General features: G+C 40.0%; 3 protein-coding genes across 13 annotated transcripts; 1 reads left to right on the plus strand and 2 right to left on the minus strand.

The window, feature by feature from the left end:
• The first annotated feature begins 1,100 nt into the window (after positions 1 to 1,100).
• Positions 1,101 to 19,985, plus strand: PGGT-I (Prenyltransferase family protein). 2 transcript variants are annotated; one of them, XM_088968796.1, is made up of 11 exons: positions 1,101 to 1,502; positions 3,263 to 3,338; positions 3,438 to 3,496; positions 3,604 to 3,743; positions 14,091 to 14,146; positions 14,251 to 14,327; positions 14,455 to 14,500; positions 17,285 to 17,409; positions 18,995 to 19,062; positions 19,135 to 19,211; positions 19,625 to 19,985. In XM_088968796.1, the coding sequence occupies exons 1-11, from the start codon at positions 1,323 to 1,325 to the stop codon at positions 19,639 to 19,641; spliced, it is 921 nt and encodes a 306-aa protein (XP_088824922.1). In that variant the 5' UTR covers positions 1,101 to 1,322; the 3' UTR covers positions 19,642 to 19,985. The 2 variants fall into 2 exon arrangements, with proteins under 2 accessions (XP_088824922.1, XP_088824921.1); XM_088968795.1 differs by having other exon boundaries at positions 1,164 to 1,502; positions 19,135 to 19,222.
• Positions 19,986 to 21,485: 1,500 nt separating this feature from the next.
• Positions 21,486 to 29,311, minus strand: DPA (Transcription factor DP). Of its 10 annotated transcripts, none has more exons than XM_088968800.1 (11): positions 28,989 to 29,225; positions 28,437 to 28,618; positions 27,920 to 28,099; positions 27,679 to 27,743; positions 27,236 to 27,279; positions 26,288 to 26,347; positions 26,036 to 26,176; positions 25,806 to 25,874; positions 25,554 to 25,652; positions 22,820 to 22,890; positions 21,486 to 22,176 (listed from the first exon to the last, which is right to left on the minus strand). In XM_088968800.1, exons 3-11 carry the CDS (start codon positions 28,096 to 28,098, stop codon positions 21,993 to 21,995), a joined length of 912 nt encoding a protein of 303 aa, XP_088824926.1. In that variant the 5' UTR covers position 28,099; positions 28,437 to 28,618; positions 28,989 to 29,225; the 3' UTR covers positions 21,486 to 21,992. The 10 variants fall into 10 exon arrangements, with proteins under 10 accessions (XP_088824926.1, XP_088824928.1, XP_088824927.1 ...); XM_088968802.1 differs by having other exon boundaries at positions 28,528 to 28,618; positions 28,989 to 29,219; XM_088968801.1 differs by having other exon boundaries at positions 28,505 to 28,618; positions 28,989 to 29,126.
• A 9,155-nt stretch (positions 29,312 to 38,466) lies between these two features.
• On the minus strand, positions 38,467 to 52,537 carry LOC148868106 (beta-glucuronosyltransferase GlcAT14C-like). The gene is made up of 4 exons (XM_088968807.1): positions 51,560 to 52,537; positions 49,017 to 49,092; positions 48,782 to 48,897; positions 38,467 to 39,148 (listed from the first exon to the last, which is right to left on the minus strand). The coding sequence occupies exons 1-4, from the start codon at positions 52,113 to 52,115 to the stop codon at positions 38,634 to 38,636; spliced, it is 1,263 nt and encodes a 420-aa protein (XP_088824933.1). The 5' UTR covers positions 52,116 to 52,537; the 3' UTR covers positions 38,467 to 38,633.
• Positions 52,538 to 68,075: the final 15,538 nt, after the last annotated feature.

Consider the following 68,075-nt stretch of genomic DNA (forward strand, 5'->3'; position numbering starts at 1 on the left):
TTAATTTAATTTGTAGAGTAAAACAAGCAAAATAATTATTTGAATAAAAATAAATAATTATTTAGTTTTTAGAAAACTATAATGAAACATGCAAAATAATTGCTTGATCTATTATGTCTATTAATCCATTCAAATTTTCTGTTACATATTTACTTTTCCTAATTTTAATTTATTTTTTAGAATAAAAAAGCAAAATAGTTATTTGAATAAAAATAAATAACTATTCAGTTTTTATAAAATTAGAATGTAACATGCAAAATAATTACTTGATCTATTATGCCTATAAATCCACTCAACCTTTCTGTTACGTATTTATTTTCCTTAATTTTAATTTAGATTTTAGAAATAAAACATGGAAAATAATTATTTAAATAAAATAAATAATTATTCAGTTTTTAGAAAATTAGATTAAAATGCAAAATAATTACTTGATCTATTATGTCCATAAATCCATTAAAATTTTCTGTTACATATTTATTTTTCTTATTTTTAATTTAACATTTAAAATAAAACATCCAAAATAATTATTTGAATAAAATAAATAATTATCCAGTTTTTAGAAAATGATAATGAAACATTCAAAATAATTAATTGATCTATTATGCCCACAAATCCATTCAATTTTGCTATTACATATTTATTTTTATTAATTTTAATTTTAATTTTTAGAATAAAACAAGCAAACACATTTGAACTGAATTAAGTACTTTATTAGATAGTATGTTTTTGTTATGGTATATTAATTATAATATGTTTTCTTCATAAAATCCACTAAAACATTTTATTTTATGCATAAATAGCACATTTATGTCTTATATTAAGTGACATTGATGTTTATTTAAAATTTATTAATGTATTTATAGTATTTACATGCATATCTTAATTTTTCGTCCATATGTATCCAAAACATATCTCCATTCGTCTTTTAAATTTGCCTTTCTTTCCGATATACATAACATTTTTTCGATAAATTAAACCTTCGTATATGATAATAATATGAAAATTTCCCTTAATATTAATTTAGTTTTATCGTTACTCCATTGAATTTTCTTTATCGGGTTTCGGACTCTATACGAAGGAATGAAGGATAGGCTCGGGCTGAAGATCTATCCCGATGGTCGGGCTCGGGGCTCGGGCCTGAATATAGCAAAGTCCGCCTAAGGTATTGGGACAGCTTTTGTTGGGAGGAGAACGCAACTCGGCGGAGATTATCATTTGGTCCACCGCGCTTTTCCTTTTTCTGCAGCTCTTCGGTAGACTGTTTTTGACTCCGAGGGTCTGTCACTCTACTCTGTCAGTTCGATTGTTCGTTCAGTTTGGTCATGGATGCCGGACAAAGCTCCTTGTCCCCCACGACCTCGTTCGACAGGGATCGTCATGTCCGTTTCCTGAAGATGATGTTCCACGGTCTTCCTTCAGGTTATCAAGAGCAGGAGATTAATCATCTAACTCTCGCCTACTTTGTTATATCTGGCCTCGACATATTTGGCGCCCTAGATCAGGTATCTTGAGAATGGTGCTATTGGCACCTGAATCTGTCTCATTTTCCGGTCGTTTTTGGTCAATTTAAATGCAGCTCCATAAATTCCATATAATAGTTGTTTCGATGATCAGAAACGGTGACGCATTCTGTATTTTGTTATTGACATTTATCAAATATCAGATACACCAACGTAGTGATCGAGTGCATTCAAGATGCTGACATGATGCATTTTCTTAGTTGTATGTAGGCTTTAATTGGTTACTTTTTATTATATTTATTGGCATTTTATTGCTGAGAAACAAATGCAGTTTTAATCACCAGTTTGTTTTACCACATAAGGGAAAAGCTGAGAGTATTTGATAGGTAGGTACTAGGTAAAAATTGGATGTTCAATTACGGTACCTGGAGTTCATCATAAAAGACATTTTTTTTTCTACTTCCTTCCCCTACTTTCTGTGTTTTTTTTACTCGTTAGAAATTGGATCATCTTGTTTGCGTTTGGGGCAGTCCATAGTCTGGAACCTGTATGCTTTCTCTGGAGGGATATACAGTGTCAATGGTTGCTTATAGGCTGTCTGTGTTCGTATATGTATTATGTTTTGGCTTTCCTCCCTCTAGCTGTATTGAGGGTTGATAGATGTTTGTACCATAAAGGACTAAAGAGTGCGCAGTCCATGCAAGAAGCAATGTGAATTTCCTCTAGCTTTTTGTCTTCCATGGATGGTCGTTTCCTAAAATGTTCACAGATGACGAATCATGGGGCTCTTTGCCCAGATGCACAATTTATGTTTCTCATATTCTGGGTCTTTGCTGGTTCTCAGGTGGCTTTAGTTTGGTCTCCCATCCACATAGGGGAGCAAACTCGACCGATGACTGTTTTTCAGAGGGGCTTTATGCCGGTATTCCGTGTTATAACTTTGTTTCCCTCATTGTAGTTGTCTAACCGTTACACATGTCCTAATGTGATATCCCTTAACTGAGAAGACACTGAATATAAAAATGAGACACCACTGAAAAAGAAAAAGGAAGAGAGGTTTCCTCCACCCGACATTTCCATCCCTTGTTGCATTCAAATGAAATACCAGTGTTTTAAAAGCGCAATGGCCATTTTGCACCTGAGGGTGAGATGCATGCCTTTTTTGAAGCAAGGTGCAAAAAAATGGTAAAAAAATTCCAAAAAATGCAAAGTTTTAAAAATATTAATAAAAAATATAAACTTAATTTTTAAAATAAATACTTTAAAAACCTATTATTTCAACTTAAAATACATAAACATAACATGTAAAATATATTTAAAAATAAAATCAAACATAACATATAATTACATATTCAAGCATGTAAACTCTTAATCTCTTTATTTTTTTTCCCAATTGCATTACTTTAAATAGCTAATGTGATGTTAAACATTATGCATTCCTGATTCTACAAGCCACCTTTGTACCAAGCCCCTTGAGGCAAGCCCAAACAAGTCAATATTAGGGTCTTAAATTCTTAATCCCTATAAAAAGTTTTTATAACTTTAGGTGTCTTTCAAAAGGCACACTCCTGGGCTGAAGCGCAAGGCGCACGGGGCACACCAAGCGCCATCACCTTTTGAAAGTGTTGCACTTGGGACCTAGGTGAGGCACATAACCTAAAATGCTCCTCCCCTGTGTGCCTAGGCACACCTTTTAAATCACTTCAACTTTTTCTTTGTGACAAGTTACCATATATTTGTAGATGTATGATATTGGCTTTCTTCCTTTGGGATTCTAAGGTTTGATACTATTTATGGCTTAGGTTGACAAGGAGGAAATCGCCAATTGGGTTTTATCTTTTCAAGCTCGTCCAAAAAATAAAGCTGATCTAGAAAATGGTATTGACCTGCATTGTCAGAAACTGCTCATATAATGAAATTCCACCGCATTTCACTACTTTATGTGTGGGATTTCAATGAGTTTTCATTTTACTCCAGGTCAATTTTATGGATTTCATGGTTCCAGAACTTCTATGTTTCCTCCAGATTCTAGCAATGTAAGACCACAACTTTTGAAGTGTGTCATTTTTCAACATATAACCTGGTATACGATTTTCATATCTTTTTTGCATACAACAATTTTTGTCATTTGATCTTACATTAGGTCTTGATTCACAACAATAGCCACTTGGCAAGCACTTATTGTGCTCTAGCTATACTTAAGATTGTTGGCTACAACTTGTCAAGTATTGACCCGGATTCAATTTTGATCTCAATGAAAAACCTTCAACAACCTGATGGGAGGTATATTTATTACTTTTCTTTTCTTTAGATTTTCAAATCTTGTTCTTAGTAGTCTTTTTCTTTTCCGGTCAAATGTTTGTAGGAATCCAAAAATTGTTACCTTTCTCATGCTAATATTACTTTTTTCTTTATTCCTTTTAACTGAATCTACTATTAAAAATCTATATGCATTTTGTACATGAACGACATGGTGTACTTAAAGGCATCCAGGTAACACCTATGGGCAACAACTAGATGTTGCTTAGGTGACAACAATAAACAAATATTTACGTATTTTATAATAATGTATTATTATGTACAAGTATTATATAATTACATGTTAATTATAAACTTGGTAAACCACAAAATAATTTTGTAAAACAATGGCAGTTTACACTTGATTTTCAAAAGAAAAGACAAGATTTTTGAATAACCTCGTAAAGATGCAAAAAAAGGATTAAGAACCCTACCTTTTAGTCCTCCATGCGCTTATAATGACCCAAAATGGGTTGCACACGCCTATCAATATGTAAAAGGGGTCATAATTGCTTATTTGCCTCCACTAAGATGTTTGTATTTATATTATGCCTAGGTGATTGTATAGATATATAAGATACAAATATGCATTTTTGCATTCCAACAAGGGGATATGTGATAAGTGAGTTGTTGCATGCATTGCAATAAAAAGGGGCACAATTACTTGTTAAGTGATTTTTTGCACACACCTATCAATATGTAAAAGCAGGCATAATTACTTATTTGCCTCTACTAAGATATTTGTATTTATGGATATACTAAGATGCCTAGGTGATCGTATAGATATATAAGATATACATGTGTTTTTGCATTCCAACAAAGGGATACATGTTAAGTGAGTTGTTGCATGCGCATCACAATAAATTATGTTGATCCGACAAAGGCCATGTGGATTGATCCTCCTCCAAAAGCAGAACTCTTCTATTGAGAATCTGCCACACAGCCATCAATACGATTGACTGGCTTTAGAGGAAACAAAAGACTTGTGCCTGTATCTTTGTATGTGTGTTCTTTGTCTTAAGAGTGGATAGAGTACTAACCATCTCCTTACGTTCTGCCCGTATGCTTCTAGGTACGGAACTACTTCTTTCTTCTCCTTGGTGGAGTTTGGACTGTACCAACTAACGCTACAGACCTTTTCTATACCAATTTGTTACCTTACCATATAGAAAAGAGAAAAATGATTTTACTAGAGCTTCCGTATGTGGAGAAAAGAATGAAGGATTTTTAAAGACAAATAAATGGATATCAGCTCCTTTTTTGATATTTCAATGGTAAGAATTAACTGTTGGGCTTTGGCAAATAGGGGTGGCTTACCATCCTAGATCTCAAAGTAGACAAGGGGAAGGTGACTCGAGAGTTGTGGTGAGTTGGCTAAGAGAATAAGGGCAAGAATAATGTCAGTATTAGCAATTTGGAAGATCTTAAAAGGAAACCAAGTGTTTAACATGGGTGTAAAGATCAGCCAATGGGTTGGCTGACACTTCAGCCGAACAAGGAGTACATAGGGAACAACTGTTCTAGGGATTAATAAATATAGAACGAGTTTAAAAACAAAGATTTGGGTTTAGGGGGATGTGGCCAGCTTATTTGTAAATGGGATGCTGAGCATATTTTGCATACTAATTCTTTTATCCAATTGCAATAAAAAATTTGAAGTTATCCATAAACAAATTTATTCTTCTTGGATTTTCAGGCCCACTTGGTTACAACTACTCTTTGGTGGCTGAAATTCTGACACTAATAAAAGGCTTGAAGCTAATATTGTGGTGGGTAGAAACCATCCTTGAAGGGGATTGCCAAGTTCTCTTAAGTTGGATGAGAGTCATTACTCATTAGGCAAGAAAAGGGCATGAAATGGAGGCACAGATTTTTAGTTAGACAGGTGCAAACATTAAGACACAGTATGAACAGGTCATTCAGATTGGGGGTTTAATATGGTAATGTTTGCGACCCATCATTGGCCTGGATGTTGGACTGGCCGACTTGTCACTTGGAGACAATAATGGGTCTGTTTTATCCCAAACCCAGTAGGGTTCAAAAACCTGTTGACTTGGTCAAAAAACTATTGGCTTGGTTAAACTGGTGAATTGTTTATACTGTTTATAGGTAATGGTTTGAACTGAGAAAGTTCAGGTGTCATTGGAATGATTGGGAGATTGCCCCCTTGATAGACTGATTTCAAAAGCTGAGTGTAGTGATCAATCCCACCCAATTAGACAGGAGATTGTGGAGATGGGAGAGTACCAGTTCCTTTTCTGTCAAATCTTTTTACAACAGGCTGCACTCCCCTACTTCTAATAAATTCCCTGCAGTAAAAAAATTGGAACTCACTGTTCCTTCTAAGGTGTTTTTTTTTTTTTGGTTTGGACAACCATCCTTAATACATGTCTGGTGAAAGACATGACAACTTGCTAAAAAGGGGGTATGGGGCTAAAATTAAATAGTGATTTATGTGGGCTTTGCAATGACTATCCTGAATCTGTAAACCACTTGTTTCTTCACTTTAAAGTCTCAGAGAAGCTGTGGTCCTGTGTGAATGGCATCTTCGGTATTCATTGCTGGTGCCCGTTATTGATGGAAGACTTTATAGCTGGCAGCTCTGGGGGTTGAACAAAAAAGGGTTGGTAGTTTGGAGTATTGTTCCATTTTCTATGCTCTGGATTATTTAGTCTGAAAGAAAATCTCGTGTTTTTGATAACAGTAAGTGAATATAAAGATAAGTTAGTATGTAACTTGGAGGCTATGATGCTCTCCTGGTTGAGAGTCCATAAACTGTTCAAGGGATGACCTTTAACACTTTTTCTGTTTGTATTTTTTGTAATAAAGGGGGGGGGGGACAGATCATGATCTTTTTGTATATTCCCAGTGCATGGCTCCTTGCTGTACATGGGGCTCCTGTATTTCCATTCTTTTGTTAATGCATCATATATACATTATCCTTTAAAGAAAAGAAAAAAAGTTGTTTCTGGTAATTTTCCTAAATGAAATTGGAGTTTGTAAAGAGAGATCCAACCCCTTGTAGTGATTCTATAAATATGGCCATTATAATTGAAATATTGAATTTCCAGAGGGAAGTAATGGAATACAAGTTTTGCAGTAATTATAGACTCAAATTAGGATCCTAAAAATAGAAAAATATGAGATTAGAGCACTGTAGCTTGTAACTCTATCCATTTTGTTTCTTAAAGCAAGACAAGAACTCCGATGATGCACTATAATGCTGCAAGTACCAACTTGAAATAGAAACATGACAGGTTAGGAATGCAGGGTTTATCTAGTTAGATTCTAAGATAGAAATAAAGTTGCAGAACACCCAACACCAATTTTCCTGTTGATTCTTTCATCAAGGTTTTGCATATGAAGTGATAGATTTAATTTATTAATTCACATTTAAGATAAAAAATAAGATAAATGTTTTAGGGGGGGTATTGATAATATCGTAACCACATGCTTTAAGGTGTAAGGGAAAATTAGTTGAATCTAGAACCATGATCAAGTAGATACTTGTTGGCTCCTTAATTTTTTTTTTTTGATCAGAAACGGTAACTTTCATTAGACATATTAAGAGAACACATTGTCACCACCCAGTCAAGGGTGTTTACCCCAAGAAAAGTACTTGTTGGCTCCTTAATTGGATATTAGGTACTTATAAAGTTGGTCTAGAACAAAGGGCGGTAGGCCCAGGGAAGAGCCTGCTTGGATCTGACTCATTGCACATAATGTGATTCTCGTACCTGTATACATAAATAAGACACGGATATTACCCGTTGGCATCCCTAGATCTAGTCACTTTGAATACAGGAAAGATGCCATACTGTTTTTTCCCTCTAACATGGCATACCTTGGTAGGAAAGTTATTGATTTTTTTGATAGGAAACAGTAACTTTCATTAAAAAAGGTTAACAGAATACATGGGTCCAGTCCCCATAATAACGAAGACTAACCACCCAAAAGATTCAATTTACAGTTCAGCCCAAAACAACTCTCCCCTATTTGTCCCCTGTTTGGGTAGTTTAATTTTGCTTTGTTTTTGAGGCGGCAACTCACACCTCTTTGGGGAACTATTTTCTGTATCTATTGTTAGTGCATCTTGATTAATTTTAAACAAATGCTTCATTACTAATAAAAAAATGTACTCTCCCTCAAAGCTTGTCTGTGAATCCATATTCCCAAGCTACCTGTTTGTAACCACCCTATCACCAGTTTTGAATCCCTTCCACATTGATGCGTCGAAAGCCCAGCTGTTTTGCCAATCTCAGTCCTTGTAGGAGAGCTAGAACTTCAGCTCTTAGGGAGTCATCTTCTCCTATCAGCCCTGAATATAAAGCCACCATCTCCCCACTCCATCTCTTATTGCTCCGCTAATGCCAGACGGACCCGGGTTACCAAAAGAGCTCCCATCAAATTTCAGCTTCAATCTTTGACCTGTTGATGGTGCCCAAACCTCCTGAAACACAGCCCTTGATTTTGAGGAAGTCACCACTGCATTCCAGCTTCTAATGATATCATTAATGGAAACATCCTTGAACAGATCCAACATTTTTACCCAATATGCAACCCGGAATGAAGTGTTATCAATTAATTCCTCCTTCCTCTTCTCCTTATCCTGAAACATACGATTATTTCTTTCTTCCCAAATTGCCCAAACTATTGCTGCCCTTGTAGCTCTCCATAAAGTTTTGCCCTTTTTCTTTGGCTGTCTGAGAAAGTTAGCATCAAAGAGGTCTGCAACTGAAGAAGGAGATGCCCAACTACAACCAAGAGATTAGAAAACCATTCCCAAATACTTGAAACAAAAGAACAAGAGATTAAAACGTGGGTTGCTGACTCTTCACAGGCAAAACAAAGAACACAAGTCCTTGGGGAAAGACACCAATTTGGTCTCCTTTTTTGGCAACAAGTCACAAGTGTAAATCCTGTTAAGAACTGCCTCCCAACAAAACATCCTTCCTCTTGGAGGTACCAGGTTACACCACACCTCTTTAGAAGGAGAAGACACTGGCAGGCCAGAAGAACGGAGGGGGGCATTGAAAAAAGAAGCACAAGAAAAGAGGCCTGAAGGAGAAACTGTCCACACCCGAGAATCAAGAAGGGAAGGATCCGGGTAAACAGAACGTAGAAGAGAAAGCAACTCATCAAGGGCCTCCATTTCAACCTTTCTAAGACCTCTTCTCAACCCTAGGTCCCAAGCTGTCCTATCATAAAGGAATGGAGAAATTGAACTTAACTTATGCAAGGATAGAGAGTAGATAGAGGGAAATCTATCCTTAAGAGGGATCTCCCCATGCCAAATATCCTCCCCAAAAAAGAACTTTACTACCTGAACAAACACCATACCTTACAAAGGATAGGAAAAAAAGGAAGAATAATGATCTGCTTTCGAAGGAAAGAAACAGCTTGCCTTCGGAACCAACCCAGCATCCTAATCATTTGTTGCTAGACCATAAATGCCGACTATTACCTTGTACCACAATTTATCCTGCTCTAACAGAAACTTCCAAATTCACTTCCCTAACAATGCCATATTCCTCTTCTTGATGTTACCTATTCCAAGGCCCCCTTGCCCCTTGCTCTGTGACACCAATTCCTATTTCACTAAAGGATCTTTCTTAGAGTCACCCTGATCCAAGAAGAAATCTCTTACAGTTTTCTCTAGTTTTTTGGCAATTCCCACTGGGATACTAAAGGTAGACAAAAAGTAAACTGGAAAATTTCCTAGAGTGGACAATTTATTTATCAAAAAAAGAAAATTCCTAGAGTGGTGTGGACTGAGTTAGGGTGATTCTACCTCCTAGTGAAATATAATTCCTTTTCTATCTGCTTTTTTTTTTTTTGCAAATCTCTCTAAGACTAGGGCCCAAAAACCTTCCAAATAAGGATTCCCCCATAGGCAAATCTAAATAAGTCAAAGGCCAATCCTCCACCTTACACACACCCAAAAACAATAGTTGGTCTAACATCTGCTTCTCTCAATTTGTTAACTCCTACCAAACAACTTTGTTCCCAATTTACCTTAAGATAGCAAACTCTTTTAAACTGGCTGACCAAGCTGTTTCATCTTTACAGCAAAATGCATGAATCATGATATGAGGGGTTAAAATTATCGACTAAGGCACATCCAAAGTTGTACTAGAGTGGTTGGTTGGGAAATTGTGTGTGTGTGTGTGTGTGTGTGTTTTTATTTTATTTTTATTTTTTATGAATGTTGTAGGTGTATTATGATCCAGTTTAGGTGTTTTTTTTTGGTTGGACGGAGTTGTAGATAAAATTGCTGTTGTCCATTCTAATGTGTAATGTCATATTCTACTTGGCAAGGCATGGCAAAGAAGACCACAAGGTGCATATGATTTAATACCAAGGGAAAAAATGCAGCTAATGTTGGAATGAGTGTATTTCCTTCTTGTTATTATTACCCAAAAGAACTAAAAAGTAGAGCAAAATCTGAAGTGTGCCAAAATATGGCCTTGAAGATTTTTTTCTTCATCTTTCTTTTTCAAGCGTTTTATGTTTTTGCTTTAGTTTTTATTTTTTATTTATTTTTTTTGGGGGGGGCTGTTTGATTTTCCTGGAGCAGTCTTAAAGAAATCAGAAACAAAAAGGAGGTATCCCAAGATAGGAAATAGCCAGGAGGTAATATTGCAGGGTCTTAAGAGAAATCCTTGGAGCCTTTACCTTCAACTTTTGATGTTTGCTTTTGATTTTGTCAAAATTTCAAAGATAAGTGCTTTTCTCTGGGCCGTGGCATTGAACAAGTGTCTCACCAAAATGAATCTGGTGAGGAGAGGAGTCCTCCAGGACCTGTCCTGTGTGTTATATAATCAAGTGGAAGAAGATAGTAACCACCAATTTCTGCACTGCTCTGTCTCCACTACAATCTGGAACCACTTCTTGATCCTTGGGCATCTCCACTGGGCTATGCCAGCGTCTGTGTGTGGCCTATTGTGGTGCTGGGATCAAAGAGGGTTGTCCAAGGTAGCAAAAAGTGTATGGTCCTCCATCCCTGCTGCAGTAATCAATACCATTTGGGCCGAAAGAAACAACAGAATTTTCAAGAACAAGCATAGTGAAGTGGATCAACTAATTTTCTTTATTTTTGGGAAGTTAGTCTTCTGGACTGCTGCTGTGAAAGGGGTTCAACCAAGGGTCTTGGGAGCCCCAACTGATTGCTGGTGATATCTTGTAATGCATTCTTGGTTTTGGGCCCCAGTTATGTTGAGGGGCCAACTGTATTCTGTATTCTGGTTCTCTATTAATAATATTTACCTTATCTTTTTCAATTTTTTTTGTCAAAATTTCAAGGTTTAAGAGTTGCTTACTACTTAAAATTTAATGAATAATGGATGATAGGATGGTTTACTTTTACTTATCAAAAAAAGTGTCAGGGTTTGTGCAAGGGAGACAAATAATTGATCAAATCCTGATAGCTAATGAATGTGTGAAGGAAATGAAGAGGTCGGTCAACAAGGTTTTGTTTGTAAGTTGGACCTAGAAAAGGCATATAATTTGGTAGACTGGAATTTTTTGATTGAGGTACTAAGGAGTTGTGGATTTGGACAAAGATGGTATAATTGGATGAAGGGTTGTGTCAGTTCCTGCCATGTTTCAGTGTTGGTCAATGATGCGGTTAGGGATTTCTTTACAGTCTGCAGAGGCCTAATACAAGGTGACCCTCTCTTGCCCTTTCTTTTCACCCTTGTAGCTGATAACTTTAGTAGATTAATCATAAAAGCAGATAGGGAAGATTTGTAATAAAGGGTTGGAGAATAGGTAGAAATAGAGTTCTGATAACCCACCTCCAGTTTGTTGATGACATAATAATTTTCTGTGAAGGAGTGGACCTGGGTAAGGTCAGGAATCTCAAAGGTTTGTTAACACACTTCGAGAGTATTTCCGATCTGAAGATAAATTTGGACAAGAGCTGTGTGTTGGGCATTAATATGGATGAGAGGCTATTGGTTCTATTGCAGAGTGTTTAGATTGTACTAGCTCTTCCTGGCCTGTCTTACCTAGGCCTTCCTCTAGGTGCTAACCCAAATGGGAGTTGCTTTTGGACTCCAATATTGGAAAAGTTTAAAAAAGGTTGGCAACTTGGAAAGAGAGTTGTATCTCTATAGGGTGTAAGTAACCTTGCTGAGAGCTACCTTAGCTAACTTGCCAGTTTATTATCTCTTGGTGTTTAGAATTCCTGTTAGGGAGACCAAGAAGTTAGAGAGATTGATGAGGAACTTTCTTTGGGAACCAGTGGATGAGAAAAATGACCATTTGATAAGGTGGGATGTAGTGTGTAGAAGATATTTGGGTGGGTAATTCAGCTCTAAAGGACCTATTTCCTTCCCTTTGTTCCATCTCCATGCTTAAATTGAAGGTTATTTCTCATTTCCTCCTCTCTACTGTCCTCCCTCAGTCTCTAAGTTGGAATTTTGGGTTTCGAAGGGGCTTAAGGGACAATGAACCTGTGCGTGTTTCAGACCTTTCTTCTTCTTCTGGGCGATGTATTTTTTTGGACCCCAATCAATTGGACAGGAGGATTTGGAGCCCCCATCCAAAAGGCTCCTTCTCTTGTGCTTCTTTTTTAAGTCCCTTTGTTCTTCTTCCAGTCAGAGGGTTTTCCTGTTTAAGGAGGTTTGGACTAGGCCTGTTCCCCCTAAAATTATGGTGTTTTGCTGGGAGGTGGTTTATGGAAAAATCGATACTTAGGATTGTTTGCAGAAGAAAAGGCCTTTCATGTGTTTATCTCCTAACAAGTGTATTCTTTGCAATGCCAATGGTGAGGATTGTTTCCACTTACTTTTATCTTGCCCTTTTGCTGAAGCTATATGGAATTGGATTTTTGCTTTGTTTGGGTGTAGGTGGACCCTACCTACATATGTTTGGGTGCATGTGGAAATGTATTAGAGAAGGGGCCATATGGACAATTTGGGAAGAAAGAAATGCAAGAATTTTTTAGGAAAAAGGAAGAAACATCCAAAGTGTCAAGGATTGCATTTTGACAAGAACAATACATTGGTTGAGGACTATGGTTTCTTTCCAATCCCTTTCCTTTGATGACCTTTGGAGAAGTTGGATAACTGTGGTGGTGAGCTCGCCCAGAAAACATAGGGTGGTTGCAGACTGGTTTCCTCCGCCTGAAGAGAGTGTAAAGTTGAACTTCGATGGGAGTAGTCAGGGTAACCCAGCACCATTTGGAATAGGAGGGGTTTTGAGAGATAAGGATTGCAACATATTAGCTCTTTTCTCTGGTCTAGTAGGTTTGGGAGATTCCAATAGGGCTGAACTCTTGGCAGCCCTACAAGGTATTCAAATTGCACATAAACTTGGAGTGGAAAATTTACTATAAAATGTCTGGCTGATTCGGATTCAGGGGTTTGGTGCTACAGGGATCTCTTAAAGAAAGCCAAGTGGTTAACAAGAAACATGTGCATTAGTTTACACTGGGTGGGAAGGTCGGCAAATGCTTTGGCTGATTTCTTTGCTAAACAAGGGGTTAATAGGGAAAAATTGTATTGGGCTGCACTTGTAATTCCTTTTAAGGAGAGGTTGCACCTCATGCCTCTCCTTGGGATGCTTGTAACAATTTTCTCATCTTGTTAATAAAATCATCATTCAATTATCAAAAAAAAAAAAGAAGTATCTGGTTTGAGTTAACAGTTGGATTTTGGCGATTTGACCAAACTCCAGAAAGGTCTGGCAGCCCATCTTGGTCAGGCAATGGATTTTAAAGGGTCAAGTAGGTGATTTGTTTTAAGTTTCTATTTTGAACTATTTATTTATTTATTAATTTATTTTTTAATTCTGTTAGTTCTCTTATATGCTTTTTGGGGAAGTTATCGTGGGCTCTACTGGTTTACTTTAGTAATATAAGGGTTTGAACTAGGTTCAATTGAGGTAGGATAAAGAATTAGGACTTCCTATATAAGTCATTTTTTTAAAGAGAATTATGGTATGTTGGAATCATTTTTATTGAACTTGCATTTATTCTTCATTCTTCTCTTTATTGAATACATTTTTGGGCTTGATCTGCTTTTATACAACTCTGTGGATGCAGTGTGACATGTAATGTTTTCATATATTTGCTTTTACATTAAATACAAAGACATACCATTATCCATATATAAACACTTGGAATGTGTTTTAGATTTAAAAGCAGAAAAAAGATATGGGATAGATGGTAAAGTAGGGACCTCTTAATTGTTGTACAAATGCTTATCCATCCTGGAAGTTTTTGGAATTTCCCCATGTAAATCATGATTCCATGTTATTACATATTGTGCATATATGTAGGCAATCTAACCTTGAAACATTCACTAGCTCTTCTGTTCTTCTGTATAGTTTTATGCCCATTCATACTGGGGCAGAAGCAGACCTTCGATTTGTATTTTGTGCTGGTAAAAAGGACTAAAACTCCCTTAATTCGTTGATTCTATTATTGTGCTATCTAAATTTGTGTTACACTTTTTTGGAGTACCAATAGAGTTTGGTGATGTTTCAGCTGCCATATGTTTTATGCTGAACAATTGGAGTGGAATTGACAGAGAGAAAGCCAAGGACTATATACTAAATTGCCAGGTCTAGCTACTATACCTCTCTATAATTTCTATAGGTGCTCTCTCTTCTTTTTTTTTTTTTTATCAGTACGCTATCTCTCTTCTTAATAGTGTGTATTTCCTAACCATAAACGCACTGTTGGTTGCAGTCATATGACGGTGGCTTTGGCTTAGTTCCTGGTTCAGAATCTCATGGTAAGAGTATACATTGCAGATTTTGTCTGATTTTATCTATATCTATTTATCTTCTCTACTAATTTGCAGATTTTTTTATTGGAAACGGTAACTTCATTAATGAATTTTCAAAATACAACTGTCAACCCCTAGTAGAGGGAGTTGAACCACAAACACTGAATTACAAAACTGCCCCCAACAGTCCCTTGTTTTGCTAATATATCCGCTAGTCCATTAGCTGATCTTCTTATCCACTTAAAGCCAGCACCAATCTCCCTTGTTAGGTTGATAATTTTCCTTAACAATTGTCTGTGTCCATGCTCCCAAACTACCTGACTGCAGCCATCCAATTAGTTTGCAGAAATTTTGTCTGACCTAAATGCATGTGAAAAGAAAAAAGTTAGATGGGGACAAACTACTGAGCTCTTTCATTTATTATTTATTTATTCCGTATAAGTTTCTGTATACCATATGTATAAGCAAAGGGCGGTTGTTACAAATTTCTGAAATGATGTATGAAGGCATCGAATGATAAATGATGTACAAAATGACTTTAAACTAGGTTGCAACCTTGTAGGGGTGTTGCTACCAATAAAGCATGGTTCAGATATTCAGTTTCTTTAGGTATTTTACCATGTGCAAATGGGTAAGTTTCATAAATTTCATTCAGAGGTCTGGAAAATCTGAGGAAATTGGAAATATAAAAATCATTGGAAAAGCATGCATTTGTTTATGAAATTAAAAGAAATTTTAAAATAGGTATAGTTACGCTGAAAGTCTAAAGAAATTAACGATGTACAACAAATAATAGAAGATTAAAGTTTTAAATAGGCATCCAATGAAATGATTGATTTATTACTGTGTTTAAACAACATTTGGATTTCCATAGTTATTGATTATCACACCCTGATGATCATGCAAGTTTTATGAATAGGACCACCTTATTGCTATGGGTGCTATCTTATGTTTAATTGTTGGGCTGAATTAGAGGCCCATATAATAGAGGTCTCTTGGTAAGATAATAGGCCAGTTTTTTGGGTCTACTTCAAAGCGATTTAGGTTCCTTTAAAACCAAATTGTGACCATACCTGAGTAGACCAATAAAAAAAGAGTTAAATGCTTTAAATAAAAGGTCATTCCAGCCACTTAAAATAACTCCCAGTTTGGTTCTTCCTTTCTTTATGTTGGGTGGGGGTGGGGGGAGGGAGGTTTCATCCTTTTAACAGGAGGCTCATGTCCCCCCTATTGATTACAACACTTCTAGAGCAAACAAAAAATTAGAGAAAATAGTGAGAAAAGAGAGGAAGAGAGGAGAAGACTAAGGCATGGAGGAAGAGGAGGAAAGAAGAAGAAAGGTGGGGAAAAGTTGAAAAATACCGACACAGATTGGAATGTTCTCTAAGAAGCAAAAGAAAAGCTCTCTTCTTACCAGCCCAAAGCAGTATTTTAGGTAGGAAGAAAGAAATTCCCCTCGTCCTTTCAATGTTGATACCTTCTTTCCTCCTATACCATTTCTTGTACATTTTTGTCTGCAAAGAAGAAGAAAGTGTAAATGTAGAAGGGAAGAACCCATCTACATCAACTTGGCTGATTATGGCCCTTCGCCAAAGGTGGAAATCTTGAAGGATGTGGGGAAACAAATCATCTGTAGCTTTTTTTAACTTGGCTTACTGGCTTACTAGTCTTTACAAAATGGAGTTTTCTTTTTACTTGTCAAAAAAATTAGGGTCAGTTGTTTTGGGGGCTAAATTGTAATGTAACTTGTTTGTACTGGTTGGATGAATGTGTACCTTGCACCTCCCCTTGGAAGATTGTACTGGTTATACTTTGCTGCTTTAATAAAATTTGTTCAATTATCAAAAAAATATATATAGTGACTTTTTAAACACAGGCACCATGGTGCTCCATTTCCGTCCATCCTACATTCTTTTCATTATCTTATGAAATAGTTTAGTTAGCTATAATAGGCCTACCTCTTCCATACCTTTTGGACTTCTATTTAAATTCCACCAGGTCTTAATGTCTTTTCCTTCTTCACCTCAGAAACTCTAATTCTATTAAAATAAATACTGTATTTAGTTATTTTAGAGTTACTCATTTCTCCTCTGTTAGTACCCTTTATAGATTTTCTTTTACTAATTTTTTAAACTATTCCATCTTTCCTTGATTTCTTTATCCTTTATCATTTATCAATACTCTTTGATGCTTCTAATATGATCTAGATCTCTGCCTTTTCTTTCTCTCATATATATATATATATATATGAACCCGATTTTCTTGAAAATGCCAAAAGTTAGGTTCGTAATCAGTACACCCCTCCCAAGACCCAGGGTAGCCAGGACAAACATCGGGTATGACCCTTTATCCAAGTTCAATCTGGACCCAACAGATAAGATTCAATTCAAATCCAATTGATTTGCAGCCCTAAACAAGTCTGGGACATTTTGGCATGGTTGTTAATGACTGAGTTACAGCCAGAGGACAACCATTTTGTATACCCTGTATAACAGCAAATAGTTATGTTCATAGTATGAAGTAACCGCAAGTTTTTCTCCAAAACAAGGGAAATAATTAAGTTTTATGTTCAAAAGGATAATGCCAAGACAGTGTTAAATCAGCTAGTTGCTTCAATGGCACAATTCAGTTCATGACCTAAATCCACAAGTTCTTTGTGTTTATGTTCCTTTTTGTCATTTATCCCATCCCAGTTACTTGTGGAATTTGCGTTCTTCACTTTCTTCAAATCTTTATAGCTAATATAGTATTTGAGAGTACTTGCCATCCTTATTCAACTTAGTGGCACAGGTGGTGCAACATACTGTGCGGTTGCAGCTCTCAGATTGATGGGATTCATCAAAGATGACCTCCTGTCGAAGATGACATCGTCTTCCATCATTAATGTGCCATTGTTACTGGAGTGGAGCTTGCAGGTGTGTTTTATTGAGAATCACTTGTACTATGCCTTCGTTTTAATCAATAATAAGAGTTAAGGAATATATTAATAGTAGAAAGGTAAATAGGATTTAATCTTATGTTTCGCTTACTGAGAGGAATAAACAAAAGACTGAAAGAGTGTTAGGTACACACAGAGGAGTCTACCCCCCGCAAAAAAAAAAAAAGAAAAAAACCCTCAGCTCAGCAACACCTTGTTGTCCCAACCTGCGTGAATCATTCAGTGGCATATCATCATCATCATCCAAGCCTTATCCCAACTATACGGGATCAGCTAGATGAATCCTGTTTTTCCAGTCCATTGTATTTAATGACATCCATTGTTAGATTACTGGCACTTGAATTATTTCTTACTACTTGTTTAGTGGCATAGCCATTGTTCAATTATGGGTCCTTCTCAAATACAACTTATTCCTGCTTTTCACCTCACAGTCCTGCATAACTTTCCACCAAAGAATTTGCTGACCTTGATGGTTAGAGTTGTAGCTTTTCTTATGTGGTGGCAGTGACAGAACAATGAAGGCCCTTTAACATCTTAAGAAAATAAACCTATGACCACCTGCTGTGAGTTGCCCTTTCTTCTACCTGCTCTGGACTGATATCTAAGATCAACCTGACTCTGGATTGATATCTGAGATCAACCTGAGACCCTGTAATAGTGACATCATTTCTGCTGAGCTAAGTCTCCTGCTGTGTGTCACCCTTTCTGATAATATTTTCTCCAACATCCCTTAAATCTCCCCATACTCCAAAAGGTCCATTATTCCAATAAAGTGGCCATCAAATTGAGTTTCAGTGCTCAATGGGTATAGGGAAGCCAAATTTGATAAGCCAAGCCATCTTTTAGAGTTAAGAGGATCTAGCAACTGTAGACTAGCTTCAGATGATATCATCAAAGGAGTAATCTCTGGATTCTTCCCTTGGGAATAGCCTATAATTGATTCCAATAGTGATAAGTATTAATTAACAATTGCTAATTAATAATGACATCATTCCATCCCAGATATACCCAAGAATGGGAGCCTTAAATTTGTCCACATAATCTTTCCTTGGTTGGGAGAGTGAAATCCCAACCCAAATAGGCTCAGAATATCAATTGATGGTATCCAGCAGGCCACAAAAGACCTATAAAATGTCTCCAATGTCTAAATGCCTGAAACATAGGGGCATGCAAAGAAAAGGTGAACAGTAGGTTCATCATTAACCCTACAGACAACACGTGGGGGAAAAGGGACGGGTCTTCCTTCTGCATTGTCATATTTCTCAAGTATTAACATTTGGTCAAGGATTCCCAAGGAGGAGACTATCTTAGGAGGTGTAGGATTCTATCAAATGATTTTGACTGGAAACAGCAGTGGAGTTGGGGATCAGAAATAAGGGCTTTGAAAAAGGGGCAGAATGATCCCTGAGGCTGCTTTTGGTTATAGAAGGATTACATAGCTAAATACTGCCACTAGAGCAAAGGTGAGATGAGAGCTCCCTTTTTCCTCTGGATACTGTACTCTCCTTTTTAATTCATTTATTGTGTGGGTTTGCAAGTAGATTTGCTTTACCTTTGTGCAGAGGCAAACAATTGGTGGTGGACTTCAAGGCCGACCAAACAAGGCCAGTGACTCGTGTTATGCCTTTTGGTAAGTGTGCTTCTAGGTCTGCTTGTTTAGATGTACTGCTCTTATCTGACTAGACATGATGTGGTTGTGCAGGGTTGGTGGTGTTTTGAAAATCTTAGGGGCACACAAATTCCTAGACAAAGAAGCTCTTCGTGAATTTTTACTAACATGTCAGTCCCAGGTGATACTGCATCTCATCTTTTCTTAATCAGATCTAAATATTAGTCTTAACTATGCATAAACTAACAGGGACGATCCTAGCATTTAATATTACTATGAGCCCTACAAAATATTAAATTATTTGGAACACGTACATGGGCAAAATCTTGTTCCATAAACTCTGTATTGTTCATATGGTTTGTAAAAGGCCGTAGGATTAGGAATGCAATGCATAAGATGGTTATGAATATATAATAAGATAGTTTTTAAGAATACCGGAGATTGGAGTTAGCATGCAAATGCACCATGTTTACCAGTTTATTATTGCAAAATATATGGACTTAATGGATGTCTTAAGTTTCCTCTAAACTAATACTGTTGTTCTAGAGCTTCTGATTTCCAGTCCTGATGTTTCTCTGCACAGTATGGTGGCTTCAGTAAATTCCCAGGGCAGCTGTCGGACATCTACCATTCTTTCTATGCAATGTCTGCATTTAGCCTGTTGGAAGAACCAGATCTGAAATCACTTTGTGTCGAACTTGGTCTAACAGATTTTGCTGCTTAGTTTGTTCAACTGTGCTGGAATTTGGTGCTTATGACTGGATAACAGATTGGATTCCGGTAATGTCTCTATTAAACCTGTGGGATATATGACTTGGTGTAGTCTATATAGACAGCAAAAGGGAAAAGGTCATATTCTATTTATAGCCTGTACATTTTCATTTCCATGACTTTATATATTGATAATCAAAATCAATGAAAAAAAACGCAGAAACTTAAACATCGAGCTTTGTTCCATGGGGAGCCTTTATTATCTTATAATCTTGTCTCATAAGATCATTTTCAGTGTTGTTTGGTCACTTGATCATTTTCATACAGCTTAATGGAAGGCTGATCAAGTAAATTGGTGGGTGTTTTCTTACATCTTATGCAATATAACCGTTCAGGTTTAAATCACTTCCCAAATATCAATCAGGACAAAGACACAACCAGAACCGATATTCAGTCGGTTTGACTCTGTCAGGTAGTCCCAATCCTGACCTTACCATAGAGAGCCTGCAGTTAAGCAGGTTCGATCCCCGCACCTCTATATTTGGATGGATGCAACATACAGAGTCCAGATTTCCTGCCCATGACAATTCTACCCACATAACATAGCAGCCACACATGAGAACATCTCATCCTCTTACATGTTGCTATGCACGGGGAGACGTTCTGAATGCACAGGGATAGTGTTTCGTGGGTAAGCATGGTTTGAGTTAATGTGGGGAAAAGATCCAGAGAGCGAGTCCGGATTTCAAGAGGATAAGATGTTTCCATGTGCGGCTGCAATGTTACGTAAGTGTGGCCATATGAGCAGGAAATCCGGACTCCAATTTCAAACCAAAAAATTAGTGTCATAACCATGCGCCGATTATTTAGAGAACCTATTATTAGTAATTTCAGTTATTTACTGGAGGGAAAACATTAAAAGATTCTTATCTTTATGGCATATTAAAATTAGGGCTGTTCACAGGTTGGATTGGGTCGGTTTACTGTGGTTTTTCCAACCAACTCAACCTAGTCAAGTTACCTGACATAAAAACTGAAATCAATCCATTGTTAAGCAAAACCAACCTAGTCAGTTTGAATCGGGTTGGATCAGTTTGGGTTCTAAGTTCATCCCTGTGATAAAATCTTGCTAATTTAAAAAAAGTCAGAAATTGAACATCATTTCAGCCATTTCCTATAATAAAATTAAATGAAAAATTAATCACATTAGTTGTTCATTAATCACTATTCACTAATCCAATGTTTCTTGCAACCATTCAAAAACTAGGTGGCCTAATAGGCTTTGAAATGTTTAAACTAAAAACTAAGTTCAGTTTGGGTCAGTTTCGATTTTTCTTGTGTAAAAACCGAAACTGATCCGAATAATCGGTTTAAGAATTTGCACAACCCAAAACCAACCCGTGTTGATAAAAACCCGGTCAACTCAGATTGGGCCTTCTTATGAACAGCCCTAATTAAAATTAGAGTGGTGGGGTTTGCACAATTTTTTTTTGGTAAACATGGTTACATAACAGTTTTTAAAAGTTTATAGTTATAATGAAATCGGTGGCTTTACAATACGTCTTTTTTAAAAGTTTCGGGAACTAATCTTTTTTTAATAAAAATATGCCCAAAAACCAAAAAAAAAAAAAAAAAACTTAAAAAATATAAATGCACATTAATTTTAAGTACTGTTACGTCCCTGAGTATCGAAATTTTGAATCTTGCTATTATGATCGCACCCTTCAATCTTTGTACCTCAAATATTCAACCATTTCTTTATGGCAACTCCTCAAATGGTGAATGTTTGAAACCCTCTAAAATACTTAAAATAAACAGATGCTTTCTCACGCACAAGCCTTTTTCTCTCAAATTTGAACATCAAAGTGAAAAAAAAAGCTATCCTACCATATGCACACACATACCCAACATGAAAAAAGAACAAATAATGAAAATGCCAGCCTAAGGGCCGGGATATGTAATCGATCAAAAGTGAACACCCCAGTGATCCATACCGCCAATCTCACTCTTGATTGGTTACATGGCCCGATGTATTTGTTTGTAGCATATCCAAAGTAACTTTTAGCTAGGCTGCGGCTGCGAGTCCCGCCTTCACCGGGACAGGATGGGAGGAGGGGGTTCTAGGAGTTTGGGGGAAGGATTACCCCTGTCGTGTACCAAAAACAAAAACAATAGCTGTCTGAAAAAATAGTCAATTATTCTGCAACTCTGTTGTGGTATAATTGATATATACGTATTTATCACCGAGCGCCCAGAATCTCAGAATTCCAATTAAAAGGTGTTGTGTCTTGGGACTTATCTGCACTGCTAGAGCTTGAAGATGAATGAGCCACAGAATCCTGAGAAAAATGTTTAGCTTGTCCCAGTTGATGGTAACGAATTAACTTGAGAATGTACGCATCATCGTGCAAGGAAAAGGGAGTGCTGCCAACAAAAACATAACTGTCAGATAATAAGATTTCCCATGGCACTAATTTTAAGTAAATTCAATCGATTCTCAAGTTCTCAACCTTAAGCCATTTATTATTTATCAGAGCAGAGAAGTGTTTTCGCAATACTTATTTTCACCATTTATTATCAGGAGAAACTGCATTTCCGTGGCAATACATTTGCAAGTTTGTTTACTGAAAGTAGGATTTAGTTGTCACGTTTTGAAATGACCAAACTCCAACTGTTCTACAGCTTATGCAACATTGCAACATATCTTCGGTTAAATCATGGAGCACTTGGGAGTAACACTACTTAACACTAAGGCTCCGTTTCCTGGGGTAAATTCTTAAGAGTCCAAATTGGCTGAGTACAAATTCTGATTACTTTTGCTTCAGATTTGACTTGTTGATTATTTATGTCAAAGTATAATAAGAAGCAAAATGATGTGGTCCCCAATTTTAAATGAGATAGTGCCAAAGAAGAAATAAGGTGCCAATGCAAAATTTTTATTACCAATAAGTTTAAATTTTGCATCAGGTAAGGGTGCAAATCTGTATCCGATTTATATTTGCATAGCAAACAGAGCCTAAATAGTTTTTCGCTCCAATATAACTTGGAAAGTATCAGCACCACTTACCTATTGAAGTCAAAGTGCACCAACTGCATATCTTCAGAAATCTCTATCTCAACTGTAGCATGAGGACGTGTCTAAATTCAACGCCACGGGGGTGGGGGTTCCAGGAAAATGCACCACCAAAATTAGCATATTGGAATAAAAGTTGAAAAGTAATACTGAAAAATAAGTCACCAAATTGCTAATTCATGTCATGTGAGATACATTTCTCTACGAAGTAGAAATGGATTCCATGGGATAGATTTCATCCATATTGTGCTGTGAAACAAAAATCTATAGATAGAATTTGCAAGAAACTAAAGACAGAATTGTATCTTCCATGAGTTTGTGAGGTCTACTGAATGCAGGCAAGCATGAATCTGTGCAAGATGAATGCATATGGTATTATGGTGAAGCCTCGTAGATAATTTTTCCAAATGCTGTAAGCAGCCTTGTGATACGCATGAACCTCGAGCTTTATTGCCTTGAAATTTAATAAAAAAACGGGTTTGCTGATGAAAAGGGTTCATATTGTGAGCCCTAAAATTCCTACTTTTAGAAGAACCTGGAATGTGCAGGGTTTAAACATTTTGTTTAGAATACCTACTGATTACAAGTTTACCCAAAACATAGAGAAGGAAGTTCAGACAAAAAAGTAATTGCAATTATCATTTCTGATTGGTAGTAATTCTAATTATCATTAATTGGCTCTAAATGTTTTTTCTCACACAAATCACCATAAAAATTTCTTATATTAATAGGCCAATCTGAAACAGATGCAAATTCCATGCTTAAGTACTTGCAAGACCAGCAGAGCTACATCATCAAGGATTCTGAACAACGGCAAAGGATTATGGCTGCAAATCTTTGCGCATAGTTCGTAAAAAGAAAGAACCTTCATGGACAATGATTTAAAGTGCTAATTTAAATGAGCAGTTTGCATGTAAAATTCAGTACCAAATGAGGCGCAAATTTATATGTAACAAATGATGGAGAAAACATAGATGAGTGTACGATGGTGCTTGTTGAAGCAATTAGAAGGAGAAAGAATATGATAATGATAATGTAAACATAATGAGAAAAAGGAAAAAAAAAAAGATATCAATGAGAAACATTAAATATTGGTCAGGGAAAACTAAATGCAAATCCCTTTACCCAAGGAAGAGCCCAATGGTAGGAAGGGCAATGCAGCGGGGCACCCCCTTCCTGTTGGGACAAGGAATCCTCAAATTTTCTGTCTCGAGGCAACCACCTAAAAATACATTAAATTTTGGAGGTGTCTTAGAAAAAAAAGGATTATAGGAACTTGGAGGCATTTTAGAAATAAGATTATGAGATCCTCGAGTTTTAGGAATTTTGGGAAAAATTCAGGAATACTTTAGAAATTGATATTAAACCTAGGGATATTTTAATAACTCGCCACTAGGTTTGGGGTGGATTTAAGGAATGATATCCAAACCCCATCCCATCCTGTCCCTAGTTCGGGGCAAAGATATTTTCCCATCCCTGCCCCATCCCCATTTAAGATCGGAGAAAACCCACTCCATTCAAGACCGACCTCAGTTTTATAGGGAAAATTTTCATCCCTACTCAAAAGATTAGAGCCTCTTTCTTTTCACTTGTCAGTAGGGGTGGATTCGAGCCAAGCCGAGCCGAGCTAGTACCAGGCTCGAGCTCAGCTCACCAAGGTAGTACAAGGCTCGAGCTTGGTTGAATCGAGCCAAGCCGAGCTCGAGTAGATCGTGAAGAGCTTGGCTCATGGCCACCCCTACTTGTCAGCTAGAAAATTGTGTAAGTAATCAGGCACCAGCAGAGAAGGAAAACAAGGAGTTCCAATTTTTCCACTTTTCCTTTTTTTGTTTTTATTACTTCTCTGAAAGGAAGACAACAAACTACCTAAAGAGGGGAGAAACTATATAATAGCCATATCGGATGGTGCTACCCAGCATTTTCAGATCCCTACCAGGCCAGATAGTTGAACCATGAACCAGTGACCAGACAGCAGTCCAGGTCCTGGTCTTGGAAAAGTTAAATAGGCCGAAAGTTGAACTGCCCAGTTCAACTGGTGACCCAGGCAGCTTTCCAGTTAGACGTCCAATTTGGTTTTAACTTTTAACATTGGTGCTCTTGATGGTTCAGGCACCGTTGAACAGACATGGTAACAATTAGAAAGAAAGAGATCTTAGCAAGAGTTGAACTGCATTAAATTTCATTTTTAGCAAACTAGATATAAGCCAATACTAAAATGAAAAGATGAATGTACTTGAGGGCCAGAAGCTTGGTTTATACATATGTGATAAGAAAAACCATAAGCTTCTTGTAGCTTATTTTTTCTCTGTAAAATCGGCAGAAAAATTGAAATTTTTACTGTAAGGTAGCAAAAATGAAAAACTAAAATATTTCAGTTGAAAAAAGTTTCACCTATTTGACAATGAAACGAGAGTATCCATTTTATAAATTCCCCGTGCAACTGTGAATTTTTCATCCCTTTGACAATAAATGTTTTGAGTGCTTCCAATTAGCTCATGCATGATGCAACTAGAATTCAGATTTGGAAAACAACACATCAAAATATAAGATTTGAAGGACAAGTTTGCATCATAATTCATAAGAGTGAATAACATTTTAAAGAAAGCAACACTTTCTTTGAAAAACAATCCTGCAGAAAACATTTAAAAAACAAACAGAAATGGAATCAACAAATAACCCATTTTAACAGGCAATAAAGAATATGAAATGGGTGAAGAATTAATTATACTTGAACGAGTATGAACGGCAAAGAAAACCCTTCTGAAGGCACATTTCCAGATTGATGCAATTGCTGGTTACGTAGCATCAGGTTCTGAAGACCTACAAACTTGATATTTAAGAAAAGGCATCTCAAACATGAGAAACACTACACTACCACAGAGGAGAAAGAAAATAATAATATAACTCCTAACTCATTTAAACATATGACAAGCATGCTTTATTCAAGGAAACAACTGTAAAACAAAACAAATAACATTACTTGTTCTTCCAATTCTTGCAAGTAAGTTGCTTTGTTTCCTATCCTTTTTATCAATTTGACACGCAGTACCTGTGAGGAAGGAAATGGATACATATTCATTATCATAATCAAGCAATCCATTTCCATATAAAAGTAACGGATCTGAAAGGAATCCAAGTTCACCAAGTTACCAACTACGGTAATTAGCCAAAATTGATAATAATCACCACCCAATGAATTTGGCTACATACCTGTAGGTCTTCCAGATCCTTTACTTTAGTAGTGGGAAGCCCCTTCCACTGAATTTCCTTTTTGTCTTTAGCGACAATGTTCAGTGCCATGAGTACGTTCAATGCATCATACACCCTTCTCCTTATATTCTTCTCATCAAACTGCTCAGTTAAGATATCAGATTTCTTGCTAAGTTGTGGGAAATATAATTAATCTTAATTGGAAATTACAGTTCAGGTGCTAAAAAAATCCTGGGATAGATAAGATAAGACCTCATCCAAAGACATGGCATTGCTGTGTGTGGCAAATTCTGCTATGATCTCATCTGCAACCTGACCAAACCAAAGACATGGCATTGTTGTGGGTACCATACAGTTATTTTTTCGATACTGGTATGCTTCTGTAAATAGCAGTCCTAACTAAGACATCTTCACTATAAAAAAAAAAAAAAACAGGTATATGCCCAAATTGCAATACTTTACTGAAACCCATTCTTTAAATTCTTAATACATTCTTATCTTCTAACTAACAAAAAATATAGGGAAAATTCCCAATCAGTACCCTGTACTTTGGCTCGAGTAACAATTTGGTCTCCAAACTTTAAAATGCGACAATCCAGTACCTGCCGTTAACCAGTTCATTAATCAGTCATTAAGTGACATTTGAAAAGTCAAAAATGCCCTTCGAATGCAATCTAATTCTCTTTATCAACCATCCAAACGTTGACAAAAAACTGAACAGTCCCAAATCCTAACCTCTATTCAAAAAAGTTAAATGACTGTTTAGAAGAATCTAGAATTTGGGACTGTTCATTTTATTGTCAATGTTTGGATGGTTGATAAAGAGAATTAGATGTCGTTCTTAGGTCACTTTTGACTTTTCAAATGCCACTTAACGGCTGATTAACTGACTGGTTAACAATAGGTACTGGATTGTCACATTTTGAAAGTTAGGGTACTGGGTTGTCACATTTTGGAAGTTCGGGTACTGAATTGTCGCATTTTAAAGTTCGGGGACCAAATTGTCACTCGAGCGAAAGTACAGGGTACTGATCAGGAATTTTCCCAAAAATATGTTGTGTAATCTCCCAAAAACGCATTGCTCTCCTGAAACCCCATTCTTGAAAACTAGCTAAAGGTGGAGATAAATTCTATTAATTGGGATTCCAGAAATTTATCCAGGAACAGAATGAAATTTGGGAAAAGCCACTCAGAAATTACCTCACTATATGTGGTTCTTCCCTTGCACTCAACCTTCTTACAAACTGAAAATACAACCATTTGACATAAGCATCAAACAAGAGAACTTTCTTCAGATTAGTATAATTAAACATTAATGCTTAAAGCAAATGAACTGACAATGTAAAAAGAAAAGGAAGAAACACATCTTAGAGTTATAGTCTCTAAGCTCCAGGAGACCATATTTATGGATGTTATCAGTAGTACTTCATTAGTATGCAAATCATGGGAAAAGAGTTATTTAGTGAACTCAAGAAATCCCAGTTTACCTCCCAACATCATGAATTCATGATTACGCAAATGACCAAATATATGAGCAATGGCATATAATCAATTCAAAATAGAGGCTTAGAGAAGTCAGCTAATAACATAACAACATTGTAAAAGTAATATCAATATGTGTGGAAAAAAAAGTAAGATCTGACCTATTATACTGAACTGCCGAAGTCCTCCACCTACAATTCTTGACACTCTTTTCTTCTTTGTTGCACTGTTTAATGAGGAAAACAGGGTATCATATTATGATAGTAGATAAATATTACCGATGATCAAACATATTTACAAGGCAAAAGTAGAATAAAATACTAAAAGCACAGCCTTAATAAATAGAAGATATTAAATACTAGCATATGATTAATTTGTATTCATGCATCAACAACAAGAGACCTGGCATCATCTTGTTGGATATTCAAATGACTTCTCAGCATATTATCAGAAGAAATTGCAGTTACATCATATCCTCTTGCAGACAAAACATCAGCCCCTCCATTAGACTGTGTCTGGTCATAGACAACACGAAAGTCTCTCGTATATCTACTGACCATCACATCCGCAGTAACAACCATCCTGCCATAAAAAAAAGGCTAGAGTATAATATTTAGTTTTTACCCAACATATTGAAGCAACACCTCTGGAACCATAATAAAGCCCAAAGCCTCATGAACTGGAAAGAAAACCTTAAAAAAAACATGAATATTTTGCATGAGAATGTCAGCACAAAATGAAAACAAATCATATACATTTGAGGAAAAGGAAACAAATTACCATTTCCAATTTATAGCTTACATAAATATATAAACCCTCCCCCACCTAATAAGTAATAATTTAAAGCCCGGTCTGCAAAACAGAGTACGTGTCATTCTTCAAGTGTACAAGGTACATATTGGAGAGGTTTAGATCATACTTTTCAATCCCCGTATTTAGTAGTCTAGATTGACTAAAATCCTATTTGATCTTTGTAACCATACGCACGCAAGAGAGAAAGAGAGAGATACAAGTCCGCTTTGGCCAAAATTCAGAACGGAGCTGCTTCCCTGACATAAACATGTTCCTCCAGTTTCAATTCCTTCCTTTCAAGTTTTAGACCTACACACAAGTTATTAATCGTTTTATTAGTATTGTCCTACCTAGGAAGTATCAGCCCTAATTTTTATTCGTACGTTGGTCACTTGAAATCCTCCGAATAAATTTCCTCAAGAGTCGACGTAAAACGCTAACGAATTCCCGCATCCTTCTAACAAAACTATAACACGTAACTATACGTCTAGCATTGAACACTTATTAGGCGCTGTATGTATCACTAACTTTGAATTTAGGATCTGAACCTAAAGAAGAAGATGAAGAAAACCAAAAACTGACACGAACCGAAAATCTAGGCATCGCAACAAAACTTCTTTCGGTTGGTCTAAACCATCGAAACACTGTGACAAGATAAATACCATGAGAACAGTTCTACCTGTCGATAGGTCCGTTTTATGGTGATGATCTATTTTTTCCGGTTTGTGGAGGATTTGCAGACAAAGAAACCAGCTCGGTCGTAATCATTCAGCAAGCCGAAAATTGGGAGTGTTTTCAAACAGACGGAACGAATGTGTATCTTCCCGCCATGTAATGTACGAATTTTGAATAGAAACGGAATAATTTGCGCTCCGCGAGGATTCTGACTAATAATAACTCCTGGATGTCCAGCAACATTAGGCTGCGTGGGATCGACTATTATATCGAAAAGGTATTATATCCGAAAAACTTTCAAATCATAAATGTAGTAGTCAATCACGTAAGAGATAAGAATAACTTTAGGGCGTTAATATCAATAAAAGTAATATTTTTAAAAGTTAATTTTTTAAAAATAATATCAATTAAAGGCAAAAATAATGTTAATCTTCTTTTTCTTGCAATCCATTCATCAATAACGCTTCCGCCTCTGGCAATGTTGCTGGAGGTGGGCGGAGTCAGAGGCGGTGGCGTTGGTGGTCATTCCTCTACCCACCAGCGTTGTTGCCGCCTCTGGCAACGTTGTCGGAGGTGGAGGTGGCGGTGTTGAACAGAGGAATGACCACCAGCGTTGCCGGTACCTCTTCCACCCATCTCTAGCAACGTTTCCAAAGGCAGAGGCGAAAGTGGGCAGAGATAGGTAGAGGCTTTGCCGGAGGTGGCAGCAGATAACGGCGCTGATGAATGGGTTGCAAGAGGAAGAAAATGAACAATATTTTTACCCTTAATTGATATTGTTTTTAAAAAGTTAACCTATTTTTTAATTTTTTTTAATATTACTTTTATTGATATTACGACCCAAAAGTTGCCCTTATATGCTATAATATTGATGTTATAGGTGGGTTTTAATTGGTTAAAACTCTTCTACTACTATGTCTTTCCAATACCATAGATTTTTTCTTATTTTTTGTATAAATACAGATCAGTGTAAAACTCTATTCCCCTTCTGTATTTGTTGTTATTTGTCTTGAATTTAGTTTTACATCTAAAATCAATGTAAACTCTATTTACAAAAGAGTTTTGTATTGATAATTGATGTAAAGACAAATATTTATATCGACAATTATGCCTTTTTACTTTGCAACGATTCACTCATTTAAACTTATTGGTGTTGAACTCATCAATGTACGATTACATCAATAAATATTTATATTGGAAACAATTGCATCCTTATGATTATCAATATTCACATTATTCAATAACTGACAACTAAATCCATGCATGTTCTTGAGCGTTTGTTTAGAAATTTTTCGGGTTTAGTAGGGGTGTAATGTTTTTGCGAATTGTGTGGCATTGTAGTGGGCCTTGGCCCTGGTTGGGGCTGCAATTATCACTTTTTTAAACAATTTAAAAACATGAAAAGTTTTTTTTAGCCCCAAAATTTACTCCTAGTGGAGGAGTGGCCATCGAAATTTTATTAATATGGAGAAAACTGTGGAGGGGGGACGTGAAACCCTACCCCTCACTCTATACAAAAGGGAGCTTGGCTCATATAAACATTAAACGTCCAGGCAACCTAAAATTAACGAATTCTCAAAAAAGAAAGACCTAAACCATCTGTTGTAATCAAGTGTTGTACGTGTGAAGGAAGTGTATATGGGCAATCATAAATAGTTTTCTGAGACTCTAAGCAACCAAGCTTCGCAAGAGCATCCTCCGGTTGGTTAGCCTCTCTGTAAATATGAACACAAAAGAAATTCAATATATTTCTAAGCTCCTGAACCTGAAACAACCAAAACTAAAGTTTCCAAAGGGCTGTACAAGTACTATTTAGAATATCAATCATAAGTTTGGAGTCTAATTCCACCATTATCTTCTCTAAATTAAGTACAACCACCAGGTGTAAGCCATCCAGTAAATCCATAGCCTCTGCGACTAAATTGGAGTCTGAACCATAAATGTTAGAGAAAGCACTAATGAAACCATTTATTCCATCTCTTATGATACCCCCTCCACCACATGGGCCAGGATTTCCTCTAGAAGCACCATCAACATTCAACTTAAAGTAACCCTCCGGAACTACTAATAAATGCACCACTTTGATGTACCTATTCTTAATTAGGTGAATTCGCAACCCCAAAACCTGTAAAGAGAGTTGTTGAGTAAAACTCACTTTATGGGTGAGATTTAGAGGAGATGATACATAATGAATCCATCGCACAATTAGCCAAATCACCATATTAGAGCATCTAAATTTATTTTCCATTCTCTGTCTATTTCTTTCCTTCTAGATTTCCCAGACTGCAAAACAAGCAATCAGCCCTATTGTAACAGCCCATTGTTTTTTTTTCTGAGACTGCTGAAAACCAAACAGTGAAAATCTCCTTAATACTCTCATTACCCCTGAAGAGAAGCCCAAACAATCTGCTAAAAAAAAGCCAAACTTTTCGAGCTAGGCAGCCATGCACCAACAAATGATTAACATTCTACTCTAAGTGATCATGACAACAGACACATCTGGATATAAAAAGGATCCCCAACTCCTTTATATCAAAGTCCACCCCTACCTTCCCCACCATAAGTTTCAAGACAAAGAAGCTTATCTTGGCAGGCACTAGAGCATTCCAAACTACCTTGTACCATTCCACCGTAGGATGAGCATCCTTATAGAATGATCAAGTTGTTTTAACAGAGAACTCCCCTTTCTTTTCAGGAAGCCAAACTATCTTGTCTTGGCTATTAGAGAGCTTCACACCTGTCCTCTGAATATGTCAGAGAGCCTCATCCTCAAGAAACCCCATAACCTGATCTAGACTCCAAATTCCTGCCTCATCAACAACATCACAAACTCTCAACTACAAATTAAGACAATCTAGCTGAATGGCTTTCTCAATTAAAGAACCATCCATGGTTCAATTATCCAACCAGAAGCTGATTTCTCCTCTTTCCACTAACCACCTCAAGAGAATGACTAAATCACCTCTTAGTTCCATGTTCACCTTTTAGGTACGAGAAGTATAGCACGAAGGGATGACTGTATAGAAATGATCACCCTTCAGCACCTTGGTTTTGAAAAATTCAGCCCACAAAGAATTTTGAAACAACACTTGCCACAAAGCTTTCAACCTTAGTGCTTTTTGGACATCAAATAAGCTTTTAATGTGCAACCGACCTTCAGAAAAAAAAAGGTCTCACAATTTTCCTCCAAACTATCTAATGGTGATTGTCTATTTGTCTCTTAATTAAACCAAAGGAATCATTTCATCAATTGATCCAGGCGCTTGATAACCTTCTTGGGAGTTAATACTATCGACATCAAGTATATCGAAATACTGCTCAACACATGTCTAATTAGGACTAACTTACCTCCAGCTAGACTTGTTCATGGGCTGGGTAGCCCGACGGCCTGCCCGCACCCCGACCGGGCTTGGTCATATAATTAGGCCCGCGGGCCTGACCTCGGGCTAACACAGTAAGCCTGACTGTGTTTTGGGTCGGGCTCGGGATTTGTCAAAAAAGCCCAGCCCGAGCTCGGCCCAGCCCGACTCAGTATTATATATTTTATAAAATATATAATATGTATTTTACATATTATATAAAATATATAAATAATATAATATTTATTAAAATATATATTTATAATTTAATATATATATATATATATATTATTCTTTTCTTTATAATTTCAATCTCTCTCTCTATTCAGCTGCTTCAACATTAATAATAATAATAGTATAGGCTAAATTTCGGGCCCGGGCCCAAGCTCTGGCTTTGGGCTTTTTATGAGGGCCGGGCTCGGGCTCGGGCCTTAAAAAAATTTGTTAATACACAGTAAAAGCCCCGACCCGAGCCCGACCCGGCCCAACCCATGAATAGGTCTACCTCCAACTGAAACCATTTTCCCTTTCTAGCCTGAAATTTTTGCTGCCACTTTCTGCATAATCCCATCAAACGCTTATGCTTTCACACGGCCCTTACCAATTGGGATCCCAAGGTAGGTGAAGGGAAGAGGCTTATGCACGTAGCTTGTAACCGAAGTTATGATTTGAATTCTGCTGCGAGAGGCTTTTGTTGAAATGAAAAAACAACTCTTTGCTTTGTTCACCAATTGACCCGAACATTGCTCGTACCTGTTTGGACCCTCTTGTGAAGATAATGGTATCATCAGCACAGAGGTTGTGAGTGATAGGAGGGCAGCCATGTGAGTCACATAAGCATCTGCAGGATACTGTTCGCCTAGTTTGGATAAGTTTCTATTGAGTACCTCCTCTGCAATGATAAACAAATACGGCAAAAGGTGATCCCCTTGCCGAAAGCCTCTGGTGGACTAAAAAAACCCAGTGACTTCTCCATTCCAAAGAACAAAAAACCAACAATTCACAACCATTTTTCTAATCAGATCAATCCAAGTTTCATTAAAATCGAACCGTCTCAAGACTTTGAAGAGGAAGTCCCAATTCAGTTGGTTGTAAGCTTTAGCCATATCCAGTTTCAACACTACATTTCCCCCTACAACCTTTTTGTTAATATATGTTACCATTTCCTATACCAAAATTACATTATCCATGATGTTTCACCCCTGAATAAAAGCACCCTACTCTAGTGAAATTAACTTAGGTAAAATACCAGCCAGTCTTTTAGTAAATATTTTTGCAATATTTTTGTACTAGAAATTACCTAAGTTGATAGGATGAAAATCTGTAAAACTCTCAGGGACCTTGCATTTTGGTATCAAAGAAAGAAAGAAGTGTAACTCACCAGATGCTGACCACCATTAAAAAGAATTGGACAATCCCTACCACATCCGCTCCAACAATGTCCCAGCATGAGAACAAAAAAATGTCCTATAAAACCATCCGGCCCTGGTGCACTGTCTTTGTCCATGGTATGAACCACCTCTTGAATTTTTGTCTCAAAAGGTACGACCAAAAGATTGGCATTGTCTTCCTGATTAACGACACACATAATGATATCCGACAATTCCTCATCACCAACAGTTCCTTCCTTTGAAAGAACACTACAAAAATAGTTTACAACACCTTGTTTCAACTCCTCTAAGTCAGAAATCCAATCACTTGTGGAATTTGTAATCTTGCTGATTTTGCTCTGCATTTGGTTAAGCTTAACATACAGATAAAAAATTTTAAGTTTCTATCCCCCTCTTTCAACCATTTAATTCTAGATTTCTGCCTCTAGAAAATTTCCTCATGTTTTTGAACTTCATGAAGTTTCTTCCTCTCCTTCCTTAACTCCGTGAAGCTAGCAACATGGTTCATTTGTAAGTGATTCAATTTAGGCCGTTGAACCCTGTCTTCTGCTCCTTGACAGCCTAATGAACATTCCCAAAGACCTCCCAGTTTCATTGCTTGAGTTTACTCCTTAATTTATGTAGTTTGAGAAATAAACTCACCAATAGATTGGTGTGAACCTCCTTAGTCCAACAATCCCTGGCCACCATGTGAAAAAGAATGATGAGAGAGCCACATCTGCTGAAACCTTAAAGATTTAGGACCTGTCTGTCTTTCCTCCTCCACAGAAAAAACTAGAGGGCAGTGGTCTGAACAGTAGGGATGTTCACAAATAAATCCAAATTCACCAACTCGGCACGACCCAACTCGAGTTAGTCGGTTTTTCTTCACTACCGATTGGTTTCAGGTTGCAAAGATGAACAAACCGATAATTTGGTTTGGTTTCGGTTTGTATGTGAAAACCGAAACTGAACCGAACCGAGTTATGTGAAAAAATATATATTCTGAAAAAATATCTGTTAAATATAGATGTTTTAGTTTTAAATAATAAATATATATCTGAAAAAATATGTATTCTAAAATATATTAGATATATATTCCAAAATATATATTTCCAGAAATTAGAAAACATATATTTCGATATATTTGTATATATGTTTTGGTTTTAAATATACATTTCCAGAAAATATATTCTGAATATTATATATAATATTAGCACTTTGACTTCATGTGCATTGTGCAACCTTGGAGTTTGTTGAAACCCAAACCGACTCAAATCGACTAGGTCGATTTTACTTAATAGAGGGTCGGTTTTAGTTTGGTCTATAGGTACCCCAACCAGGTTGGGTCAGTTGAAAAAACACTACTAAACTGACCCAACCCCACCCATGAGCAAACCTACTAAACAGGTGCGATTAAGATGAGCCACAGGCTTCAAAGGGAAGGAATGCACCCAGCTTGAATTAACCAGAAATCGATCTAGACGAGCCCAAACATAGTCCAAGCCCTCTCTATTATTGCACCAAGTAAATCTGCTTCCGGAGAAACCCAAATCAAAAAACACAACAATAGTAAGATAGACAGTAAATTGAAAAAACAAATCTTAAAATTTTATTCTTGTGACTTTTGATGTATACAATTGTTTATATATGAAATAGTAAAATGAAATTGAAAAAATCACAATAAATTTGAATAAAATAATATAATAAAATTGAAAAAAAAGATATATATACGTATGTATGCATATATGTGTAATGTATATTTAGGGGTCTTTAGGATCGATGATGATTCTTCTTATGAGATTTTTCATAAATCAATGATTTACCATAAAGAAAAGAAATTGTTTGTTTAGCACCATAGTTGCCATGTCAGTCATTTCTCATAAATCAATTGTGAATTTGCCTGGTAGCGATTATCAGCAGTGATTTATTTATGGAACCATCCCATCTATCAATGTTAGATGCCACATTATCCAAAATAAATAGTCAAAAGAAATCTTCATTCATGGCCTTCTTCTTTTTAGTCCATTTTCAATAATCATTTTCTAACCAATTTGTTGATTTATCATAAAACCAACCAACCAAACAACAAAGTAAGTGTTTGGCACTAGAGTGTTTCACAAGTGTTTCATTTTTTGCTGATGTATCATTCATGCCACATCAACAAATAAATGGAATAGGCAAGAAAATTGCATTTTGGTAGACTGTTAAAAAACAATTTTTATGACTATTAGCTTCGGGATTCGGGAAAGGATGGGTTCCTTGAACCGTTAAATTGATGAGTTATTTAATCGCCTTGGTGATCTTGAATTATTAGGGTGACGTGACACATTGAAATTTGAAAGGGCAGCTCAATGCAGAATTCTGAGTTAGAACCCCCCCTGAGAACACTAGTGAATCGGGGCCCATTTGTGAAATGAAATGCTTGTGAAACGCTCTAGTGCCAAATACATACAAAATTATCAATGATTTTGGAATCGCTTACGTGGCTTTCCATGCCAGTCCACATGCAGTACCACTTACTTTAAAGTTCTAGGTGTGAGTAAGGTGGTTAGGCTACGTACAAGGGTCTCCTTGAAGGACAAAAGAAGACCGGATGCAAGAAGTAAGTTAAAGGTTTAGGGAAAATGGGATGAGAGAATGATGGTTTTGTTATGAGATTGACCCCTATTTATAGGGAGAGATCCTGAGGTCTCAAAAAGAATGAGTCAAAAGCGTTTGATTCCCATTAGGAAAGGGAATCTCGGATTCGCTATCAATTGTTAGGGAACACTGCTACGGTTTCGCCACATGTCTTATGAAATATCTCAAGGACGAACTTTCCTTTCGTATGAGGATTCTCATAATCCACATGTGCTATTTCCTTTTGTGACCATTTTTAAACCGATGTGGCGTGGGTGACGTCATTATTTACTTTGCTTGCCCTTATTAGGTCCACGGAACTCATCACAAATGCATGATGGGTTATAGATTAATCATAGGCATCCATGTAATATTGGTTTGATGCCCTTTGTATTATGATGGCCTGAATGACCACTATGTACATACATTAGGTTAAGGTTAGTAAATTTGGGTTTTGACACCAGTTTGAGTCAACCAAGGTACATGTTTAAGTTTGGTCATGGATTGGTCCTTAACCCAAACCAATACATATATTTTACACCCCTGCTTTAGAGTTTACATCAGCACCCTATAGCACATCTCAAACGTTTATTGGGAACATCTCCTGATGACAAATACTAAAGATGTTCTCAGTGCACGCTGAGATATGCATGTGTGGCGCACCCCAGATGTGAAAGCATCCTTGTGTCATGGCAATGGGAAGAGGTTACCCTCCCTGTTCACTGTTACTATAGAGGCAGAGGCTATGGCTTTCAATGAGGCGATAGCCATGTGCTTGGAGCTGAGAGTGCCGCAATTAATCATTGAGGAAGGGAGACTCATAAACCAGGGTCTTAATTTTCACAAACAAGAACTCTGATGTACCTTGGAGAACAAGTACTATTGAAGCAGAGTGCAGAATTAAGGCCAGAGGAAGAACATAATTTGACTTCACAAACAGGACAAAACAACTCAGCAGCCCATCATCTTGCCAAGTTGGTAGCATCGGGTGTAAATATTTCCCGGTCTGTTAATATTTCCATACAATCAAAACTATTTTGAAAAAAAATATATTTTTTAATTTTTGAATTTTCCCAGTTTCTGCCTTTTTGGAGAAAATCTATTGATTCACTAGTACATGCAAAAACAATACAGATCCAACAACAAATAAATATATTATTGCATTTCAAACAATGAAATATGTAGTTTTACTATCAATATAAAAAATAATGCATTATTCCTCTTATTCTTAATTCCATGAGCTTTTTTCTTAATGCAAGATCTCAAGTGTTTTTGTAGTGCAAACTTTCCTAAAAGTGTTTATAATGAAAATAGAAGACTTAAAAGTAGGGACGAGCAAATGAGTAGGTTCTACCTAAAACCAAATGGAACTGACCTATCCAATCTATTACTGGGTAGGGTTTGATTCCAAATTCTAAAATCCACCCTCACCCAGGTTGGTTCCAAGGTCTAGATGTTTACCTTACCCCAACTTATTCGAAGAATCAATCTTGATTGACCTTGGTGGAACTGACCTTAATTGACTTTAGTAGAACTGGCTTTGAAACCAAATTTGCGTTAAATAAATTCCAAAATACATTAAGGACATGGAGATTTGATACCATACCAAGAACCCATGCTTAAAAAGACAGTGGTCTCAGTTAGCATCAAGTCACTTAAATAATTTTATTATTTTTCTTCAATTTAATGTATGAATGTGTATAATAAAGTGTAAAAGGTAATATTTATAAAATTTAAATTAATGATAAATTTCTAACTAACTTCTTCTTGGTAAAAAAAAAAAAAAAAAACAAGTTCCATGAGTAAACATTGGAACCAACCTTTAAAATGATTTTAACGAGATAGATTCCAGGATCTGCCTCGTCCTTAAAAGTGAGAAAATGTGCTGAAAAAAAAGTGAAACCAGCAAATATTAAGTTATTCCGCTGGCACCTGATCCATATCAACTTGTTTCGGTCCATATCAAGGAATACAAGTTGGATATGACACTATGGGCAAATACCAATCGGCACATGTGGAATAAATACGCGTCAACCCCATTACAATGTACATGATTCCATCCGTGACATGCCAGTCATTGTGGAAATGGATACAATATTTTAAACCATGACAATCAGATGATCCAAAGAAATAAATAAACAAATGCAACTGTTCCATTGAATATGAAGGAATGAAATACAGAAGCTGGTATTCCTCTGACAGTTGAGTATCAACAAAAGGAGGGTGAAGAATACATGCTCTACTTTTTTAGACGTAACATTGAGAGGCAAAGTGTAGTTCACAATGTAGCATATACAACTATTTACATTGTTTAGGTCTGAAATTTTCAGAATCAAGCAGTTGCACCAACAGCTTCTCCAACCTCTTTGAACTTATACTTGGTCTAATAGCCAGTGGATTGACAAAGACTGTGCACGGATCTTTGCCCATAAGGGAAGTCCCCATGCACCAACCTCCCGGTGTAAATCGGCCTTCCAGTCTTCCCAAAAGCTCATGATCTATCCTGTCCAAAACAGGATCATCATTGTTAAACTTGCGTGCAAAAGGAGCCCCACTCTGGACCATCGCATCGAAATGTTCCAAAGTCAGGGTGATGGGATGCTGCTTTGGAGGATTATCCCACTTTATGTAATGCAGGTCATGATTGACGGTTGTATTCTGGTAGTCTTTTGAATTGCAGATTACGGTGTGAAAGTACCCCTCGGGGGATGACAAGAAGTTGGTATAGTACATGAGTAGAGTACGAGGGAGATTATCCCAGCCCCACACACAGAACTCCAGGAACGATCTTGTCAGCACCATCCACTCGGACCCTACAGAAACAAATAATTATTAATCTTGGAGTTTCAAATCACTCGTAGGCCAATGATAACTGCATTATAAACATTACATAACATTGATTTACATAAAGAATCCATTTGTTTGGTTGGGAGTATGAATGACTTCCTGGATTTTGTTATTCGCATGCACATTAAATGGCTGTTGAAAAATAAACATTCTCAAAAAAGTGAGGTTGGTCCTCTCAATTCACATCTGATATTATGAAGCACTCATTTATTTTTTAACTGTTCAGATCTGTAAATTAGGAATATGGTTCATTTTCCAGTTTAACAACATTTTCCTTAAATTTACATGGAACTGAGCAGAGCCATAGCAAAAAGAGTGAAAAGGTTTGAGAAGGGTTCAGTTTCATACTATGCAATTCATCTGGTTTATCTCCAAATAGAAGAAAATAAGAAGGATCAGTGACCTTGTTGCAGCTGGTTCACTCAAAAGCCTACCAACCACAACTTGAGGGGTAAAGCCTGGAACTGGTACTGTCCATGATTGGATGAGCACCAGCATTGTCAATGGTTATCTAAACAGGCAATGTGCTACCAAAACAGGGTTGTCAGCAAGATATTACTATCACATTTCCTAGATATCAAGAGAAACCAAATAAACATTTACTAGAGACTTGTCCATACTCGGAATCACATAACATGGAGGCCTGCAAGAATCCCTTGCCAAGGGCATCAAATTATGTTATTTTTGGGCTCATCTCGGTACCATTTAGATTCATGAAATTGTTCAGGCTTGGAAGTAGGTTGGACACTGTTAGTAGTCAACTGCCTGTGAAGCAATAGTCAACTACCCTTGAGGCAGTAGTGTCTGGAAAAGTAAGCGCCCAACTACTAGAGTTAACAGTTGACCACTTTGTGCAGAGAACTCTCTCACATGATTTCTTTTTAGGCTATTTGAGCTACAATGACTTTCGTCTTCAGAAAAGGTCTGAAAGTTCATTGAAATCATCTCTAAGACTTTTCAATAAAAGTTTGATTAATCTCCAACGAATTAAAAACAGTCATATTGCTCTAAATATAAAATCTGTGAGAATTAGAAAAGAACTAGGGAAATGAAATGAGACTTAAAGGGTTGAGCAAAAAAAAAAAAGAGAGGGAAATGTGGGCAACGTCAATCAAAAGAATAGATTCTATTGAGTTTCCCATGAGTTGAAAAGAGAAAAACCCTTGATCTTAAGTGTGAGAAAAGTCGAGATCTCAATGAATCCTAAAAATCCCAGTTGAACCCAAACATTCATTGTGTAATCTTGCACATTGAGATAGTTTTCTTTGTATTGTTATATCAACCTATTGAGAAGCATTGCATTTACCTGTGCTTACATTGTTCATATCTTATTTGGGCTTGTGTAGCTAGTGATTTGCTAGCTAAGTATTTTGAGATAGAACACAGTGAAAGGTTTGCATAGGACCTGTAAGACTATCCAATGAAAGGTTTGGATAAAATCTGGTGAAAGGTCTTGTTGGCACCTAGGAAGTCCAACTAGTGTATAGGTCTTGTTGGCACCTGTGAAGTCCAACTGCTATAGTGGAAAATCTTAGGTGGTGTGACAGGGGAGAGGGCGAAGGCCGAGTTTGGCTGAACCTCTATAAAAGTCCTGTTTGTGCATTTCATTATTCTTGCTTTGCCTTGATTTCTATTGTTGATATTCTTTCTTTATATTGATATTTTCATTGTATTGCACACTGCATTTTTACTCTCTATTTTCATCATACTGCACTAGTTCTGAAAAGGCATTGGTTGGGGAGGAAACTCATAAAACCCAATTCAACCCCTTCTTGGGTTAAGCTACCTGAGCAATAGTTGTCTCTACCCGAAGTCTAGAGAACCCTGTAATAAAAAAAAGTGACTGTTACATATCAAGTTGTTGACTATTAACCAAACAATAATTATCATTCATGTCAACGACTTAGTATTGTTTTGCTATTTTTATATCACAAACCTATATAAAAGAACCATACAAACAACTTAGTTTTATTACGTGACAATTACAAATTTTAATTAAAAATATTGGTATTGTATGAGGAATTATATACAGTATGCAAATAATGTGTTTAGAGACAATCATTTCGTGAGCAATTTGGGAGGAAAGCAATGCAAGAATTTTCCTCAACAAAGAGCCAAAACTAAATATTTAGATTCATCTCATTACAGTTAATATCACCAATTGAACTTGTACAAGGAAAAAGTCTAGAGATTTCATAATTGATTTGTTGATGATGTCATGATGTCATCAGGGTGGTTTATTAACTGAAATCCATGGAATTGTTCTCGAAATGCTTAGTAGATGACATTATGAGGAAGTGGCTCTTACTTCAGCTTTGAAATCCAAAATTAGTACTTCTTGGACTCCACCAGATGTTGGGTGCATTAAACTCAACTTTGATGGCAGTAGCAAAGGGAACCTAGGACCTTCAGGTGTAGGAGATGTGCTCCAATCCAAAATGAAATAGGGCATGTACTAGCTTTGTTCTTAAGTCCAATGGGTATTGGGGGTTACCTGAAGCCTGAAGTGTTGGCAGTTTTGGAAGGTGTATAACTAGAGCAAAGGAGCTGAATGTGCATAAATTGATAATTGAAGGGATTCAAAACTGGCAGTCAAGTGGCTATTAAACAAAGGGAATGATTTGTAAATATACAACAATGAGTTCAAAAGGTTTGAATGGATAACCAGGGGAATAAATATAAAATTCAATTGGTGCAAAGGATGGCCAACAGCATGGCTGATTGTATGGAAAAACAAGATGTTAAGGGGACTCAAATGTATAGGCTCAGTTGTAAAATCTTGATTATTGGAGATAAATGGTTTTATCTCTTATCATTTCTGCATTCCTTGTAATCTTCATTTATAATATTAATGGAAAATTTCAGTTATCAGGGTACAAAAAGTTAAAGAACTGGGAATTACAAGGTTGGTTATTGGAGGGGATTCGAAGACAATAATTGGGTGGTTGAAGAAAGGAGAAGGGGTGGTTTGGCAATATAGAAATGAATTCAAACGATTCAAATGGCTGTCATGAAATATGAATATTCATTGACCATTCATTCCTTTGGGAAGAAAGGAATGCTAGAATCTTTCAAGAAAAGGAAAGGAGCAGTCAGGAATTGAAAGGCTGTGTGTTGCATAGGGCAATACTTTGGCTGAAGACTTTGGAAATCTTTCATCATTTCTCCTTTAATGACCTTTGGATAAACTGGTCAGCAGTAGCAAGGTGTTCACCCTTAAAGGATAAGTCAATTACAAGCTAGTCTCCTCCATCTGAAGGCTCACTGAAGCTGAACTTTGATGGAAGTAGCATGGGTAACACAGGATTATCTGGAATGGGGGGTGTTGTCTTGAGAAATGAGAAGGGAGAGATTCTGTTGCTCTACTCGGGTCCTTTAGGAGTTGGGGACTCCATCAGGACAGGGCTATTAGCTGCTGTACAAGGGGTGCAATTTGCAAACCAGCTGGGGGTACAACATCTAGTAATTGAAGGAGATTCCAAAGTGGTGGTGGGATGGTTGAAAAATCCTGAAGATGCTATATGGCACTACGAGAATGAAATGAAGAAATTCAGTTGGTTGACAAGGAATATGTTGGTCTCTTTACAGTGGGTGGGGAGATCGGAAAATACTTTGTCCAATGTGTTGGCTAAGCAAGGGGTAAATCGGGAAGAATTGTTTTGGGCTCAGCTGTGATTCTTGTATTTCTTTCCTAGTTTACTTGTAAGATTCAAGGAGGGGCTGCAGCTCGTGCCTCTCCCTGGGATGTTGTATGAATTCACAACTCTAAATCAGCTTTTGAACTAAAAAAATTTACTATTATTCATAAAAAAAGGTCAGCTTATTGATAAAAAAAAGGTTCATAAACAGCAAATGTATTAGGCCCAGTTGTAATAGAGTGGGGGTTAGCTATTGTAAAGGGTTTTCACCTACACAACTTCTTGTTGTACCCTTTTTTCTTCTTTAATTTATTAATAAAAACCATTTCTGTGTTGCTGATAAAAATCAGTTATTGATAAAAAAATTTTAAAAAAATGTGATGGTTGCTCCTTCAGGAATTCAAATCATTCACAGGTATCAAGATTCAAGAGCTCTTTCAGAGATTCATACAAAGAGTGCTTCTTTTTTCCTTGAGCCGCACTGGCATGGGACTGTGATTAGAGTGGGCATTATAATATAGAGGGAGATTCCTAGGTTGGGATTGGCTAGACAAAGGATGACGGGAAGGGTCCATAATTCCTTTGGCATCATACTTTAGAAGCTAAATCATTGACTATTAATGTAAAAATACCATTAAGCTGGATCAACAGATCCAGGGGTACTCATTTTTGTGGGCAGTGGGCTGCATCTCACCTAAACCTAGGTGTGCCTTGACTAGTTTTTTTGCATGTTTTGATGAATTAACCTCCTCAGGAACTGCTACGTGGGCAGCTCTGCCTCCTGCGGAAGAGAAGAAGAGATAATTCTCAGGAAAAATGATGCACACTTTCCTTCTGTAATACCAGTATTTATAATCATTACCGCACGTCAAACATGGGCCGTTATAACAGACTACTGATGTGGCCTTCTTACATAAACAAATCCGATAGGTGATCCAGGCTTGCCGTTATGGGGAGCTTTCTCAGCTGCTACTCGAGCTGGGTTGGTTCTAGCCGTTGGAGTCTCAGTGGGCTGATGTCGTGCTTCACAAGTCTAAGCAATTCCTCCCCCCTGGAGATCAACCTTGTCCTCAAGGTTGGAGTGAGGAAACTGCTGCTTGAGGCTTTCAAAATTTTCCCAGGTGGCATCTTCTACAGGGAGTTGGTCCCAAACTACCAGAGCTTCTTGGACCATCTTTTTGCCCTTCTTAACCCAACAGAATTCTAAGATCTTGAGAGGCTGAACTATCAGTTCTCCTTCATTAGTGAAGGCGGGTAGTGAAGACTGAGAGACTGCTCCATTTCCCAGATGTTTCTTCAACAAGGAGACATGGAATACGGGATGAAACCTAGCAGCAGCTGGGAGGTCAAGGCGATCAGCAACTTCTCCAATCCTTTCTAAGATGTGAAAGGGCCCAAAGAGTCGAGGTGAAAACTTCTGCCAAGTTTTGCAGCCTGCTAATGTCTGTCTGTAGGGCTGTAGCTTGAGGTACACTAGGTCCCCCACCTTGATGTTTTTTGTCATAGCGGGTCTTCCTAGTCTGTCTTGCTCTTTCCAAGTGGTGCTTGAGGGATTGAATGATAGCATCCCTACCTAGTAATTGGTCCTCTACTTCGGCTACCTGAGTGGACCCCTTCTCATAGGGTAGTAAGGCTGGCGGCTCCCTTCCATATAGGGCCTTGAAAGGAGTCATTTCGGTGGAGCTATAGTAAGTGGTGTTGTACCAATACTCAGCCCACGGCAGCCACTTGACCCACTGCTTTGGATTTTCTCCTGTGAAACACCTCAAATAAGTCTCCAAACACCGATTTACCACTTCTGACTGTCCATTGGTTTGGGGATGGTAGCTGGTGTTGTGGTGTAGGAGAGATCCCTGAACCCTAAAATATTCAGACCAGAATCTGCTCATAAAGGCAGGATCCCTGTCAGTAGTAATAGACATCGGTGTGCCATGGAGCTTGGCTACATCTTGGACAAACACCTTGGCAATCTGGGCTGCTATATAGGGATGTGCCAATGCCGAAAAGTAGCTATATTTGGAAAGCTGGTCTACCACTACTAGAATTACTGTCTTTCCAAATGATGGGGGTAGGCCGGTTATGAAACCCATAATTATGTCATCCCATACCTAATTTGGTATAGGCAATGGCTGGAGAAGGCCGGCCGGAGCTTGAGTTTCATACTTGCTGGCAAGTGGGGCATTTGGTGACATACTCCTGAACTGTCTTCCTCATTCCAGTCCAGATGTACTGTGAAGCAATTCTTCTATAAGTTCTTAGGATACCTGAATGTCCACCTGCGGCTGACTCATGGAAAAGTCGTATGAGGTCCTGTAACAGAGGAGATTGGGTAGGTAGCACCATTTTGCTCTTATAGAAGAGCTGTGAATTGATGACTGTATAACCGGGAACCTTAAGAGGATCCGAAGCCCACTGGGCCCGAACCTGCTGTAGGTGAGGGTCTTGTTGGGCTACAGCCTTCAATTGTTCCAAGAGAGGGTAATTGGGCCTGGAAATGCATATGGAGTTCAACTCATGGGCCCTAGACAGGGCATCGGCAGCCTTAAAGGATGGCCCAGGTTTGTATTCCAGCCTGTAATTGAAGCCTACCAACTTATATAACCACTTCTGTTGTTTCGGCATGTGAATCTGCTGGTCCAAGAGGTATTTTAAGCTGCGTTAATCCGTCCTTATCACAAACTGCCGCCCTAGTAAGTAGGTTCTCCATTTTTGAACAGAAAGAACCACAGCCATAATGCCTTACTGAAAAAGGCTATGGGCTTACCTTGTTGCATTAGCACAGCCCCAATTCCAGAACCACTTCTTAAGTGCCTCGAAGGCAGCGTTAGCTTGATCATCCCAAGTGTATGCATTCTTTTTTAACAGCTGTGTAAGCGGGCTAGCCAGGAACCTGTAATTGCGAATGAAGAGCCAATAGTAACCTGTCAGTCCAAGGAATCCCCTAAGGCTGCGGACTGATGAGGGCCTGGGCCAATTTACCATGCTGGTCACCTTATCTAGGTCTACTATGACTGCTCCTTGAGACACTATATGACCAAGGTACTGCACCTAATTCTGGCTGAATATGCATTTTGAGGACTTGGCAAATAACTGATGCTTCCTTAGAAGGCCCAAAGTGATGTCTAAGTGCTCAAGGTGGCTGGTCCAATCAGAGCTATATATCACGATATCATCAAAGAAAACCAATGCAAACCAGTGCAAAAATGGGTGGAATTCACAACCGATCAAATGTGGACAGGGAACATTGGTCAGCTCGAAGGGCATGGCCAAAAAACTCACAATGCTCGTTGTGGATCCGGAAGGCTGTTTTATGAATGTCAGCTGGGTGGACCCGAATCTGATGGTAGCCCGACCTTAGGTCCAATTTTGAGAATACAGTAGCCATCTTGAGCTCATCAAGTAACTCATCTATAATAGGAATCGGAAACCGGTCCTTGACGGTGATCTGGTTCAGAGCACGATAATCCACATAAAACCTCCATGTCCCATCTTTCTTCTTGACAGAGAGCTGGGGACGAGTATGAACTCGAACTGGGTTGAATCGGGCCTTGTTGTAGAAGTTCATTCACTATTTTCTCTATCTCCATCTTCTGGTAGTTTGGATATCTGTAGGGGCGCACATTCACAGGCCCTTCTCCAGGTTGAATGGGAACTCGGTGATCCTGGGCTCTAAGGGATGGAAGGCCCACCAAATTGGAAAACACATCTTCATAGGCCTTCAGAAGTTGCTTCAGGGCCTGTTCTTGGTCTGGTGAGGGTTGTAAGGCCGCTTTAGCTGTTAGCACCGACCCACTGAGGTTAGGGCCCAACATCATTGCAATAGGGGGTTCCAAAAGCTGGCACTGTTTGGCCATAGAGTTATAATCAGCCGCCCTGGTTTGGTTAGGTTCCAAACCCTTAAGGGTACACTGTTTCCCGTTAACAGTAAATTCCATAGTAAAGTTCTCCCAATCACATACCACCCGCCCCAGTTGGTAAAACCATTGGACACCAAGGACCACATCGGCCCCTCTAAAGTTTAGTGGATGTAATTCAATGCTGAACCGGTGCCCTTGAACCATGAGATCTATGGCTCAACACACCTCATCACATCTGAGCCGGTTCCCATCAGCTACATGGACTGAAAAGAATTCAACCAGTTCAACTGGTAAGCCCAACTAGCGAGCCAACAATCCGGTAATGAAGTTAAGGGTGCTACAGCTATCAATTAGGAAGGAAACTTGACATCCCTTGACTGTCCCCTTAATTCTCATGGTACTGGGGGAGTCCAGGCCAATCATAGTTTGTAAAGAAATCTCCGGTTCATCTATATCAACCTCAGCTTCTTCCTCTGGGGTAGAGGACTCATCTGCCTCAACTCTCAAGAGCTTCATTTGATCAGAGGAGGAAGAGTTGTTGGCTCTTGCAGCGGTGGCCGGGAGCAAACTTTTCATCACAATTATAACATAGACCACGCTCCCTTCGTGACTGCATCTCCGACCAAGTCAACTTTCTCAGGGGAACGGTTGGACCAGAGGTTTTTGGGTTCCCCAGATCCAGGCGGTTGGGTGGAGTCTTTAAAAGTGGGCCAGGATTTTTGTTTATCTTCTTGAGTTGATTTAAGCGCTCTTCATGAAGTCTAGCCAGCCCTGCGGCGACATCGACAATAGCAAGGTGAAGGGCCTTCACCTCTATCTTAATGTCCTCACACAGGCCCCCTACAAAACTTCCGACTAGAGCATTTTCAGGCCATCCATAAACCCTGGCTGCCAAGCACTCGAACTCTTGTTGATAATAACACAGAGAGCCGAGCTGCTTGAGTTTAGAGAGAGTTTCATCAAAGTTTTCGTAGCCAAAGGGTCCATTCCTCCGGCATAAAGCCTCAGTGAAATATGGCCAAGTTAATTGGGGATGAGACCGACGGTACCATTGGTACCACAATATGGCTTCTCCTTCCTTATGGATGGGAGGCCACTGCTACCCGTTGATGCCCGGGTATCTCATTGTATTCAAAATTCTGTTTGGCTCTAAATATCTAGGAGATAGGATTGTCACCTGAGAAAAGGGGAAAATCGATCTTCAATGGTCACCCCAATAGCCCTCTATTCCTTCTCAAGCTTGCTTGACTAGAACTCTCGCCTTCATTGTCACAGCCTCCAGTTGCAAAGAGTTGAGAGGGTATTGCTGTGATGGCTTCCCTCAGCTCCTTCATACCCCGACTATTTGCTGTATATTGGTTTCCAGTTTATCCACTCGCTCCTCCACGGTGGTTGAGCGGGTGGTCGGCATCTTCTGGCTCTGATACCAATTGGTGGGTTACTGCCCACCTCAGGAACTGCTTCAAGGTCGCCCTTCATGAGTCTTAACAGAGTCAACGACCTTTCTGTTAATAATACAACACTCTAACCAATTAAGCTAACAAGATTGTACCTATTTCATAATTTAGAAATGCATCTTGTTATATTTCTTTTTGCTTTTTCTTTTCATAAGAGTGCCTCACTTCTTTTAGGAAAACATTCCTTTCCTTGCACCTCTTCCCTCATGCTTTAGGACCCCTTGCACTTTAGTTACCATACTGCTTTAAAAAACCAGTTTGGATAGAGCTGGAGTAAACAATACAGAATTATATTTGGAAGCCATTATCTCCTTATAAAGTCATGGTTCTCCTATGTGGTATTGTATTTTGCTGATTCTTAGTTTTGTTTGGGTAGCCTTAATGAACAGGCATGGGTTCTGGTCCTTCTTATGAAGAACTCTGTATCCCCTCTCTCTCTCCTATAACACTTTTAATAAAGTTTTCATTATTGAACAAAAAAGAAACTACATTATATAAAGATATTAGCTTTCGACCATTTTTGGAAATGAAAATCATATATTTGTGCTTTGTTAATCAGCTGCATTCTTACCTACCAAACTTCAGGCTACACAAGAATTAAAACCAAAGAAATAGATGTAGATCTAATATTGTCATCAAGGCGTTACCCATGAATAGCTTGAAGGAAGCAGGCATAGACCTTTTCTCTTTTGCCCAAAAAACACCAGATTTTTTTGAATGATATAATCCTGGATCTATAATGATAGGCCTTGCTCTTTGGTGCCTGCATTCATGCAATAAAAATGATGATGAGATAATATATGTCTCTATAAACGACGAAAATAGTAAGCACTGAAAGTAACTCCAATGATGCAAGAAACAAGGCACAAACTGTATGCTTACTCTTTCCAACCAATGTTACTTGTATGCTCGAGGAAGTTCGAATCCCTGGGCAAATATGAGAAAACATGGAAAAGGTCTGTATAAAAAGCACGATGATACAAGGAAGGTCAGAAAACTCATAGGAACTACCTGTAAGAGTCATGATGTTTGTGCTGAAGTATTTGTCTCTTTAATTTTTTATTTCTTGAAAAGAAGCTAGAGAATCAGCTTTGGGCATGCTCTTGCATATGAGAATAAATGACTTAGAGGTTATTTAACTAAAACAGCTCTACCAATCATGACAAAAAGAAGAAGAAGATAAAAAATAGAATACTTCATATCTATACCAACATATCTGCATTATATATATATGGAAAGAAGTTTCCTTATTGGATCAAGTAGGGAACTTCCCTACACAGCACATCTTATTTTTTCCATGCAAAGAAATAATGTGAAAGATCCAAACCACCGATTGGGTACTGGATCATCTGGATTGGTCAGGTGTTCACCCCTCAAGTCATTGGTGGTTTCTAAGTTAGTTTCTTTCAGTGCTCTTTTTGCTCCTAGTTAGTTGCACATGGAAGATTCCTAAGTCACTTAGGGAAACTGACTAAAGGATCAAATCATTTTGTTCATTTAGAAAATCTGCTTCATTTTGTTAGAACAGAAACTGTTTTTTTTTTTATCATTAACAGTAAAGAGGTTTTAATAAAAATGAAACTAAAAGTCTTTCATTCCCAACGTCTATGAATAAAAGGCATAAGCTACAACAGCCAAGGGTTGACCTAATTCAGAGCATATATAAAGATTCTTATCGAAGTCAAGCTATTTTCACAGTTTTAGAATCTCCCCCCCCCCCCCGGACCATGTTTAATTCACAAACTCTCTCATCAATTTATTGATGTCTGGGTATTCTGTGTTCGTTGGTCCCATTGTTCTTGAAAATGCTCCTGAGAATGAGTTTGAATTACCTTAATGTTAAGTGATGCTTTTACACTCAATTCAACAAAGCCTTGTCCTAACTATATGAGGTTGGCTACATGATTTCATCATTATGATCTACGAGTCCTTGAATCATTTCTCACTACTTCAACCCATGTCCTTTTTGACATGCCCGTAGCTATTGTAGACCCTTCAACTTACAAAAGACCACTTCTTCTTTTACGCTCAAATTTAGTCATTTGTTTAATGCTCGTTTTTCATTAGTGACCTTACACTTATAACTAGCAAGTAACAAGTTAACATAGTTGGACAGTTTTTCAGAATTTGGTTTTCTCATAGATGCACTAGTTGATTTTCCAAGGGATAATGAAGCATAGGGATGAACCTAACATTGTGTACCTGCATATGGTCGGCAAACATCAATAAATAGGTGATCCTAGATGATTATCAATCTATTTAAATTTGAAGGGAAATTCTTTCACCCAAAAGCAAAATGCCTTTTTTCTACACTTCCCAAGGATCTTTTCTTCTCATTTTGGGCATATCTTGGAATCCAAGGTTCACTCAAACAATTCATAACCGAATATCATAGTTTTACATTTTGTTTACCATGGTATGTCAGGGGCACATTTGCAAGGCCGTGTTAACATTTTATCCCAAATGGAGCAAGTACCACCTAAGACAACATCATAAATGTGCATGGTCATTCAGAGTTATACAGTTTCATTCCTTACTTGCCTCTTTTAATGATTTTTTTTTCTCAATAAGATCTTTCTCTCCCCTCTTCCTCTTTCTTCTTCTTCCCTAATAGTCAGTTTTCTCACTTTGCTAAAGGCATCATTCTTATTGCCAGTTTCCCTGTTTATGCAGATGGCTGGATATATTAGACCACTACACTTTGTATGTCCAATAAGTCATGGTCCTAAAATCCAGCTACTGAGAGAACAATTGCTTCCATTCTCAAAATTGCAAGAAACAAGGTCAGTATGTTTGTTGTATCCATTCTCCAAGGAGGTCAGTTTTTTACTCAAGTATACAACGAGTGCATAAGAAGGTATTAATTTTCAGACCATGACAAGAAATAAACTTTTTTTTGGAAGAAAGGACAAGAAATAAACTATGAACTTAAATTTTAGGACACAAAAAAAAGGATCATTTCCACTCATAAGTTTGAGTAGAATTTATAATTTTAGTTGATAAGTTGATTATAGGGCTAGGCTGATCGATAAATATTTTGAAAAGGTAAGTGGCCAAGTATTTGGACGAGAATATGATCCTTTGGACGATTGAGAGGCTCTGAACTGGACAGATTGCCGTATTCTACTTAGCATTTGGACGATAATAAGATCCCAATTTCACCCCATCCTAAAGAGCTCAAACATGGGGGCCATAGTAGTTAGTGTCACTTCATTAATTCTTCCTATAGGCTAGTCGGGGCATATTCGAGTGGCAATAAAGTACTACAATCTGGAGGATGAATTCGTCAACGATTAAATAATAAGACCATACTACAATTCTATTATAGTATTTTATCTAAAGAGTTGGGGATGTAGCGAACATAATGAAGACCTTTTCAATTGAGATGGCAATTCAACAAAGTTCGTAGCAAGGAAGCAACCAACCGTCTTGTGATATGAGAGGATAGTCGGACGCACTGAGATTTATAAACCAGTCCCACTCCTTGGCCTGCTTCAGTAGAATTGCGATAGCATGTAGCGTACAGGCAATCATTGTTGGGCCCTTGTAAGTGACCATGTTGGCTTTACCCACAACCAGTACATTGTTGAATTCCCGCAAAACCCGATCAGATTTCGCAAATTTGGCTAGCTCAAGCCGTTCGGCAGGAGAAGCTTCAACATCCAGATGCAACAGGTAATAATTCCGTGGGTGATAAACAGCTTGCAGGACTCGTCTTAGTTGTTGTCCATCCCCTTTCGTGCCAGATATCAAGTAAGCAAATCTTGGCAACCTCGGAAGATCTGATGGATCCTCATTATTGACATAATTTGGGTCCAAATTCATCGATTTCCGTCGAACAGTAGAGTAATCAGATATTGTAGCAGATTTTGCATGACCCAGAGTCACTACGAGAAGCACAGCGACAGAAACTACGGAGCTTACAATCAAAGGCATCAGCCACTTTCGCTCTAAACCAAAAGGGAGCTGGCTTCTCTTCATCGCTTCGTCAAGAAATTAGGGCTAGGTTTAGAGTTTTGGAAATTGAAACATATGAAAATCCAAAACCCCAACCACAGATGACAGATCTCAAAATCGAAAAAAAAAAAGAAATGAAAATTGAAGAGCTCAGACGGCTTGCAATAAGCAAGGCAAAGGTGGCGCTGAAATAGGGATGAATCTGATTTGATTCCAGTGGGGGAAAAACGGCGATGCCAGCGATTGATTTAGCGGTTTTGATTGATGAATAAAATGGATTTAAGCTCTAAAATGCGAAGCGAGGAAGTAGTACTATGTGTTTATGACAGATGAAGATTCTATACAAGCGGTCTAAACGGGACTGCAGAGGGAAATGTCAAATGCGGGTATGAGGGATGGTACAAAATCTACAGATTTTTTTCCGAGTTCAGACTTCAGACAACATTATAATTTGGAGAATGCTACGTAGCCAAACTAGGGTTGTGTCGTAGTGGCATAGCGAGGGCCTTTTCGTCAATTTATGATAATATCTAGGGACGATTCCGTATTGGCCCATTTTTTATTCGTTTTGGTTTGGTTTGGTCGTGTATGTTCGCACGTCAATACAGGGTCCCGTTACACCACCAACTGCAATTTCAGCCGTACATCGGAAACATTTAAGGGAGATCGAATCAACCCCATAAGACTGCCTCCCACAACGTACCACAATACATATCCGCCGTGTAGTGGGAACATCTCCCGATGATACATCAGAAGTGATGACGTTATCATCGCGAGATATTTCTAGTACATCGCGGTAATGTAGTGGAACGTTGTGGGGGCTGATTTGAATTCCATAGAGGATGTTGCTGATGTACGACTGCAATGGCTATTGGGATCAGAATCGTCGGACACGCTAGATGCTCGGTTCTCGCTAGTCCTGGTCTACCACTAACAATTTAACAAAACTACACTGGGTTTTTCCGACCTTTTGTCGGTTGATGACTTGACTCAACAACTGAACCACCTGGCTAATACGCGATATAATTGCGCTAAGGGTCCATAGCCAGGAGGCTGATCAGGTTTTAAGCTCAACCGATGCCCATCCAAACCTAAGAATTGGGCTTAAGCCCCAAATTCGAACTATTCAATTAGATGACAGCCTATATTATAATTGAATGCATTTGAATTGGGCTTGGGCCTGACCCAGGATAGAGTTGATCCATGAGCCAAAGGATCAGTTTGGAAAGAGTACAAATACAACTATATAGAAAATAATATAAAATACAAGATTTTGCACTCCACAAATAACACCTGCTAATGTCAGCCACAATAGGTGAGAGCTCTGTTGCCTTCGTACGAAGCCAATCACATAACTATCTGGCGTATCACTAGGGTCTGTAGCCTGACCTCGTACAAGTCTCATCTTAGGCATTCATCTCTGTCTACCACCAGCACGCTCGAGTATAAATAAAAGGTAACCGCCCCTGAAAAGGGGCTGAAACGGAGTAACTCCAACATTTACTCACTCATTTACTTCCCGCACTTGCATTGTCTACCTAGCATTGATTCTAGGAGATCTGGTGCATCCGAGGACTTTCTCTAGGAGCACTCTCACACTCTCCCCAGTTTCACACCTCGTACTAACTTGAGCGTTGGAGCCTCCACCTTGGGTATCCACCCCGAGGCCTCTGACATGCCCTATCTTGCAGTATCTCAGGCCACCAGGGACCTTGCTTCGACTAGCAGTCCTCAACTACCATAGTCTTCAGAAGTAGTAATTTGCCTCAATTTGTTGCTCTCATCTTCGGTCAATCTCTTCCGAAGCCTCGGGGTCCTTGGATAACGTCAAAACTTCAAAAGTAAATTTACCTTGTTGCCCTTGGCCAAACTGCGTGGCAACAATTGGCGCCATCTGTGAGAACGTGGTTGCTAAGACGACCCCCACTTCAGGATAAACAATAATAATACTCTAAGATCCAAAATCCCTATAAGCTTGGAAGCCATGGCGAGGAGAGCCAGGAACACTCCGAACCTGGTTACATACGAACAGTTTCAGGCCGTTCTTGATTGTTTAGACTGCTTCACCCAACGAATGGAAGAATTCTGCCCCCGAACAGGAGGTCCCTCTTAAGGCGACCGCCCCGCTGGGGTGTCAAAGGATAAAGGTCTGTGTGAGAACATTGAGATACCGGCCCTCGGCCATGGTAATCCGTTGGTTGGACCATCATTATCGGGCAATAACCGCCTCCCGGACTCACCTCGAAGGAATGTCTATCCTATGAGCTGAAGAAAGAGTGTGCCCGTTCAATCCGAAGACAGTCATCAATCTTTGAAGCAACACCACCACCATTGTAGGGAGGCCCCCCAGGACAATGGCAGGCAGTTCGGCTGCCCTGGAGTTTGCTCCCAAGGCGAGAGTCGATGCCATCCCACTCCACCTCCCATTTTAGACCTCAGGGACGTTCTAAATGACAGTCACGCCCGTAGAGGAGCATGCGACCCTGTCTCGGATTTTCGGGAGTCCAAGCCGACACCCATCGGGTCTGCAAAGACAAGAGCAGGGCTCAGGCCCGTGTCGACCCAGGGATCACCGAGTTGCGAGCCAAGATTGGGGTCATCAAGGATGAGCTCCGCCAGGTTAAGGAGAGTCGAGCCAACACCTCAGCTAGTCACGGCAACTCCACCGATCGCATGGACGCATTCACCTAGGAAATCATCTTGGAGCCTCTCCCCCCACACTTCAAGAATCCCACAGTGGTGACGTACGACGGAAGCACTAAACCCGATGACCACCCGGAAGGTTTCAGAGTGCTCATGATATTGTACGGCTATTCCGACGCCTTAATGTGTCGGACCTTCCAAGCTACCTTCAGAGGGCAGCTCGTCGTTGGTTCTCCAGTCTTCCTCGATTAATTAGCTCACGGGAGCAATTTACAATCCTGTTCCTCGCCCGCTTCATCAGCAGTAGGCGATGCCAGAAGAGCGTAGTCTCTCTAATTTCGCTCAAACAGGAGTCGGGTGAAAGCTTGCAGTCTTACATCAACCGCTTCAAGAAAGAAGAGCTCAAAGTTTGAGACCTCGACCCTATAGCCTCCGTGCATGTGGCCATCAATGGGCTTCGCCCCAACTCAACTCTCAAGTGCTCGGTTGCCAAGACCCCACCGAAGACCAAACTCGAATTCCTCAAGAAGGCCTAGAAATACATCGTAGCCGAAGAGGCTTCGGCCGGGAACAACCAAGAAGGGGTAGCCGAGTGCCACGAAGGGCCCCCGAAAAAGAAGAGGAAAAGTGGAGACCAACGTCCCCCTGACATCAATGGCAGCAAAGACAACAAGAAGCCCACCACCTTGACCTACAAGGACTACATGTCACTCAACTCTACTCTCACCCAGATTCTGATGCAAACAAGGGAAGAGAAAATTAATGAAGTGGCCAACGAAGTTGAAGCGGAACCCCAAGAGGGGGAACCCTACAAACTACTGCAAGTACCACCACGGCACCAGACGTGACACCGAGGATTGGTACAATCTAAAGAATGAAATAGAGTCCCTCATTCACCGAGGACACCTCAAGCAGTTCGTCGGAGGAGAGGTCAGCACCTCGTCATCCCAGCAACAACACCAGCAAATGGCAAGCGTCATTGACGTCATCGCTGGGGGCATGGCCTCGAGCGGAGCCTCGGCTTTGGATCGAAAAGCCTACGCCAGGCAGCTCAACGTCCAAGAGCCTGCCCCAAAGAAGTAGAAATACCCGGACACTCCGCATAGGCTGAGATGTTCACATGCCCTCGTCTTCACCGACAAGGACTTAAAGGGGGTTAGTGTCCCCCACGATGATGCCCTCGTGGTCGCAACCATCATCTCCAATTTCATGGTAAAGAAGATTTTAGTGGATAGTGGCTCGTCAGCTAACATCATTTTCTATAACACCTATGAGAGAATGAAGTTAGCGCTAGAGAGGCTCCAACCGACTGATGCTCCTCTCGTCGGCTTCTCCAGCAACCTCACCAGGCCAAAAGGAAAGATTACCCTACCCATCACGGTGGGAACAGCGCCACACCATGTGACTTGGATGCATGAGTTCCTAGTGGTGAAGGTTGCCTCTTCCTACAACGCAATAATGGAAAGACAAACCCTTCATGCGCTAGGGTCAGCCATGTCCTCTTATCACCTGACCCTTAAGTTTCCCATAGAGCACGGTGTCAGAGTCGTTTGTGAGAACCAACAGATCACCTGCCAATGCTACATGCCGGCACTAATAGGAAAGAATAAGGAGGCCTTATCACTGGAGGGCCTCGACCCCCGGGAAGAACAAGCAAGCCGAGGCTAGCCATCTGAGGACCTCGTATTGGTTTCCCTGGATGAGTCAGCCCCGGAGAGGACAATCCACGTTGGGTCCAACCTCCCCCATAAACGTCTATCTGAACTGGTAAGTTTCCTTAGAACTAATGCCGACGTCTTTGCTTGGTCCACCGCTGACATGCCCATAATTGACCCTTTGGTCGTTACTCACAGGCTGAGCATGGACCCGAGCTCTAAGCCAGTTTGACAAAAGAATAGTAACTTTGCACCGGAACGATGGAAGGCTATAGGAGAGGAAGTTGATAAGCTACTCGACGCCAGCTTCATTCGTGAGGTACAATATCCTAACTGACTGTCTAATGTGGTTTTGGTAAGGAAAGCTAATGAGAAATGATGGATCTGTATTGACTTCACATACCATAACTGAGCCTACCCGAAGGACAATTTTCCTTTGTCGATGATAGACCACCTCGTTGACGCCACTACAGGTGATGAAGGGTGATTTGGTCCGACCTAGCGAAAAGGGGACACGTGGGCACAACCTGACTATGGGATGACAGCTCAGCCTGGCAAGCCTAGTTTGCAACAATTTATCTCAAATATTCAATCACCTCGACATAGAGTCACCTTGGTACAGAGTCACCTCGGCACAGAGTCACCTCGGCATTCAATCCAGTTTGGAACTAAAGAACTAAAGTATCAGATCAGGGCTACCGACCCGGACCGCCACATAACGATTCCAGAAGTTTCTCCAACAGACTTCGAACCTCACGGGATCACACCACGTAACGACAGGCCTAATCTTCTCCCCGCCCGGATTAGGCGAAATTGATAATCTTTATTAATTGATATATTACTCCCTAGTTAAAGTGTGAACAGATCCCCTCAAGTTGAAGATCCTGGAACCGATCCGCAAAACCCGCGAGAGCTCAACTATATAAAGGCACCAACCCTAATGACACAAGGTACGCGTGATTTTTTTACTCTCTAGCTCTTTAGCTCTCTAGCTCTCAAAGCTTTCAGCTCGCATAACAACGTACTAACTTAAGCATCGGAGCGACCTCACCGGGTTAGCCACCCCGGGTTCTTTGATCCGTTGTCTTGCAGATTGACCTAGCTCGCTACTTGATTGGAAGTCAGATCATCCTCCCGCGAGGAGTAGTCAGATCGCACTACATCAATTGGCATCGTCTATGGGAAACGACCGAAAAGTCATCCCTCTTACAAGTTATCAACCTTCTTCTGAATCAATGGCATCTTCCAGTCACACTGGACAAAGCAGCGAGATGAACGTCTCCGGGAGACAACCCCAACTCCCTTCAGTGTGCATCGGCCAGTTCACCATTATGCTTATTGCGGTTGGGGTTCCAACACTGATTGTGTCACCGAGCACCACACAGGTGAACACCCCACTCCCCCTAGTTGTAGGCGCAACCTTTTTTGAGCCTTTTGTGGTTCCCCCCAGAGTTGGACAATCACAGTTTAACGACATGGTGCAGTGTGTTCTACCAGCAGTACCAGCAGAAGTTCCCCCCACTGCTGCAGAGCCAGTAGTCGGTTCCACCTCGACACCCAGGGGCCCAGCAGAATCTGAACCAACCTCGTGTGAACCAGAATGTCATCCAATCTCCCCACCGAGGCGAAGAGACTTCCCAAGTCCCAGTTCCTCTCAAGAGTCAGGTCTCACCCCGCGGGAGGAGAGACAGTCAGATTACTCCCCCTGCTTTGCAAGGGAACCTCGGAAACATGTCTGGGGATACTTAGCCTAAGAGGGCCAATCTTCCTCGGCATTCGCAGCAAGAAAATGATGGATCACTTGCAGGTAACCAGTTTGGGGTTCGGGGCGCGAACTCAAGATAGGGCCTCTCCGTCCATGATAGCCAGCCCCAAAATCCCATGAGGAACCAGGAGCTACCTCGCGGAAAAATGGTACTGGAGCATACTTAAATCAGCAGCACCAATGCCGAGTCTGTAAAGAGGCAGCAACAGAGGCATCGCAAGGCACACCGTACTTCAACTCAAAACAACCGGCCAGCGAGACCAAACCAACAAGAAGGATAGCTCCGTAGCTACAAAGGGCGCTCCTCCCCTACCTTCCAGGTTGTCTCCCATGTCTCCCGAGCTCTTGGCGACCCTAATGCCTAAAGATTTCAAGATGCCTCACTTGGACAAGTATGACGGGTCTTTTGATCCTAATGATCACGTGGACTCCTTCCAGTCCCATATGCACCTAGCTGTGGCTAACGAGTCTTGTATGTGCATGGCCTTCTCCACCACTTTTAAGGGGATAGTTGACCTAGTACTGAAACCTCGTATCAGGATTGATCAAGAGCTGAGCACAGTCCACAGATTTGTTTACCTCACACTTCATCACCAGCAAGAAGTGCCCGAGGTCGCAAGAAAGCCTCCTCAACATGGTTTAGAGAGAGGGATGGTCGATTAGAAGCTACATCAAGCGCTTCAATGACACCTGCCTGCAGATCCCAAACTTAGACCCGGTGGTAAGACTCATGTCAGCTAAGAAAGGAATAACTCACAGGGAGTTTAAATGGCATGTGGTGGCCAATAAACCAAAAGACATCCCTGAATTCCTCAAGCTAGCCGATCAGTTCATCGAAACCGAAGAGGAAATAAACTAAAAGACTGACAACCTGATAGAAAAAAGAAAAAGAGACAATAAATACACAGGCAATGGCAGGCACAAAAGAAGAAAGAGCAAGTCCCCAAGCAGGGGAAGAAACAAATCCAGAATTTGATCTCCTTCGTGAGCTCGCATGTCAAGTCGGCGCTGCAAGACCCCATCTGTTGAAAGGACAAACTACACACCGTTCAATGCTAAGTGAGGAGAAATTCTAATGGCCATCAAGGACTCCTTTGTCAAGTGGCCTCTTAGGTTGAGGGGAGATCCTGCAACAAGAAACTAGAACGTCTACTGTCATTTCCACAGAGACCACAGGCACAACACGGAGAACTACAGAAACCTCCGTGACGAGATTGAGGAGCTCATCCGCCGCGGTTACTTAAAAAATTTTGTACATGGAGAAGAGAGGAGCTATGCAGATCGGCAAGCAGAACGGTAGGGGGACCAGAAAATGAATGCCCCCGGGACCAGCAATAGGCAGAATGAACAGTCGCAATGGTAGTTGCCCGAGGAGAGACCGATCCGCGGGGCAATCAATATGATTACTAGCTGGTCCATCATCGCGAGGTGTACTTCGGCAGCAGGACGAACCTCAGTTAACGAACTAGAAAAATGAAGAGGAGAACCCACCAAAGTGACCTCGACTTAAAGAAACAATTTACTTCACAGAGGATGATGCATGCGGGGCCTAGTATCCTCACGACGATGCTCTGGTTATAAAACTGAGGCTCAACGACTTTGAAGTCAAGCTCATCCTGGTGGACTCGGGTAGCTCAACAGACATACTGTTCAAGGACACTTTCGACAAGCTACAGCTCCAGAAAAGCGACTAAAAGCCGACAAACACACTCTTGGTAGGCTTCAACTGCGAGGAGGTCAGACCTCTCGGGCGAGTCACAATACCTGTAAAAGCCAACACGTGGCCATATATCACAAGGTTCGAGCACATGTTTCTGGTGGTTGCGACTCTCTCTCCTTATAATGCCATAGTAGGTTGACCCATTACACACGTCCTACGTGCGGTAGTATCCACCTACTATCTGACGATGAAGTTCCCAACGGACTATAGAGTAGGAGTTGTGTGAGGTGACCAGCAAATCTCGCAAGTGCTACGTAGCCGCCCTTAAGGGCAAAGCAAAGCTAGCGGCTGACGTCAAGCTCGAGCGACCAACAGAGTATGCCCCAACAGAGGAGACGGTCCACATCCCGGTTTCAACCGATGACCTGGCCAAGACTCTCCAGATCGGTGCTTCGATCGATGAGCCACTTCGCTCTCAGCTGGTAAGCTTCTTACTAAAAAATTTAGATATATTTGTCTGGTCCACACAGAGATACCTGGAATAGATTCCAAGATTCTAACTCATAAATTAAATACTAACCCCTTAGTTAGGCCAGTTTGACAGAAGAAGCGCAACATCGCCCCGAAACGCTGGAGGGTAGTCGATGAAGAGGTCGGGAAGCTCCTAGCGGCAGACTTCATCAGGGAAGTCCATTACCTGAGCTGGGTTGCTAACCCAATTCTAGTAAAAAAGGCCAATGAAAAGTGGCGCATGTGTGTCGATTATACTGACCTGAATAGAGCCTGTCCGAAAGACTACATCCCATTGCCCAAGACTGATTGCCTAGTGGATGCGACCTCAGGGCATGAGTTATTGAGCTTCCTCGATGCCTATTCGATTACAACCAGATTAGGATGGACCCCGTCGAAGAAGAAAAAAACTGCCTTTATAACTGAGCTCGGGTTGTATTGCTACAAGGTCATGCCCTTCGGACTAAAAAATGTCGGGGCAACCTTTCAACGGCTTGTAAATAAAATTTTTGAACCGTTAATTGGCAATAAAATCGAATGCTATGTTGATGATCCCATCAGAAATCGAGGTGCCTACACTACGCTTGGTGGCCTATGATGAAGAGACGAATGATGACAAACTCTGTACCAACCTAGACCTGGTGGAAGAGGTACATGACCTGGCATACATCCGGACTACAGCCAACCAACAGAGAATAGCTTGGTACTATAATGCTCGGGTTAGAAAGCGACACTTCCTCGTTAGTGACCTGGTTCTTTGAAAGGTTATGGTACCTGAGCCCGGCGTTGGTAAGCTCGGATCGAATTGGGAAGGTCCGTACCGAGTAAGACGGGTGTTCGGGGAAGGTACGTATGAGCTCGAGACTTTAGGAGGGAAGCAAGTACCTCGAGCGTGGAACATCGACAACCTAAGAAGGTACTGCTTGTGATCACCGAACTAGAGAGAGGATTGTGAGTCACTCCTATAAACCCAAGGGCTATGATGCCGAACAGACATAAGACCTCGTCACTATGATATGTCCTAGTCGCCTCCTCGGCATAGGCAAATAAAGCCCAGTCACCTCTTCGGCATGGGCGGACAGGTCCTAGTCGCCTCTTCAACATAGGCCGACAAGTCCTAGTCACCTCTTCGACATAGGCAAACCAATTCTCATGCCTGAGGCATAGACAGTTCGGGTACAAACCCTACTATGTCTAATCCACCTCGGCATATAACAACAGGTTGATCCCATTTGAAGTCAGGCCCGATGGCTCGACACTAAGGGATAACTGACACCTAAGCGAGTAGCCCGTTTGCAAACAGGTTAGGTATATACCCTACAGTGTCCGCCCACCTCGTTAGCTTGACAGCTCGGGATAACCAACACATAGAAAAAATCTACTCCTGTTTTTGGTTTAGTTCGCCAGTTCGGGAGTTATTTACACATAGATTTTTTTTTTGCACAAAGATAGACAAAATACTTGTATTTCATTATTGTGAAGTTTTGAGTACAAAAAAAAGGAGAAATTTTCACTATGAACCGAGCTCAGAGGCTCAGGGTGTACATCATAAAGGTCCAAGAAAAGAGGCATTTAATCACTTTGGGGCTCCTCACCCTTGTTGGAGGCTTCGGTAGGAGGATCCGTCTCCATGCGGCTTTCACCAGCACCGGTCTCCTCCTCCTCATCGAACAGGTCGCCGTCGCTTTCTGCTTCGGAGTCCGGATCTTGGGCAGCTTTGACGGCCATCTCCTCTGTGCTCCTCGAAGTGGTTATGACACTAAGGTCGAGCTAGGGAAACTCACGTCAGGTCATCCACCTGCTAAGTTTAAAACCTTTATGGTAGCTTGTCGTCCCAACCTCGACCATCTCTTTCCGGTACTCTGCCGAAGACTTGTAATCCTCGACGGCCTTGACCTTGGCCTCCTCCATTGCCTGAAGAAGTATCTTAGTTCGCTCCTTCACGTGGGCCTCGGGGTTCTCCACCTCCTTCTTCTCTGACATCATCAACGTGAGCAACTCCTTCTTAACTCGAGCTCCTTTTCATTGCGGGCTAAGTTCAACTCGGTGTGGGCTTCATGGGAAGACTCCTCGGCTGGGAGGGCCCGCTTCAAGTTTACCTCAGACTGATAAGCCAAGGTGTGGATAGTGGAATTCACCTGCCAAGAGAAGAAAACAAGTGTCAGCATATAAAAGGCCTAGTACAAGATAGATCGAAGAAGACGAATCTAAAAACTTACCACCATACAATGAGTAGCCACTTGGGCTCCGAATTAAGCAACCGGCAGCTCAGCCCAACTAGAAACCTCCTTAGCATATACCATGCCTTTGCTCTTGAGGAGGCCGAATTTTGATGTCAAAATGCTCCAAGCTGCATCGTCACTGCTTGAAGAAGTGGTAGCTCTTGGGGCGAGCTCCGAAGACGTAGCCTCCTTGGGCACGCGGGGTGGGGAGAGCTTGCCCACGTCCTCCTCGACCAGATTGATTACTGGAGGCTGTTTCGCAGTTGATGGCTGCTCAGGCTCTGGAACGGCAGTCGGCAGGGTCTAAACGCGAGCTCTTTTTGAAGCTCTCTTCTTTTTCCCTTCTTCATACTCTCGAAGAATTCATTGGCGGGGATGTCCATGATAGCTACAACAAGAAACGAGCTGTCAGATACCATACCAAAGTAAAGCAAAGAGAAAATACAACAAACAATGACCTACCAGGACTTAGACCGACCTGCACAAGCTTCTTCTCGGTCATGAAGTCTTCAAAATTCAGGCTGAGCTCTGCCCAAGATTAGAGCATCTCTCTTGTCTTCAGGTCCAGCCTAACACCGGAGTCCTGGATGCTGCCCTCCAATGAGTCGGGAAAGGGCCACCCCTTAATGTTGAGGACCACGAAATAGCCCCTCTTCCAAGTCGGGACCTTGTTTGGAAGCTCATGCAAGAGTTTGAAGCCAGGATGAGGTGACAGGTAATAAGGTCATCTGTGCTCGGGCAGAACACAAGAAGAGTTCTTTTTGATGGAAAGAATAGAAGAAAAGATGTTGAGGTCAAGTGGAAGACTGTAGTCATGGAAAAGAGAGATAGTCCTGACGACGTTGCGGATGGAGTTCGGGTGCAACTGGTCTATGGTGATGTTGAATAACTTTATGATTTCGACTATCAGAGGGTGAAGTGGGAGATGAAGACCAGCTATGAGTTGTTCCTTGAGTATCACGATCTCATCGTGACCATGTTCCCAAGGGAAGTTACCTAAAGGGATGCTGTAGACAAGGTCATTAGGAAGTCTGTACCGGGCTACTAAGGATAGGAGCCTGTTTGCTGTCATTGTTGACGGGCCAAAGTTATCTAGTAGCCGACCTCGATGTGAGGTGGAAGCTAGGTTACTAGAGGCCTATCGCTCCCCCCGGGGTGAGTCCACCTCGGGATGACCGTGGACCGCATCCTAACCCGAAGTAACCTCCTCGGGAGGACGAGTATCTACGACTTGAGCCGAGCAGCAGAATCACCGCTCCCGTTTAAGAGGCTATCAAAACTAAAGCTAGACATAATGGAAAGACGGGGAATCAAAAAAGAGAGAGCTAGGGGAGACTCACCAAAAGAAAGATCAAAGAAAGGAAGACGACCTCGGAGAGACACTAAACTGAAGGACTCGAGTGCAACCTCAAATTGCGGATTAGCGGACTTGTGGCGAAGAAAATGAGCCCCTTGCCCTATTTATAGCCGGTGTGTTCGGGGATCAATGATCGAGATCATCATAATCCAACGACTCCTAGGAAAACCGGTTGCACGACCCCCAAGGTAAAAATTAGTTTAATGCATGTTTTGACATCCGTGGAGTTTATAAATGGTGTGACGTCCATGTGTAGATTAGACACGACCTGGATTATTCTTGGTTGAGCCGGGTAGCCAAACAGGTCCAACTAGTGATTCGCCCGTCAAGCCGCCTAGACCTCGTACCAAATTCACTTGGACTCGTCATGAACTCCCCGCACCGGATTGAGACCCCTGGCTTGGGGAGTGGGGGCAATTGATGAAGGGTGATTTGGCCTGACCTAGCGAAAAGGGGACACGTGGACACGACCTGACTAAGGGATGACAACTCAGCATGGCAAGCCTAGTTCACAATAATTGAGCTTGGGTATTCAATCACCTTGGCACAGAGTCACCTCGGTACAGAGTCACCTCGGCACAGGGTCACCTCGGCACAGAGTCACCTCGGCATTCAATCTAGTTTGGAACTAAAGAACTAAATTATCAGCTTGGGGCTACCGACCATGACCGCCACGTAACAATTCCAAAAGTTTCTCCAGCACACTCCAAACCTCACGGGATCGTGTCGCGTAACGGCAGGCCTAATCTTCTACCCGCCCGGATCGGGTAGAATTGATAATCTTTATTAATTGATACATTACTCCCAGTTACAGCGGAAACAGATCCCCTCATAATGAAGATCCTAGAACCGATCCGCAAAACCCGCGAGAGCTCAACTATATAAAGGCACCAACCCCAATGACACAAGGTACACATGATTTTTCTACTTTCTAGCTCTCTAGCTCTCAAAGCTTTCAACTCACATCACAATTTACTAACTTAAGCATAAGAGTGACCTTGTTGGGTTAGCCACCCCGGGTTCTCTGATATGGGTATATGAACTACTCCAGTGGGGAATAGTCAAATTGTGCTATATCAGTAGGGTATGAACTACACAACTTCATGGATGCCTTCTCCGGGTACAACCAGATCAAGATGCACCCCGATGACGAGGAAAAGATCTTTCATCACCGAGCACGACATGTATTACTACAAATTGATGTTGTTCGGCCTTAAGAATGCAGGGGCCACTTACCAGCTCCTTGTTAACAAGATTTTCAAGAATCAGATGGGGAGGAATGTCGAAGGCTACTTGGACAAATGGTGGTGAAGAGCCTGAAGGCCGAAGTGCACACCTCGGACTTGGCAGAGACCTTTGATACTCTGCGTAAGTTCAACATGAAGCTCAATCCGAGTAAGTGTGCCTTCGGGGTTACCTTGGGGAAATTCTTAGGCTTTGTCGTCACTCAAAGGAGCATCGAAGCCAACCCAAGCAAGGTACAGGCCATACTAGACATGGCACCTCCTTCGTCAGTGAAGGAGACTTAGAGGCTCACCGACAAAATAGCCGCCCTCAACCGCATCATGTCGAAGTTGGCAGATCGCTACCTTCTCTTCTTCCGCACCATCAAGAAGATGAAAGATTTCTAGTGGACGGAGGAGTGTTAGCGTGCCTTCGATGAGCTTAAAGATGATGGAGTTCAGAGACGAGGCCATTGGCTCGGTCTTAGTGAAAGATGATGGAGTTCAGAGACCCGTGTACTATGTCAGCAAGGTCCTTAGCGACGCTAGGACCCGGTACCCCGAAGTGGAGAAGCTAGCTTACGCCCTCGTCACCTTGGCCATAAAGCTCATGCCATATTTCCAACCCACTCCACGGTGATCCTAACAAATCAGCCCCTTAGGTCTATCCTCGCCAAGAGAGAGACTTCAGGGCGCCTGATTAAGTGGGTAATAGAACTATCAGAGTTTGACATACGGTACCAAGACTTGGCTGACTTTGTAGCAGAAAGCACTTTTAGCAGGCCCCTTGGTCGGCCTCGTGAAGATGAGCTAAAAGAAGCATGATCAACTGAGGGGGTCCCCCTACATGGAAACTTTTTGTTGATGGTTCATCCAACGCCAAAGGGAGTGGAGCGGGCCTCATTCTCCTTACCCCTGAGGATGCCATCATAGAGTATGTGCTGAGATTTGAGTTCCCTGCATCCAATAATGAAACCCTCTTGGCAGAGTTGTAGCTTGCTCAAGACATCGGCTCCAAGCACGTTGAAGTCCTCACCGACTCGTAGCTGGTGGTGAACCAAGTCAACGGTGAGTACGAGGCCAGAGAACAAAGCATGGCTAAGTACCTCTTCAAAGTCCAAGAGTTAGCCCGCCACTTCCAATGCTTCTTTCTGCAATAAGTCCTGCAAGCCGAGAACTCCCAAGCCGATTCCCTCTCCAAATTGGCGAGCACCTCGGGTGCGGTCCTCGGTTGCACTGTGCGTGTGGAAAAGCTAACCCGGCCCTCCATAGGGGAGATCCAAATCCTACCCGTGGAAGCCGAACCGTCTTTGTTGGATCATATCATCGACTTCCTATTGACAAAAAGGCTACCCGATGATAGGAACAAAGCCTGGAAACTTCAATGACAGGCAGCGCACTACACTTTGCTAAAAAGAAAGTTGTATAGGATGTCTTTCACCTTGCCTTACCTCCGATGCCTCCACGGGGAGGAGGGCGAGAATGTGCTCCAGGAAATTCACGAAGGCATCTGCGACAATCACCTCGACGGTCGGACCCTAGCCTAGAAAACTTGAAGGCAGGGTAATTTCACAGTAGCTAGGATGGCAGCGATCAAACACTCCATGGAGATCTCTAATCCTTTCTTGTCAGATCCATCCTTATATAGTATTTGTTTAGGGATGCTTGGGGCATCTGCTTCATGCGTCGCTTTTCTTTGTAATAGATATATATATATATATATATATATATATATATATATATATATATATAGAGAGAGAGAGAGAGAGAGAGAGAGAGAGAGAGAGAGAGAGAGAGAGAGAGAGAGAGAGAGAGAGAGAGAGAGAGAGAGAGAGAGAGAGAATTAGACTGCATTATACCTCAGAATTCTGTATTCCATTGCAAACTTACAATAATTTAAAATTTCAAATACTTCCACACTTCCATCCTAAACGTTAAATACCTACTTGTGTATTAGCATTAATTCTGAGCTAGTACTTACTCCAATTATGTGGCAAAATTAAGAATTCTATGAGTGGATTGACCAGTAAAAACCTAAAAAACAAGTTTTTCATGCTATTTAGTAAGTCTTTTTTGAAAGATCTTGTGAAAGATTCAACGGTCAAAAGACATAATAGGTTTTTACATAAAAAATTTGGCAAGTTACAGTCTGTTTGGCTTGAAGCACATTTTTCCACACGAAGATGAAACAAATTAAGTCAAAAAGTTTCATTTAAAACTTCATAAAAATAACTCAAAACAAGTTTTTCATATCTTTCGATGTATTTTTCAATTGTTACATCTTTTCTTTACCAAGCGAGAAAAGATAAAAATACGAACTACCAGACTTCTAAAATACCTATACAAAAAAGCACACCAACCAGGGCCTCTGTTTCTTTGATGTGCCATGTTATCAATACATGAAAAAGAGTACACGGAATATGTTTCTTTGATGCGAAACTAGATAGTAGCTACCTATTAAGCACGTAGACTCTGCCCTTAACCAATCAAATAGAAAAAGGGTTGGGCCAATGAGTAGGAAAAAAAAAAGTTCAAAAAAGTATAAAGCGCATACCCTTAACCAATAAGACCCGATTTATAATGGATGAGCTGAGTTTGACAGTTAATTTACTGATTCTGGCCCATCTGGGATCATCATTTTCTTCCATGCCTTTCATAAAAGGGATATCGAATCAGTCACCCACAAAACTTTTCCCTACAATGTACTACAACACATTCTTGATCGTGGAAATATCTTTCGATAATGACATCATCATTCGGAATATTATCATCAGAGATATTTATAATACATGGCAGAGATGTACTGTAGAACGTTGTGGGACAGTCTTATGGGAGACTGATTTTAACTCCATAAAAGGCATTTGATTTACAACCATTAAATGTCTCATTTGCATTCATTGCTCGTGTGAAACAAAATGATGAATCCCACAATCAAATTCAGCTAATTTG

This window comes from Nelumbo lutea, chromosome 2 (genome assembly GCF_056320005.1).
Source record: "Nelumbo lutea isolate HS-2025 chromosome 2, American lotus-T2T, whole genome shotgun sequence".
NCBI classification, from domain to species: Eukaryota; Viridiplantae; Streptophyta; class Magnoliopsida; order Proteales; family Nelumbonaceae; genus Nelumbo; species Nelumbo lutea.

Coding starts and splice junctions, on each gene's coding strand:
- PGGT-I (XM_088968795.1), top strand. CDS start 1,323: ATGGATGCCGGACAAAGCTCCTTGTCCCCCACGACCTCGTTCGACAGG. Junction 3,744..14,090: donor CTTCAACAACCTGATGGGAG/GTATATTTATTA, acceptor TCTTCTGTATAG/TTTTATGCCCATTCATACTG. Junction 14,147..14,250: donor TCGATTTGTATTTTGTGCTG/GTAAAAAGGACT, acceptor GTGATGTTTCAG/CTGCCATATGTTTTATGCTG.
- DPA (XM_088968797.1), bottom strand. CDS start 28,974: ATGGTATTTATCTTGTCACAGTGTTTCGATGGTTTAGACCAACCGAAA. Junction 27,744..27,919: donor ATCCAACAAGATGATGCCAG/GTCTCTTGTTGT, acceptor CTCATTAAACAG/TGCAACAAAGAAGAAAAGAG. Junction 27,280..27,678: donor TCGGCAGTTCAGTATAATAG/GTCAGATCTTAC, acceptor TTGTATTTTCAG/TTTGTAAGAAGGTTGAGTGC.
- LOC148868106 (XM_088968807.1), bottom strand. CDS start 52,115: ATGAAGAGAAGCCAGCTCCCTTTTGGTTTAGAGCGAAAGTGGCTGATG. Junction 49,093..51,559: donor TCCTCTCATATCACAAGACG/GTTGGTTGCTTC, acceptor CTTTTTATACAG/ACCTTTTCCATGTTTTCTCA. Junction 48,898..49,016: donor AGTAACATTGGTTGGAAAGA/GTAAGCATACAG, acceptor GCATGAATGCAG/GCACCAAAGAGCAAGGCCTA.